The 72,089-nt window shown below is 35.4% G+C and overlaps 6 protein-coding genes across 7 annotated transcripts; 2 read left to right on the forward strand and 4 right to left on the reverse strand.

Moving 5' to 3' along the window:
- Positions 1-29,954: 29,954 nt before the first annotated feature.
- On the reverse strand, positions 29,955-35,665 carry LOC141597291 (F-box protein CPR1-like). Of its 2 annotated transcripts, XM_074417688.1 has the most exons (3): positions 34,325-35,665; positions 32,386-32,642; positions 29,955-30,036 (listed from the first exon to the last, which is right to left on the reverse strand). In XM_074417688.1, the coding sequence occupies exons 1-2, from the start codon at positions 35,596-35,598 to the stop codon at positions 32,594-32,596; spliced, it is 1,323 nt and encodes a 440-aa protein (XP_074273789.1). In that variant the 5' UTR covers positions 35,599-35,665; the 3' UTR covers positions 29,955-30,036; positions 32,386-32,593. The 2 variants fall into 2 exon arrangements, with proteins under 2 accessions (XP_074273789.1, XP_074273790.1); XM_074417689.1 differs by lacking the exon at positions 29,955-30,036 and having other exon boundaries at positions 32,503-32,633.
- Positions 35,666-38,641: 2,976 nt separating this feature from the next.
- On the reverse strand, positions 38,642-43,423 carry LOC141597292 (F-box protein CPR1-like). Its single transcript, XM_074417690.1, has 2 exons — positions 42,074-43,423; positions 38,642-38,969 (listed from the first exon to the last, which is right to left on the reverse strand). Exons 1-2 carry the CDS (start codon positions 43,318-43,320, stop codon positions 38,930-38,932), a joined length of 1,287 nt encoding a protein of 428 aa, XP_074273791.1. The 5' UTR covers positions 43,321-43,423; the 3' UTR covers positions 38,642-38,929.
- Positions 43,424-45,154: 1,731 nt separating this feature from the next.
- Positions 45,155-48,439, reverse strand: LOC141597293 (F-box protein CPR1-like). The gene is made up of 2 exons (XM_074417691.1): positions 47,123-48,439; positions 45,155-45,503 (listed from the first exon to the last, which is right to left on the reverse strand). The coding sequence occupies exons 1-2, from the start codon at positions 48,358-48,360 to the stop codon at positions 45,464-45,466; spliced, it is 1,278 nt and encodes a 425-aa protein (XP_074273792.1). The 5' UTR covers positions 48,361-48,439; the 3' UTR covers positions 45,155-45,463.
- Positions 48,440-49,625: 1,186 nt separating this feature from the next.
- Positions 49,626-52,694, forward strand: LOC141597294 (F-box protein CPR1-like). Its single transcript, XM_074417692.1, has 2 exons — positions 49,626-50,940; positions 52,146-52,694. The coding sequence occupies exons 1-2, from the start codon at positions 49,700-49,702 to the stop codon at positions 52,192-52,194; spliced, it is 1,290 nt and encodes a 429-aa protein (XP_074273793.1). The 5' UTR covers positions 49,626-49,699; the 3' UTR covers positions 52,195-52,694.
- A 2,897-nt stretch (positions 52,695-55,591) lies between these two features.
- Positions 55,592-56,149, forward strand: LOC141595729 (serpin-Z10-like). Its single transcript, XM_074415694.1, has one exon. It carries the CDS (start codon positions 55,592-55,594, stop codon positions 56,147-56,149), a length of 558 nt encoding a protein of 185 aa, XP_074271795.1.
- Positions 56,150-56,802: 653 nt separating this feature from the next.
- Positions 56,803-57,306, reverse strand: LOC141595730 (uncharacterized). Its single transcript, XM_074415695.1, has one exon. It carries the CDS (start codon positions 57,304-57,306, stop codon positions 56,803-56,805), a length of 504 nt encoding a protein of 167 aa, XP_074271796.1.
- Between the last annotated feature and the right edge of the window lie 14,783 nt (positions 57,307-72,089).

Raw genomic sequence — 72,089 nt, forward strand, 5'->3', positions numbered from 1 at the left:
CTAGTCTTGATTGATGTAGCTTCGGAGAAATACCTGCAACAAGGCCCAAAAAAGAGTCTCGGAGATTCATCTCCTTGGCTATGATAATCTTCCTCTGGGAACCAACGAAACCCCATAAATCTATCCTTACTCATCTTAGTCAATACAGCTTCAGAGAAATACCTACGACAAGACTCAATAAAGCGTCTTGGAGATTCATCTCCTTCACTATGATACACGTTATCTTGAAATCCACGAGACCCTTGACCCAACGTGAGAGAACAAAGTGCACTTACGCCACAGGGACGTAGAAAGAAAAGACGGAACACAGACCAGTGAAATCTGACCCCAAAGGAGAGTAATCTCCTACACTTTGGAACGCAACCCCCGCTGACAAGAACCTCGTTTTCAAGAAAATCGAGTAGAAAGGTGGGTACAACATGAACATACCACTTGGACATCCCTCTAACCAAAAACATCTCTGAAAACGGCAGAGATCTAGGCTCAACACAGACCCGATACAATACACCATCGTAGAAACTAACCCTTGGGGAAGGGGACGGGACACCCCAAACCACCAGGTGTTTATTAACAGGAACAACAAAACAAAACAACTCCACAAACACGACTTCAACATGAAAAAGAAACTCGCCGTATCCGATCCGAACCAACAACACCGCCCCAAAAACCATCAGCCCCACACCACCATACCACACCCATCACAAACCAACCAACCCCACCCAAGACCACAGACCGAAGACAGAGACGAACCCCACTGACTAACCGAACCCCAAGCCGACAAAACCGATCAAACTGTCACCAAAAGACACCAAAAAAAAAAGACCCGACACCACACAAAACTCCACAGGACCATTGGCCTACATGCAACTAGATCAACCATAAAGGACACGGCAACTAACACAAACACAACCCAGCAAGGGACCAACACAACACGGACATTGTTTTCATCAGAAAACATAACTCATACTTCGTGATTAAAACAGATTCCAACTACTGTGACAACAATTCCTAGCTATTGATGCAGAGCATCACGTCCTATCGCTGAAAACACAGATGTCGACCACACGACAAAACACCAAACCAGAAGTTGATTTCTGCCAGGGACGGGGGGAAGGGGAGCCGTCCCTGGGTTGCATGTGAGGCTTTCAATGACAGGACAGAGAATCGTAGGGGCGAAAAAGACAGGACAACAAACCAGGTAGACAGCCAACCACCATCGGACGGTCCAAACAGAACGGAATGGCGTCAAGAGGACGAAAGTCGTGGTCTAAACAGAAGGGAAGGAAACAGCGACGAGATGCGTTCAATCGTCGGAGATGGGTCTTGAGATGACCACATCTCCGGCGATTAGAAGGGGGGGACGGGAGGGCGGTGTGTGGTCGGGGAGGCGGCGGCGTAGACAAGAAGACGATTTAGGGTTTTTTTTTGGGGAAATTTAGAGAGAGAGAGGAAAGTACATTGTCTCAGAACAAATGCATAAACACAAAATCTCATTATAGACGGCATATATCCGTCTGTAACTAAAGACGGGTCAAATACAATACCACATTTTTAATAGGACAAACAATAAGTGGGGTGGTGGGGGCAAAAATTTTACCACTTTCAAGCTATTTAACCCGTCTTTAGTTATAAACGGATATATCCGTCTATAGCAAGACTAGCTAATGCATAAATTTGCACTGCTTGATCTACTACATGCCTCTGAAAAACCCACAAGGGCCGGTTTATTTATATTTACACTAGGTAGATATTTACGCACAGTGTTCCTATACGACGACCCAGATGAGTGCTCTTCCTAATGGTGTAAAAATCATACATCGGAGTGTAAGAATCACCGCTTAACAAAAGATTAGCATAAGAACAAACCACATCTTATAATCGTTTTTTTTTGCAGCCGTAAAGAAAGGTTCCTTATACAAAGCACACCTGCATCTTTAAGTTAAGTGCAAACACTACATTATTATAACAAAAACTTAAACTAGGGGCGGGTGTTCTTAAAAAAACGGGGTTTTTCAAAGAGTTGCTGAAGATGTCATATCTATTCTTTTCTTCGCTATTTGAGCTTTAGGAGAGTACCTGCAACAAGACACACTTACGCCACGAGGACGTAGAAATTTATGGGAGAAAGATATACTTATACAGAAAGTTGATAAATTGTGTCTTGGAGATTCATCCCCTTTGCTATAATTCTTCTTTTTTATGTTAATTCTCCTTTCTCGTTAACATGATGATTAAAAGGGCACCTGCAAAGCATAGACGAAGAAGGGGCGCATGATAGCTTATCAAACGAAGAGATCTTCCGCTGCTTAGGACAAGCTGAAAATATGAAAGGTTGATGGACTATCGAATCATTCAGAACTTGAGAACTTATTGAGTTGTCTTTGTCGTTCACCGAAGAATCAGGCAAGCTTGAATTATGAGCTATAACTTTAGTAGTTCCATGGAGGATTTGATTACCAGAGGGAGAGAAATTGTCATAAATAGAGGAAACACCCGAACTAACAGACGCACTCGAACTTGCACTACGAAGATTGAAGAAACCCAATTTGATTATGTTAGTGTTGATGATGCCTTAGGACAAATTAATCTCATTGTTATTTAATTGTGTGCCTCTTAAGTTTTAACCATGTAGCATGAAGCTCCAATTGTCAATTCAAGGTTATGAAGAATGTCATCATGAAGATCAAAGATGAAGATTGTCATTAGTGCTAAAGTCATGTGTTGTAAGGATATCGTTAACACGAATTTACGTTTAGGTGCAAAAACAACAGTTCAGTCAACTGTAACTTAAGATCAACTGTAACTTTTCTGGAAATATTTTGAAGTCTTTTAAAGAATATAGAGCTTTCAATGACTTGCTAAAGAGTTTGCTTGCACAATAAGACACTTTCTATAAATGGGTTGTTTGATTTTTACATTTATGGGAATGTTTATGGTTCCCATAAACACAACCATTTATGCTTGTTTCTTGATGAAAAATCCAACCTATTTTTGTGTGTGTGCACAATCTGATTTCTTGCAATCTTAGGCACCGATTTCTTGAGGAATAATACTCGGTTTCTTGGAGAAGAAATTTGGTTGGCTTGTGCATGTTGCCCAAGCAAACTACTTACAATATTTTAATCACTTGTGCTTATGAGTGTAAGATATTTTAATGTGTAAAGTATACTACTTGAACATTATAAATAGTTTGCTTAATTCATTGTTATAAGTGTGCAACAAACGAGTTTTAAACTGAAAAAGACTTAAACTTTCAATCGAGTAAATTAACTTTGCAAAATCGTTTTTCACTTACAAATCTTTGAATCATTTTGCAAGTTTGTTTTCTTATCTTTTGAGTCTTTTATTGAGTTTGTTGTGTTGCACCTAGTCGTTTAATCGTGTTCAAGGATCCCGTGTTTTGTACTTAAACTTTATCTCATCCGTTCAATTGAGTGAACAACATTGAGATAAGTGGAGTCTTGTAACAAACGGGTAGAACCGAACAAGTCTTAGGATAGAGTTATCCTTAAGCATGAAGTCTTAGAAGCGGAGTAGCTTTTGAGCAACGGAGTCTTTCGGCGGAGTAGCCCGAAGCAAAAGCCTTATTGCGGAGTAGCTTTAAGCACGGAGTCTTTCGACGGAGTAGCCTAAAGCAAAAGTCTTGGAAACGGAGTAGCTTTTAAGCATTAGCAACCGGAGTAGGTTGGGAAGTTGTTTTATTATTCGGGGTGGTCTTAGTTTGTGTGAGTTTACTTCTGAGACGTTTAATAAAATAGCGTTGGACGTAGGTCACGGAGTAGTGACCGAACCAGTTTTAAAAACATCGTTAGTCGTGTCTATTTCGTTTTATTTCCGTTGCACACTCTATACTCACGTTATATCTTGAGAATCAACAGTTGAGTACACTGTAACTTCTGCTTGCTGAATCGTTGTTGATTACTTCTAACTCTCTAGTTCTAAGTATCGACTCCTCCTTTCATCTAAGCATTGTTTAAAGTGTTTAAGAGTCTTAAAAGAAGCTTTCATTAAGCTTAAATTTTAAATAGACACCTAATTCACCCTCTCCCCCTCTTAGGTGATCTCGTTCGTGACTCTTCAATTGGTATCAGAGCCTTGTGCTCTTGATAGCTGGTTAATTACCACAGAGTTGATCCTATAGTCATGGACGGAAAACATACTAAGTACCCTATCTTCAAAGGGGATAACTACTCCTGTTGGAAGCACCGTATGAAACACTACGTCAAAAGTACGGATTATGAGTGTTGGGTTATTATTCAAAAGGGTCCCCTTGCTATAACGGTTACTGACTCTGATGAGAACAGTGCTGTAAAAAGTGAGGACATTTATGTCGAGGCTGCCTATCGTAAAGTCGAGAAAAATTCTAAAGCCATGTCCATTTTTCAATGTGGCATCGGTGAACAAGATATCAATCCTGAACTTTTTTACTCAGTTGGCCGGTGTGCTTAGGACCGTCTTAACTAAGATCTCTCAGAACTTTTTTTATTTCACCTTTAATTTAATAAGATGTGAGAGCCGTAAAAAGTTAATACGGTTTTAAACAAGAATTTGTTTTTACTACACTTATCCCCATGGCCCTAAGTCCCTAACCCCCACCCTCTTGCTTTCATGTTTATATCGTATCTGAAACTAGGTCTGTGATAAATTTAATAAGAAGTGTAATGATCTTCACTCTATTGTAGCATCTTTGCGAAATCGTTGTTTGGCAATTCAAGTTAGTTAATATCCTTAAAAAGATTGAAGTAAAATTACTTAGGCTAAGAATGCGGGATTTAAGCGTTAATAGTTATTTGTTGATCTGATTCAATAATTAGTTTTCTACTGTTAAAACGTTTTTAATAACATTAGTGTCACACCTCCTCACTTATTGCTATTTGAATTGTTATTTAACATCTAAACAAGGACGATAGTAATTATTTTATTTGGTTGTAATTGGTTTACGACTGATTTCCTGTGGCTAAATGTATTAGCCACGAGAATTTAACACTTGCGCCACGAATTTAACCGTGGCGCAACTGTCAATTTATTGTAGTGTATCTATACAATAGGTAGCTCTAGTTGACGAACGGTACATGGATACGTAGAATACATTTCATATCCGTATGAATAATGAAACGTTTCAAGGCACATTCCAATCCATGCATGGACCAAAAATTCCGGTATCTTTTCTTCCCATGGATGATGGTGACGTTCTACTTTCCCACAAACTAATTGAGCTATGTTCATCTAATGATCTTCTTGTGACCGTCCATGAGATTCAAAAGAATTCTATTACGGAGTTTTATCAACTAGTCACAAAGCAACTCATTACCTTCGATAAGTATTGTGCTGATCTCCTAATAAAATTTCATCAGAGTAAAGAGAGTAAATGGTGGCCGTTTATAGAGGTTGCTTTAATTTTTATTCCCCTTTTTAGGGATGTCATCGAAGCTCTATTTTTCTTGTACCTAAAGAGATCCCGAGCATGTGACAAATTATCTTTGAATCTCTATGTGACCCTGGATGGCAAGGCAAGAATACTGCCCTCCATGCATCGGCGAACCCAGTAGGTAGCAAGGAGTAGTCGCCGCTACCCTAAACTCCAAAAAAATAAATTTGACGGTGATGTTTTGCTACCCCAAATCTGAGCATTTGTTACCGAATAAATAAAAACAAAAACTGCATAAAATTTACAATGAAACCAGCGTGTTTCAGTGGTTGTATAAGAGTGGTACTCGAATTAGCTGGGGTTCGAGCCTTGTAACACACAAACTGCACTAATTTTTTTATTCACTGTTTACCATGCCTTATTAAATGACTATTGTAAAGGGGGAGACCTTTTGATTAATTTATTGTTTTTTGTAATATCGTTGATGTCCTTTTATTCGTGTACTTGAGCGATTTTACTTAATGATTATGTTTGTTATAATTTCTATATTTGTTTAAATCATAAATTATCAAAATTGTATAAGAAATGAAATAAAGAACAATGTCGAATTATAATGTGAAGATTTTAAGGCATTACGAGTAATTAGCAATGCTTAAGCATTTTATGTATCGTAAAGCTATATAATCCAAACTATAGGCTATGTAACACATTTAAGCCTTTTATTAAGTTAACTAGTTTTATTACCCATGAAATTCACGGGGATAGCTATGTTGTCGGTGATGTCATACAAGCCCGAATTTACGATCACACTGGACCCTAAGGACAAAAGAGACTTGTAAGAAAACATTTTTTTTAATCAATGCGTATATTATCATAATATATCGTCAACGTATATTTATTGTTATGTATATGACCACAATTTACTAAATCTTTGTCACGGTTTATTAGTATTTTGTCACGAATATTGTTATGTTTGTTAGTGTTTTGCAACGATGATTGTTATTATTGTTTTTTTTTATTATTATTATAGGCCCTCTGTCTCTGTCATTTTCTACCTTTTATTGTTATTTCAATAAAAACAGTTGATCTATGTAATTAATTCAACCTAAAAGAAATTAGTATGGATTTTGAAATTAAGTTTTTACCAAAAAAAATTGATCTAGCCTGTAAATGTAGTGCGTCACATGTCTTTCACTTTCTATTTTTACTTCTTTTTTACGAAAAAAATTGATCTAGCATGTAAATGTAGTGCGTCACATGTCATTTTTAAGCTACTCAATCAATCGATTTTATGTTATTGTATAGACAACAAAACGTCAAAGATTAAAACTTTAGTATGGATTTTGAAATTAAATTTTTGTTTAGTTTATTTAATACTTAAAAAGTCCGAAAGCTAAATCTAGGTGTTTTACCTACATTTAATGTTTACAATTTTATTTAATTTTATCTCTTTTTTTCTATATAATAGGTGATGACATGGCTTGTTTAGAACAATCGAAAAAGTGAATGGTGCGTTACCATCAAATAGGCTTGCCTTTTTATATTATTTATAGATATCAAGCGCTCATTTGATTGTTGATTATGCGTTTGTATTTTGAATTTATATAGGCTATGTAACACATTTAATTTTTTCGTAGCTTCTATTTTTCTTAATAATTATACGCTTAATATTTTTTGCTATCCAATATATAAAATCTTGGGTTCGCCCCTGTTGGCATGAGAACTTTGGGTGGGCCTGGAAAAACAAATAAGGCCAAAGATGTATTTGCTCTCACTAGTTACGTGAAAAAAATTCCCCTCTATCCATTTCTTGATGATGTGGCTCTACATAATATAGCTGATGAAAAATTCTCTTTTCCGAAGGACCTTATAAGCTTCCTTAGCTTTGCTTCTAGTCACAAATATAGCGTTTTTTTGTTGGAATGTCTAATACCGTCAAGGCACCAACATCCTCTATCTATAAAAGCCAAAACATTTAGATGTTTTCTATTGGCTGCATAATTTTAGGATAAATGGATCCCACCATCATTTCTTTCATTCATTTAATTACTCTCTGCCCTCCATTTTCATTTGCTTTCCATTTTACATTACAAACTTTCGATTTCAAAATATTCATAATCATATGTTAAATTTATGATAAAAGTTTATTTACATAAAATTTTATGCTACACCAGAAGGTACAAAAAAATAAAAACGAAAGTCTCTACAAAATTCCTTATGTTCAACAATTACAAATTAATAAATTTAAAACTAAAAATTAAAAAATAATAAACGGAATGAATAATAACGAATAAAATATAGACAAGCAAATTCATGTAATTATCATATAACTATACACCAAATTTAACTCTGAGACCCATCTTATAATATCTTAATGAAAAAAACCAAAAAAAAAGATTTATTAAAATTAATTATCGGAAATTAACATTATTAATAATTATTTTGCATGCGGAAAAAATCAACCACATATATGGTCAGAGTTTTTTTTTTGGTAGTTAGACGGCCGAGGTTTATATTATATGGTCGGATTTTTTTTTGGGTAGTTAGTGGGTCGGTCAATAATAAATTTGAGTTAATTAAGATGGTTAGGAACTTAGGATTTGAACCGTAACTATTTTCAGATTTATACATATTTTTATTGGCTATTATCCACTTTAAATTTAAAACAGGTCAATATCATATATGACAAATATTTTACTTTTCCTATGGATAATGCTATTGTTTTATGTTATTCATCCTACACATATATATTTAACCTGTCTTAAATAAGAATTTGTTTATTTTTATAATATCGAGTTAATGCGTTGTTTTTACTTACGAGTTACGTCTAAGTTAAGCGTATAAATTCTCTTTACGTTTTACATCAGTATAACTGTAATACTAAAATCATACTTTTATTAAATATATTCACCTTCTTATTGATTTTATCAATTTAATATAATTAAACCCGTGCATTTTTTTGCACGGGCGTAAAACTAGTTGATAGGAAAGAACATGGCATCTCCTTTTTCATTTGAGCTTTGAGGGCTCAACAGAAACCGTCCTGCAAAAATATACACACGTTTTAGTAGAGGAAAAACACGTGTCATCCCCACATGAAAAATATTCCCGCCTAACAATTCCTATGCAACCCTAATTACAAAGCTACTACACAATTCCCGTTACACCGTAATTACAAAGCTACTAAGAACTTAGTTGAATCAGCCGTTCTTTATCTCTCTGTAAAATCCATCCTTCCAGTTTCATGTTTCGATGTTGTATTTCTCCAAAGTGATTCAAGGAGCGCTTTTCAATTTGTCCATCCTTCCTATTTTCATGTTACTTTATTCCATTCTTAATACTTTGTCCACAATTGGGAAGAATTTGGTGAAGAAATTGGAAAATATATATGCTTATCTTTAAAAGATTGAAGAATTGTATAGCTTATAATGTTTTATATTTTTTGTATAGCTAATAATGTCTTCATATATCAATGACTCAATGAGGGTTGTTACCAAAAGTCTAAAAGAGGCTACATGAAGCAAATTGTTAAGGTTAGGACTGGTCAATAATATTGTCAATCACGACATGTTGAGAACAATATAGCATTGTACAAGTTATATTAAAATCCAATTTTTTATTTCAGTTTCTCGAAATCTCTAAAGTAAGTGCCTCAAATTTTTGATCGTGTATGTTGGAATTTCAAAATAAGATAGAGACTTGTCTCATTCTTTACACTAGATTTAATGTCCGTGCGATGCACAAGCTACTGGTTAGAATCTTTTGTATTTTAATTATGTTTTAAACGTAATTGTTTATCTAAACTTTGAGAATGAGTTTTTCGTCTTTAATAATATTTATTATACTTAAATTGATAAAAACGAACAATTATATGGTTCTTTTCTAACTATATCTGCCAAAAAGATACAAAGAAAGTGTACATACAATTATGTACTCCCTCATATTCACTCATTTCTTCCTCTTCCATTTTGCACAAGAAATAAGAAAATGATTTTGGACTACACAAAACACTCTACCCCACATGTAATTGACTTTCGACCACACAAAACCTTCCAAAAAAGGAAAAAGGGAAGAAAATCCGACTATCATAAAAACGGAAAGAGAGAGGAAATGAGTGAATAGGAGGAAATATAATAGATGATGTAATCCTAAAACTAAAACCGACTCTTCTTTGCGTTCATAGGAGATTAGTCTTAAAAGTTTTATAATTTGATCTTTTATATACAATGACCATGTATGTGACTGAGGAAACCTTACTAATAACAATGGTAGTACCATATATATAGGATAATGGTCCCAATATGGCCGGCCCTAAGGGGTGTTAGGGTTGGCATTTGACAAGGGCTCAATATTAATAGGGGCCCAAATTTTTAAGATTGATCACCTTATGTAGCAATTTCAAACACTGGTCCATACAAACAATAATATATGTTTTTCCTATTTAAATGAATAGGCCCAGTAAACAAAGCATTTAATGACTAGCCCAATACACATGAATACAAGTCTACCACAAACATTACATAATTTCACGCAAATCGGATCTAGCTAAGTTATGAACGTTTTGTAAGAAACTACCTCCATTCTTCCCAATTTTATAGGTTTGTTCAAAAATCATCTCACAAATTTTGGATTAACAGTTTCACAAAAACTTGGGAGAAGCGATCTAATTTTTCCAGCCTTAAAATTAGACAAAATACACAAATAATTATGTTTTACGGTGTCCCGAGACCCCTGACCCTTAGCCGTAGATCCGCCAATGATTGTGGCCAAGGATTAAGATTTTTAGAGGGCCAAATTTTACTATTTGGCCTAGGGCCTCGAAATGTTCAGGACCGTCCCTGTCCCAAGACCCTACAATCTTCCGGACTGTAGACAATATTTACCGTTGAGTTTGTTTGACTTAAAATCTTTACGTCTTTTAGATTCCATATTAAAATGAAACATATGAACTACACAAAATTTGACCCTCACTCTATCGATCCTAGTATGCGAGTGTCTTGAAGCATAGCCCTAAAACTATCTTAGATTCTATTTTCGTTTTGAGGTGTATTAGTCAATTGTTATCTATTTGTGTTTTTACGGACCTTTTCATGTACAATTGGGAAATTGATGATTTGTGTGATCCAAATCTTGATCGGGATGGAAGGAGTAATAATATAATTTGTGAGAGAAAAAGTGGGTACATGTTACCTTTGAAGTGGATGAGAGGGAGTATATATATATATATATATATATATATATATATATATATATATATATATATATATATATATATATATATATATATATATTACATATGAATTTACCTTATCAATATTTTAAATGACCTCTCCATAACACTCAATGACTAAATTAACTAAAAATCTGTAGTGTTGTCTAAGTTGTCTTTATATTTGATAGGTGAGATGTGAAAAGGATAGTATTGGTGCCCGACTTCACCCGAGCTACCTCTACTTAGGGCTTGCTTGGAATGGGAGTAATTATTAAGGGAGTAATAGAGGCTAAAATAAGAAGAAATGGAAGGAGATTGGTGGTTTGTGGTGGTTGTGGAGGGTGGAAAGAGGTGGTGAGGGAGGAATTATTACCTCCATATGGAGGTAATGCATTACTTGAAGGGGGAGGTGGGTAACTATTACCCCCTTAATGGATAGACTATTACACTATCTTCCTCCATTTCTATCTCCAACCTCCATCACTTTCCTCCATTTTCTAGTTCATTTAAGCTCTATTACTCCCTTAATAATTACTTCCATTCCAAGCAAGCCCTTAGCATTAAATTTTTTTTTCATTAAATAAAATTACTTAAAGTTGCATAACCCATAAATTTATCATTAATATATTTTTCTATGACATATCCTAAAATTACGATGAAATAAATTTCGAGACAAATTCACTACTCCCGCTATTAATATTTTACTCTTATTAATGAAACAATACTAATAACATTTCACTACTTGCCCGTAATCATTGTTACTTTCACTACTCCCGCCGTAATTATTGCTACTGTCAATAATGCCGCATTAATATTGATAATTTCACTATCTCCGCCGTAATTATTGTTACTTTCTCTATTGCCACATTAATATTGATTATTTCACTACCCCTGTTGTTGTTTCTACCCCTTTCACTAATCTCGCTTATAATATTGTTACTTTTACTATTCAAATGATTGATTACTATCATATAACTATATCCAATGTTACGAAATTACTTTTACTACTTAGGAATGCAATTTTAAGAGGATTATATATTTATATAAATATATTACATGTATGCATTAAATCAAATCGAAAGAATTATGCAATATTATATATTATGGAATCTAACTTGAATTATTTATAACCTACTTATATTATATTTTTGTATGTTAACTAATTAACATCTCTATACATCTAATAAACTATAAAGTTTAATAAAATTGCATATATTTTAAATTTAATATATAATTTTATGAAGATAATAATTAATACCATAGTGCGCATGTTTACACTAATTAATTATTTTATTTTAAGAAAATTGACCATCTTGTAGTTTTCTATAAATATTTAGGAAAAATATCAAGCATCTTCTTTCTTTTAGTCTCCTTGAAATTGACCATCTTAATTAATTATTTTGTTTTAAGGAAATTGATCATCTTAATTAATTATTTTATTTTAAGGAAATTGACCATGTTTTATTCCCTTACAAATGTTTAGGAATAAAATTACCAAGCTTTTATATAATTTAATTTTAACCCAACCTATATAATATTTACATTGAGATCCTTTAATCGAGCCCATCACACGGTGCTAGTGATTTAAAACTATATAGTATAATTAATTTGTATAACTTTCTTTAATTACATTGAAGTCCATTGGTTTCTGGATTTAATATTATACTATTGATTGATGTTTTTAGGTTTTTATTTTTTAATTCATTCTTCATTTTCTCTCCACTACTCTATTTTTTAACAGTAAGAACATTGGAAGGGCACATTTCAAATTTTCAATACATCCTTTGATCTTTTCTTATGACTTATTGTTGGTTAAAGCATTTCCGTCACGCCAGTCTTATGCATCTTGATAATGAAACATAATTGTCTGCAAATGAGTTTTTTATACGCGAAGGCAGTCACTCGGATGTTACCTAACCCAAACCATGAACGAAGCTGAGGGAGCTCATTTATTTAGAAGACCTAAAGGTTGAGGGAGAACTTCTTTGTTTCATTTCCATGCATATAGCCCTCCTGAATTTTTTTCCAAAATAGGGCCTTAAGACGGGTTTTTGCTAGTTTTATTCTTTCTTTTAATTTGTGACGGATTTCAAGAGGAACGGTTTTGATTCTTATTTGTTTGATAATAGAGGATTTGCTAAAGGTAGGCAACTACTCAACTGTAATACTTGTTTAAGTCTTGTTGCATCATTTGTTGTTAAAGTGGATGAGTTAATGAGGAAGAATATGTATTTGTGCATTTTATGAGAAGATGGTAGATTTATATTGTTGAGGCCTGGTTGATCATTCTATTGTTTATACTTGAGTTGGCATTGCATAGCTTCTGTTTTTATCATATGACATATTGTGAAAAATGATAAAAGGCGTATTACATATTGTGGAAAATGATAAAAGGTGTTCATTGTGAGGCTAGGCATGGTGGTGTTAGGGGTTTTGGCCGTGGTCCAGCGGACCCATGGGTGCGTGAGGTGTGATATGATATGAGCATATAGGGCGAGTTGTTGGGCGTGCGGAGCATTTGACACTGAGCCATGGTGTTGTTTGAGTGTTTGTGCTATTGTTATTGTATTGCAGGTTTTATTATATTTACATATTGTTGTTTAGTTTTCTATTCAACCGTTGGTTGACGTTCGTTTGTTCTATCAAAAATAAGTTTAATGCATGCTTTAATTGATAGCCTCCTGTTATGAACCAATTAATATTTCCGGTTAATTGGGGAGCAGATTAAAGAACAGGTTGGATTCTTATAATGCTTTGATGGATGCTTGCGGGACTGGGACGAGAGAATTCACAACTTGGAATCTAGTATTCACACAGTTTCCAGAAAGACATTTATTTATGCTTCCGTTGTCACTTGTAAGCATTATTATTTTCACAATTATTCTTTTGGAACTTATGTAATAAAACTAATGCGGTTAAACATTTATTCCTTTATATTAAAGGACTTATTTTTGTTTACCTTTGTTATTCACTATCTCGGTCATCTGAGATGAGAATGTCTGGTTTAAGGTCCTTGGATAAATGGGGGTGTTACAAACATTGTCTGGGAAAAACCGATTGGAGGTTTTATCAATATTAACTTTGATGGATCTAAACTAGATAATAATAATGCAGTGTTAAGTTACATTATTATAAACCACCGGGTAAAATTTTGCTATTAAGAGCTAAATCCATCTAAACGGGACTCTAGCTCTTAGAGAAAACATAGTCGTTGCTGAATCTTTAGGATGCACCTCTATACCTATTGAAGAAGGTAATCTTTATGTATTAACTTTATACGTGAGACAATGAAATTTCTTCTGTTATTGTTGATATTGGAATTGAACTCTCCCGACTGAAAGAAGCTAAATTTACTCATTGTTTTCGTGTGGCCGATTTAGGACATTCGTGTCCTATTCTTTGAGGTGGGTTGACAGCCAATGACTCTCACTCTCCTCCCTCATCCGAAAGGATGGGATAGGTTTGTATCATTTTAGAAGATCAACCTAATTTTCTTTCTTATAAAAAAAAGGGTTTTTTGTCAGAAACTACCTTTTATTTAGGGTCATTTGTGAACAACTACCTATCATTTTATTTTTGGCTTTCAACTACCTTTTATTTCTTCATTTTGCGAAAGACTACCAAAAGTCCACTTCCGGCGAAAAAAAGTCAAGTTTCCGGCGTTGACTTGCTCTTTTCTCCCTTTTTCACACATATAACTCATATTTCTCCCTTTGTTCACCCAGCAAAATCTGAAAAAGCTCCTCTCCATGCCCAACACCTTATCAAAAGTTTGTTCAAAGCAATATCAACACATCAACCATCTCAATCTCCATCTCCATCTCCGTCGTCACCTTTACTACCATTGTCACCTGTTGGAGCTTGTGTCCTCCACAAATTAGTGTGATAACATTTGTAAATCTCTTACAGGTTCACAAGGGTATACTTCGTATATTTAATCAGTTGATTAACGTTTACCTAATAACGGTTGGCTTGCTAGAAAGTTTGACGTTATTATCATACAGATGGCGGTGATCAACTGGTCCCTAAAGGTCACACCTATAGGATGTATTTGAGAGATGTGGTTATAGGAATATGATCACATTGATGCCTAATATGACTAAACAGTTAGTCAATGTGTTGATGAGACAATTATTTAATGAAGATTAAATAATATTAGTTGAGACAATTAATCACAATTCGTAAATTGAATATAATAAGTTATATTTAATTAAATGTATGTAATGTTAGCTTGGACGAATTAATCTGTTAATTCGTAATTAAATGTAATCAGTTATATTTAATATCAACAAGTTGAATGTGTCATAGTGGTAATAGTGAGGGTACACAAACCAAGAGGTCATGGGTTCGATCCTCATTAGATGACAATTTAACACATTTTATACATTTTTGGATCAACCGAAAATAAGGAAATATACTCCTTATTTCGGTCAAATGGGCCGAAAATTAAAAGAAGATAATTTACCCTAATTAACTCCTTATACACGGTATATAGGGAGTGAGGGAGATTATCATGCTGACCTAATTTTCTTAAGCAATTTTTGTGCCTCCTCTCATCAGTAAAAAACACAAAACAACATAATTTTACAGAAAATTTTAGATCGATTCTAGCATAATCAGAAGGGCATATCTCATATCGTCTTGGGTGCAACTGATAGGCGAATATCTACTTTGATATTGTTCTTAGGCCATATTTGCTAGGACCGAAGGTTATTTCTGAATCCTTTATTTTGTTTATGTATTTTATTTATGACTTGTGATCGTCTTAATTAAATTCGTTATAATCCTTCAATTTTAAGGGAAGTATACAGATTATTTCCCACATCACCTTCACCCTTACATTTCAATAACCTTATAGACTACTCATGATTCATCAACCTACTGTCCATCTAAGTCATATTAAAGTACCTTCTTTCTCTCTTCATGGTAAGATGGTGGTTATGAGAAAACTAATGAGATAGTAGCACACAAGTGATTCTAAGACTGCATTCATGACTATTTTCGAATAGTTAACACTCGGAGTTAATTTTGCCAACAAGGCCATAATAGCTCATTATTGTTGAAAAGTTATTTACCATGTTAAGATTAATATCAATGATGATTTTGTTTCGGTGAATAGGACTTTGATTCGGGTAAGAGATAGACAAATTGAGGTGCTTAATGTTGGATTTAATCAATCTTTATCATCGATTATTAGGGTTATGAAGTAAAAAGTTAGATTCAACATGAAATGGTAAGTCAACGCCGGAAAGTTGACTTTTTTTCGTCGGAAGTGAATTTTTGGTAGTCTTTCGCAAAATGAAGAAATGAAAGGTAGTTGAATGCCAAAAATAAAATGAAAGGTAGTTGTTCACAAATGACCCTAAATAAAAGGTAGTTTCTGACAAAAAACCCTAAAAAAAAATACACAAATTTAGCTGTTGATTTCGATAGTTTTACAGAGAAGGAAATGGCTAGTAGCTGTTACTTTTTTTTTTGTAAAGAGAAGGAAATCTCATATAGTTTTATCTTGTTTTTTTATTTTTATTTTCAGATTTTGTTTATGTATTTGTTTAAAAAAAATTCTCGGGTTTGTTTATGTTTTTTTTGTCTTGTTACATGCATTTTGTTTTATTTTCCGGTGTTAGTATGACATTAGGTATATTTTTTAAATTTTAGATCTATGTTTTTGAAAAGAAAATTGATTTTTTTAAATTTTAGATCTCATGTAATATCATTTTTTTTCCGGATAATTCACGCGGTACCCATAAGGTTTGCTACTTTGCACGAAATACCCAAATTTTTGATCCGGAAATCTTAAATAGGTCATAACTCGTGTTTACGAGTTCCAAAAGTGACGATTTTTTTTCCCAAATCGCTTATCTTTCTGAGAACTACAATTTTAAAAAAATTTATCACATTTGGATCCCGCTACTAGGAGTTATTGTGCGTCAAAGTTTGTTCGACCGGACAAACTTTGAGTGAGCATATCTCCTGGTCAAGAGTTCCAAACTCGTCAAACTTTTTTTTTCAAATCGTAGTACTCGGAAAGATGATTAATTTGAAAAAAAATCTCCACTTTCTGAGTTCGTAAACACGAGTTATGGCCTCTTTAAGTTTTTCGAATAAAAAATTGGGTATTTTGTGCAAAGTTGGCCAATTTCAGGAATACCGCGTGAATTATCCGTTTTTTTTTTTCGAGTAAAGTTGTGTTGGTGTTGTTGTGATGGTGGAAATTTGAGTTTTTTAAAAAAAACAAATGAAAAAGTTAGATCTAGTTTTAAGAAGTAAAACCTAGATTTATTTATTTTTTTTCCAAATTTTTCTCTTTATTTGTTGATTTTTATCTTCTAGTAAAGTTAAGATTACACTTATCTTTATCTTTATTAAAGTTACATTTGTCTGTATTAAAGTTCCACTTATTTCTATTAAAATTACAAAGGAAAAAGTTATATTTTTCTGTATTAAAGTTACCCTTATCTCTATTAAAGTTACAGTTTTCTCTATTAAAGTTACATTTTTTCTATATTAAAGTTACACTTTTCACTATTAAAGTTACAAATTTCACTATTAAAATTACACTTATTAAAATTACAGTTTTCTCTATTAAAATTACATTTTTCTCTATTAAAGTTACAGTTTTATCTATTAAAGTTATACTTATCTCCATTAAAATTACACTTTTTTCATTAAAGTTATACTTATTTCTATTAAGGCTACTATCTTAATGACTAAAGTTATCCTCTCAATGGACTAAAGTTACATTTTTAATATGGACTAAAATTACACTCTCAATGGACTAAAATTACATTCTCAATGGACTAAAGTTACACTTTTTATATGGATTAAAGCTACACTCTCAATGGACTAGGTTATACTCTCGTTTGACTAAAGTTACACTTTCAATGGACTAAAATTACACTTCTAAAAGATTAAAGTTTCACTTTTTTTTTTTGTTAAAATTACACTCGTAAAAGACTAAAGTTACAATAAATTGTGATAAAATTACAAAAATTTATAATATTATTCGTGAAAATCACTCGAAAAAGACTGAAGTTAAACTCGTAAAATGCAAAATTCTCGTAAACTTTCTTTAAAATTACAAATTTCAAAATAATATCCGTCAAAACCGCTTCTTTTTGTTAAAGTTACACTTTTTTTTTGTTAAAAGTGTTACAAAATTTGTATAAACTTTGAAGTATAAGAAGACAAAAGGTAGTGCTAAGTGTGTATGATAATAAATTAGTGAATGTATAATTAAAGCTACAGAGAAAGTAAATTAATTAGTGTTAAGTGGGTTTCTTGTTTTCAATCTCAACCATCCACAATGGTTGATCTAAGGGTTGTGGTGAGGACTTAGAGACTCAAAGGATACGAAGGACTCATTTGAACTTCACGACCCGACCCGATGATGACCTGTAGCGCGACATGACCCGATGATCAGTGACCCGATCCGATACTGGCCCGATTAAATTGATGAACCGACAATTATTAAGCTTAGTATTAATCAAAATGAAAGTGATTTTGTATTTAGATTGATACGTCTGACTTAATAATGAAGTAATTAAACCAAATAATGTTCAAAACTAAATTTAATGGTCAAAAATTGAAGTAATGTGATAGAGTAACCGGACCCGATAATGATATGACCTAAACCCGGCCCGACCTGATAAATCATTTGACCCGAAATGATCGGCCCAAATCCATCCCGACCCGAAACATCATTTGACCCGAAATGACCCGACCCAACAATGAACTGAACCCGAATCGGCTGACCCGATTTCCACCTCTACAAATAACCACCCCGTATTTATGTTTTTTTACAAATTACCACTATGTATTTGCATTTTTACAATAACACTCAATCTTTAATGTATATTCCCCAATTACCCCATATTTTTGTCTCGGGCATCATTTTTCTAATTTTCCGTCTCATTAAGACACGACTTAAGTAAAATACCCCAAATACCCTCCCAATACTCATCACAACACACTAAATACCTCATCTACATTTCATTTTCCCCCAATTCACCAATAACCCTAATTCCTAAATTCATATTATAAATCCCCATATTTCTTGGTGGCATCCCAGTTTTCTACTATTATTTAAGGGATGATGTGTTACAAAATACCGATTCGTAAGTATTGACGATGTTTTAGTAAACATCGACGACGTTTTCATTCCGAAAGATGTATTTGCCCCTCACATCTCACTAACTTTATTTTCTTCTCTCTAACTCAAAAATTCCCAAAATAATCCCAACCTCAAACACCATCACCACCACCTTTCCAGTTGCCACCATGCCGCCAACACCACAGTCACGCCGTCACTGCCACCATAGTGCCGCGAACCGTCACCCCGAAAGTCAATAAGGTTAGTTTATTTTTTATTTTTTAAATTATCTTTGTAATTGAAGTTAAACTTGAAATTAAATCGTTTATTATTGTTGTTAGTAGATTATATGACTTTATTGTTAGTTTTAATTAATTATATGCTTCGATTTGGCTAGTTAATTTATTTTGATTAGTTTAGATTTTATTAAACTTAATTGAATTAGTTTGTTGTAATTGTATTGTTGTAATTGTATTGTTTTGTTTCTTGTGAATTTCTTGCCAATTAGTTGTAATTGTATAGTTGTTTGCGTAAAATAGGTTGAATTATATGTCGACGATGTTGTTGTTAGTCTTGAAATTGAGTCGAAAACCAATGGGAAAGGGAAACCCATGGTGAAACGTGGAATCCACGCGTTTCAACCATGGTAAACGGTGAAAAATGACGTTTCAACCATGGTGAAACGTGGGAAACAAACGTTCAACCATGGTGAAACGTAAATTTCCTACGTTTAACCCATGGTGAACGTGTGGATTCTCCGTTTGATCCATGGTAAACATTAGGGTTGCACGTTTGGCCATGGACAAACGATGGATCTCTTGGTTTGATCCATGGTCAAACGTGCATATTCCACTTTCGTCCATGGTCGATTTTTGAATGTCAACTTTGACCATGGTAAGTTCAATTTTTTTTAAAACAGTGTTTTTTGCTATTATTTGCCGATTTTTTTTTATTTTATAAGTTTTCTAGTCGATCAGTGTGTTTTATAACAACTTTTATTTTACTAATGCAGATGGGAGATCGAAATGAGAGAGGAAAGGCCATCATGCAAGCTCCGCCTCCGCGACCCGTACCGATTGGCGGATTATTACGATGTTGAAGTGTCGTTTGCGTGTTAAGCAGGCCCACCACGAGCCACCGCCACTTCGAGAGGCGTCTCACATGGTTATGATGCCTACTCCCAGTCACGTCCGTAGTGATTCGGAGGAGGCGAGGTCACGGGAGGTTGCCGGTAGTTACCGGCATGATAGAGAGGATGAGCCGTCGGATGAGGGTGATGAGGAGGAGGATGTTGGAGAGTATCAGGTCCAAGAGAACCCGTCATCACAGAGATTTTTGACTCAGAGGTTGGTCCGGGATCATAAAGGACGCTATTTGAGTGTTAGAAAGACGTCCTCTAGCACGGATAGGTCGAGGAGGCCGAAGAGGAATACTTCTTGGATCCTGAGAGAGCCCGTTCCTGGTGGTCCTAGTAACATTGCCATCTTACGGAGTTTTGGTGGACACGTTGCGTTCAAGTGTTGGTTGGACCCTAACCCGGAGAATATGAGGTCGTGGATCAAGCTCTACGAGAGGCCGAAAGCTGGGAGGGAGATTAGAGAGATATGTCTCACTGAGGCTGTTGCCGCTAGGGTAGAGGCGAGCGGGCTTGGGATTTTGAGGGAGTGTTTTACCACCGGTCTAGACGATAACCTACTTAGTGCTTTTATCGAGAGGTGGCACCCGGATACTAACACTTTTCATATGTCTTTTGGAGAGATTAGTATCATGCTCCATGATGTCCAACATATTCAAGGGATACCTGTTACTGGTGAGCGGGTGTGTGTGGACGGTTTGGCCGATGTGGACTGAGGGGGAAGATTGCGAGGTTTTATAGAGTTCCTGAGTCTAAGGTTGTACCACCGCACTATAAGAATGACGGTTTACTTACATCACACCATCAACTAATTCCTCAAAGAACTCACCATCATTTTTTGGCATTTGTTGAGGCATATCATACACCAATGTCTTCCAAAAGACATGAATATCCTCGAGATGGACCCTTCTACCTCTTCTGTGCAATGATACCAAATTGCATGCACAAGGTAATCCATGAGTCGTTCGTAGCATGTGTCCGCATCCATCCTAAAACCCGATACCCAATCCAAGGCCTCTCAAAAGTTCTTTCTCGATTAACTCTATGGCCTTAGTAGACACGTTTCCTTGCAATAAGGAGAAAGTACGGGATGTTATCCTTGGTTTACTCATTGAATCTTCGAGTTCTTTCTTAATCTTTGAGTGTTGACCTTCTAGTATGTCGTGGATACGGGACCACATGGTATCAAGTGTGAGATGACTAAATTTCAACCAAGCCTTCAATAGAGAATGTGGTAACTCAACACGGGAAGTTGATGTGTTACCAAGATGGAAGACCTCATTTGTATAGCATAAAACAAACTTCCCTGCGTGCTCACCCCAAGCTCTCTGTATATAAGCGGACATACGTCTCTACTTACGACTGAAACATGCCCAAGCTTGCTAAAACGCTTGCTCGGTAAGTGCATTGATCACCTTATTCCAACCGTCTTCTGGATTTGTGATGATAAATGTCTTCATACTCTCAGTATGCCATTGATGGCTTTGTTCACGTGCCATCGATACAACAAATGATCAACCCCGGAAAATACTGCCCCAAGAACGTTGATCAAACCTAATTCCCGGTCGATGACAAAAACACAAGGGGACGCTCCCGTGACATCTAAAATGTCAGCTAACTTCTTCAACAGCCACTTGTAAGACTCCTCCGACTCGGTATGAATCATCGAACGCAATTAAGAAGGATGATCCGGTGGGTGTGACACCAACCATCTCAATGAGTGGATTCTTGTACGTGTTGGTTTTATACGTCGAATCCATGATAACCACGTAAGGATAAACCCGGAACAACTTCACGGAATCAGGATGTGCTATGCAAATATGACTAATCTGTTTTGTCTCGGAATTAATCTCGTGCCAATGGACGTATTTCGCTACTACCGCTAGAGCCAACATTTTCTGAGCGGTGTTTCTTTCACCCCTAACTTCTTTCCTAATTTTCCTTGTTTCATTATATAGCTGGGTGCTTGACGGTTGAGGTTTTTCCGGGTTTTCAAATGAAGAGCATTTTTAATATCCCTCGGAAGAACCCCAGCCATAGTTTGTTGCCTAACATATGCCTTCTCTTCCGCGTCCAATCCCACAAAGTGCCGATCCCCGTCCTTATAAACGGCTACGTTGTGGTTGTGTAGTCCACCAACCTCGGAGGTTACAATGTTCCACACTACCGTCACTTGATCATTTTTAGACACGAAATTATGAACACACGAATACGGAACTTGCATGATCACTTCTGCGACCTCCTTGGCTTTTCAAGATCATCCGATCGGGTTGGTAACCCATGTCTTTTACATCGAAAATAACTTGACAACAACCCGTTCTTTTTTCTGTTTTTAAGTCTGTTATTTGCTTTAACCAAAGCAAACCCATTCTCGAATGCAACTTTATTAGCCCAATTGAAAGCATCGTCCCGCGTTTCGAAATCTAAAGTAGTCTCGAACAACGGGTTGTAATCAATTGAATTCTCGCCAAAAGTCTCCCACAAAACCTGTTCCAAGCAATACGGATTATAGTAAGACAATAAAAAAAAGATTCATAACCTAAATAAATTGCGTAAAACGAAAGCAAAACAAGATAAAACGAGTAATTCATGGCTAAACCACGAAACTCAACAATCGACCATGGCCAAACATGGAAACCCAACGTTCAACCATGGCCAAACAAGGAAACTCAACGTTCAACCATGGCCAAACATTGGTTTCCAACGTTCAAGCATGGCCAAACAATGGTTTCCAATGTTTGGACCATGGCAAACATGGAATTCCAACGTTTGGACCATGGCAAATGAAGGATTCCAACGTTTGGACCTTGACCAACGTTGGTTCCCACGTTTGGACCATGGTAAACGTTGGTTTCCAATGTTTGGTCCATGGGCTGAATGTTGGATCTCAACTTTGGTCCATGGTTCAACCTTCGGGGCACAAATTTCAGATTTACGCAGAAAAATCGCAATTTTGCTACTACTAAGTTAATACGTGACGTAAATCAACTATCGAATAGAATTAACGATACGTAAAAAAAAAATGAAAATTAAGCAAATAATGAGGCGATTAAGTTGTTTACTTACCGGTGATTTGGGATCCGCCATGTTAATTAATCTTGTTAATTGTTATTGTTGGTTTTTTTTTTTAATTTAGTTGATTTTTAGTAGAATTTGAGAGGAATTTTTTTTAGAGAGAGAGAGTGGCGGATGAGTGCAAGGTTACTTATCATCTTTTTTTTTTTTTTGAAAAACGTCGTCGTTGAAAATTAGCCCTATACAAAATAAAGATAACCGGAGATGAGATACAAAGGTAGGGTGGATATCTCAACCCATAATATTTGAAAATATAAATCAATATATATATATATATATATATATATATATATATATATATATATATATATATATATATATATATATATATATATATATATATTAATAAAGGAAGCTTTTTTCGAGCAATTATAGAGTCTCCACTTTTTATAAACCACTATATATTAAAAAAAAACTTAATTAAGAATTAATATCCCTCTTTTCATAGTCTTTCTAAGATACTATGAAACAAAAAAGAGAGATCAACTACACTTCAAATAGTGATTTCGCATACATATGAAATACTATATATACATTGCATCTTTGCACCGAATTGCACGTAAAAATCAATTTGTTTATCCCTATTGAGTATCTTATAGTAGTATCTTATTACTTTTCTGATGATTTGTTTCTAATTGTAGGCTTAGAATTGTATGTATCTTAGCCGTTATATAGAGTATATTTGTACTAATTGTGTTTGGGTTGAATTTTCAGGTACAAATAAAATCAAGCTTATAATGTGATGGTCGTACCAAAAAAAATTCTCAAAGGTATGGTTAATATTGAGATTGATATGTACTCCTTTTGATCCATTCATATTTATTTGTTTACCTTTTTCTATTTTTTGTGTGGTTATTTTAATTAAAGTTAAATAAATTAACAGTACGGTAGGAGTAAAAGTTTATTTCTAAAGCATCATACCAGTTACAAAGCCAAATATTTGGGATATGCCGAAGCGATCGTATTCTTACTTTTTAAACTGTAATCTATTACGAGTATGATACAAGACTCAAGAAGTATTTCTAAAATTTACGTTTATACAATATTAAAAAAAATTAGTCAAAAAATCAACTACAAAGATTTACGTTTATCCTTTTTTTTTGGTGAAATGTCTATCTTATTTGAGAAGAGTTTTATTAAAGCACATTATAAATTCTTTATTTGTGTTTATCTCCTACTATAAATACCGCTTCTCATGCTTGTATTTATAGATATAGCTCCAAGCGCAGCCGAGTCTACAAACAGAGAACCTTGGAAGTTCCACACCCATGGCCGACCCGTGCACAACCTATGTAGCTGCCACAACAATTTTCGATTTCAGACTTTCTATCGACATCGTCCACCATGCCAGCCACCCATGACGTACCCTCGCTTTTTGACTCAATGGTGCAAGCATCATGGATTAACATTTTGTGTAATTTGCATGCAGGCTACTTTGAAGTGTTTACAAGCGTCGCTGTTTATTAGTGACTTAGTCGGATTGACCATCTTAAAGCATATACTTCGACCGTCTCAATTGAAACAAAGGGAATATTATTATTATTATTATTATTATTATTATTATTATTATTATTATTATTATTATTATTATTATTGTTTTTAATCCCAAATAAAAGTACGACATTCTTTGTGTTCTTTGAACATGTTTACTGTACTCGACAATTTCATGAATAATTCGCCAACAAAGGACGACATAAAAAGAACTCTAAGTTTCATCTTCTGCTGCATCTCGAAGGGATCATAATCAATCAATAAACATGATGGCAAAATAAACCATTCATGGATTATACAACCAGTTGTATATGTTGTACGGTGTAGAATCTGAATATAATCAGCATATGAACATAAATAGAAACCTACGTTGCCTAAAACTTAAAACTACCATTTACCCGTATATGTTGCAGCAATATTATGAAAGTATATTAATCAAATCTTATTAAGGTTAGATAAAGTTTAGAATTTATATCATTAAAATTAAAAATGATAAAACGTAGAAAATTTGAATTAATGTCATCTTTTACTTTGAATACAAACGAGCAACGTCTCACTATTTTTATATAATAAATCAGTGTCGATAATAGTTGGGATACTCACTTCCAGAAAAAAGAAACATATACTCCCTCTCATCCACTCCAAAGGTAACATAAATCTATTATTCCTCTCATAAAACGTGGGTCCATGTTACCTTTAGAGTCGATGGGAGGGAGTATATAATTGAGTTTATGTGTATTTTTTTGTTAGCTTTTTAAAGTTTATAATAGTAAGTTACTCTGTACATGTTAGACGTTAAAACTCAATTTTAACTGAGCATGTATGTAATATTTTTGAGTTCATAACTTTATAGTAAAGTTCATAATCTTAAAAATAAAACTCGAAAACTTTATATATTATAAAACTCAAACTACACAATTAGTCATAGTATATCAGATGTACACTCTACCTACTGCTCACTTATTACTTTGTTTACATTAATTATGAATTAGTGATAAGAGAGTTTGTAAGTAAATACGCTATAACGACGCTATTTTGTTTATAAGCTAAAGACATTTCTTTTGTGGTAGTAGGCATTACTCTTTACTATTTGAATGCTTTTATTAAATTTGAATTAGAGATGTATTAGGATGAGTCCTTAGTCAATTTGAAGTTGGAGTTTGCATGAAGCCTCTTTGTAGACGGGACTTGACATTTTTAGTGGTTATTTTATTACTTGACGTTCAACGATAACTCAAGAGACAAAATATTACAAGTGGCCCGTGCATCGCACGGGCATTAAATCTAGTATATATATAAAGCAGAAACTTTTCGAGCTATATTAGAGAGTCCAACTTTTTTAGAATTCCTATATATAAAATAATTTTTATATAAAATTATTATCATTATCCGAGTAAGTGTAGATCTAGCTTTTTCCTCTTAATAATTTACGAGAAAATTATCCTAATCGAAGTAGTTCTAATAATTTATGAGAAAATAATCCTACTAGAACTAGAACAATTATTTATGAGAAAAATAATACTAAAAGAAGTGGATCTAATAATTTATCTATTATTATTTACTAAAATAATAATAGGAAAATAACTTTATAAAGAATATTTATTTTAGAAATATTTATAACGCAAAAAAGGTCATATAATAAACGTATAAAAGTGTTAAAATTGCATATTTTATAAACATACAATTACTCATTATGAGAAAAAAAAAAAACAAAAGAGATCATAATTTTTTACAAATATAAAATACTCTCCAAATTCTAAGTTGTTCGACTTTAACTAATTAGTGAAATCCGTGTAATAATAAAGATAATTTTATTTTATTACATTTTTGAATATTTACAAGATTTACAAAATATTCGAGTTGTTAATTATAACCAAACCCCTAATTATCTTCCAAAAACATAAGGAAAAGCTGATTTTTATTTTTAAAAAAATACTCTAGAAAAAAGTCACATGTCATAATAGGAAAAAGAAGTAAGGAATGACATTTACTTGGCTTTTGGCTTTTACAATGGCGGCGGGAGGAGAAATTTTTTTATAATGACAATATTAGAAATAAACAACTTCAACGGTGGCATGAAATAGTTTTAATTCTGAATATGATTAGATTACCAATAATATTCACATAAGATTAAAAAAAATTGAGCTATCATTTAAAAATATTAAATAAGTCTCATATCGATTTTGTCAAGCCAAAAATTTAAATAGAAATGAACAAAGTCAAGAATTACAATTTTATACAAGACTAATAATCCAAGAACCAGCTAACTATGATTTTATGAATGAATCAGTGTACGATAAATATATAGAAAAATTGAGCGGACTATATATAATCTGCTATTATATCACCGAATTTTTTCTTCAAACTGGTTTCAAATTCATATCAATTCCATTATAGACGTTAAAAATTTATTGAACTGCCAAATATACAAAATTATTCGGTTACATCAATTTTTACTTTCTAAATTCCAATTCATCTATGTGTTTTTATTCACTTAATTATTTACCGCGGTTTGCGTATGGCTGGTTATTACTATGTCATGCATTAATTGTATATTTAAAAGTGCAATAATTTTTGCAGTAGCTTTTCATAATTTTTTTTTTTTTTTTTGGAAAATTTTCATTTTGGTGCCCCAAGGTTTGGGTTAATTCCACTTTAGTGCCCTGAGGTTTGCATAATTCCACTTTGGTGTCCTGAGGTTTCGACTACTTCCCACTTTGGTAACCCGAGTTTTGAAAAAAAAAAAAAAAACCTTTTTTTTTGTTAATGGTTAACTATGAAGTATCGCATATGAGTTTAGTTGAATATAAGGTACTGCTTAGTGTAATAAATTAGGTTAAAATAAAGACAACTAATTGCATATATATTGGTTATGAAGTGAAACGATTGTACATATATAATTAGTAATTTGAAGCCATTTTCTTAAAATTGAAACTCTTTTTTGAAAATTTGTTCATTTTGTTATTATAAATAAAGAGTAGAATAATAATGTAAGATAATGATACTTGATTTTGTTGATAGACAAAATTTCAAATAAACAAAAATGAGTTATAATTTTAATGAAATTAATCTAAAACTAATCAAGTTTAACAGAAGTATCCTAATATCCTACTCCGTCCAGTCCAATCCACACAAAACTCTTCATTTGCTTTTTGGAGGTCAGACTTTGAAAAGCTGATCATTAATTCACTCAAAAATATATCCCACATCTACAAAATTAGACGCCGTATTATATATTTTGCATGAAGTTTATAGGGAACAACCAGTCTTAATGGTAGATAGTCAAAAACAAATTTATTGTTTAGAGATCTAACAAAAATCCTCCAAACAATTTACATATATAATTGAGATATCTGTTGTTTCCTGTACCACCATTCAACATTTACATTGTCGTATGCTTACAAAATGGAATATATTGGTAGATGTTGTAAGTTAATCTAATTTGTGAATCTTATAAAAGTCAGTCTCAGTTATCACGTATTCATTTTAAGGAATTAAACCATATGTTTGGGAATTACATTTTAAATTGACTCAAATCGATGGTGCGTACAACAATAAAAATAGGTAACTACATAATATAATTAACGTAAACCAAAAAAAGTAGCTTTTATGTTAAATGGACCGATGATCCATCAATAATCAACTAAATCAACCCAATAGTTTTGTTTGTTTCGATTTTCAACATACTTAGGCCTTTTTTTTATCAACTTAATAGAATTCTACTACCAAACCATGACAATGTAAATTAAACCAACGTTTGCAATCTATTGTTCAACAAATTCTTAGAACATTCAACATGCATATTGCAAAAGATGATCCTAATGGAAGCCTCATGTATTCTATGTAATAGAATCACATATATTTTTGTACTGTTGTTTAGAGACTACTAATTTTATTGGAATTCAGTATGGATTTGATTTTACGATAAAGTATATAGACCAAAACACTCTTAATTGTAGATAGTCAAGGTAAACTTATGCTATAAGAGATTTAACATTTTCTCTAAACACACTAAATATAGATAATTATCATACATGTTGCTTTACGTAACACCATTTAGTTTTATGTAGTTGTTATAGGTTAAAATAATTTGTAAAACTCATAAAGGTCTGTCTCAATTATTAAAGGCGGTTCATTTGGTAAGCTGCACTATGTTTATGGAGATAACGTTTTGTATTTAATTAAAAATCAGTGATGCCTAGGGGTGTTCATTGGTCCGGGACCGGACCGGACCGGACCAAACTCTCTGGACCGAAGACCAAATAAGGGTTAAGAGGTGGACCGAGGACCGGACCATATTAATATTCGTCCGGTCCGGTCTGGACCACAAAAACACGTGGACCGGACCGGACCGGACCAAATATTATTGTCATTAACATGTTTTACCAAATAAAACTAGAACTCGAGTAGTTCGTAATGATCAAAATAAACAACATTATTTTCATACGAGATTTAACTACATAATTACACATCTTATAATACGTGTAAACAAAGTAGAAAATAAAATCAATAATATTACAAATTTGAAATTTTTTTTATTACATAACTTCGGTCCATGGTCCGGTCCGCGGTCCATTCGGGTTGGTCCAGGACCGGACCGAAGACCAAAGTAGAGTAAATAGATGGACCGTGGACCGGACCAAACAAAATTCGGTCCGGTCTGGTCCGGACCAAATGGTCCGGTCCGGTTGGTCTTTGGTCCAGACCACTGAGTGAACAGCCCTAGTGATGCCTATAATAATAATAATGAAAAAACTAACTACATACTCTTACAATGTTACTTGATGTTTTAAAACTAAAATGATAACTACTAAATGACAAAACTTATATGATAAAAGCACTAATAGTTCATTGATGATCAACTACACCAATCACGAACTTTTATTTATCAATGATTTAAACATAATTGAACTTTTTTTATCAACTATAGAATAAATTTATACAGATGATCCTAATGGGAGCCCCGTGCATCGCACGGGCTTTTCAACTAGTTGATTATTATTTGAAAATATAAATTGATATTCAGGTGTGGTGTTTCTTGTTTTCCTAGTCACATCATGTCTTTGATTTGCGAAATTGTGTATTTGAAGATAAATTGGTGATCAAATCTGGATGGCGAGATTTAGCTTTAAGTCTCGTCCTCAATAGTGCAGTATCGTCTTACCCAGTTTTGAACTTGTGGTATTTTAGAAGTATTTGTGCTTGTAGACTTCAATTGAACAACTTCAATTGGATAATAATTTGGTAACTACCCAGAAAAATTGGGATGCTACCCAGAAATATGAAGATTTACAAAGTGAATTTAATTTGGGGATTTAGGGTTATTGAGTTGAGGGAACATGAAATGTAATGGGGTAATAATGGGTTATAATGAGTATTGGAGGGTATTTTGGGTATTTCACTTAAGTCGTTACTTAACGAGACGGAAAATTAGAAAAATGATGCTCAGGACAAAAATAAGGGGGTGATTGGGAATATACATTGAATGTTGAGGATTATTTGTAAAAATGCAAATACGTGGTGATAATTTGTAAAATTACCTAAATACGTAGTGGTTATTTGTACTTTTTCCTAATATGAATTTAGGAAGAAAAAAAAGCACACTATGCACAAAGTTGCACTATTGCAGTACAAGGGAATTCTTGTGACTTGTCACATCAATACTATATATTAAATCCAGAAACCAAGGGACTTCAATGTAATTAAAGAAAGTTATACAAATTAATTATACTATATAGTTTTAAATCAATAGCACCGTGTGATAGACCCGATTAAGGGATCTCAATACAAATATTATATAATTTGGGTTAAAATTAAATTATATAGAAGCTTGGTAATTTTCCTAAACATTTGTAAGAGACTAAAACATGATCAATTTCCTTAAAATAAAATAATTAATTAAGATGGTCAATTTTCTTAAAATAAAATAATTAATCAAGATGCTTGGTAATTTTCCTAAATATTTATAGAAAACTAGAAGATAGCCAATTTCCTTAAAATAAAATAATTAATTAGTATAAACATGCACACTTATGGTATTTATTATTATCATCATAAAATTATATATTAAATTTAAAATCTATGCAATTTTATTAAACGTTATAGTTTATTAGATGAATAGAGATGTTAATTATTTAACATACAAAAATATAATAAGTAGGTTATAAATAATTCAAGTTAGATTCCATAATATATAATATTGCATAATTCTTTCGGTTTGATTTAATGCATGTATATAATATATTTATATAAATATATAATTCACTTAAAATTGCATGCCTAAGTAGTAAAAGTAATTTCGTCAGTAAAGAAAAGAATTGTAATAACATTGGATATAGTTATATGATTTTTTTTGGTGAAAAAATATAGTTATATGATAGTAATCACATTTGAATAGTAAAAGTAACAATGTTATCAGCGAGATTAGTGAAAGTGGTAGAAATAACAACGGGAGTAGTGAAATAATCAATATTAATGAGGTAATAGTGAAAGTAACAATAATTAGGCGGGAGTAGTGAAATTATCAATATTAATGCGGTAATATTGACAGTAACAATAATTACGGCGGGAGTAATGAAAGTAACAATGATTACGGGCAAATAGTGAAATGTTATTACTACATATTGTTTCATTAATAAGAGTAAAATATTACAGTAATAGCGGGAGCCGGGAGTAGTGAATTTGTCTCAAAATTTATTTCATCGTAATTTTAGGATATGTCATAGAAAAATATATTAATGATAAATTTATAGGTTATGCAACTTTAAATAATTTTATTTAATGAAAAAAAAATAATGGTAACTAGAGGTAGCCCGGGCGAAGCCGGACACCAATACTAGTACTATATATTAAATCCAGAAACCAAGGGACTTCAATGTAATTAAAAAAAGTTATACAAATTAATTATACTATATAGTTTTAAATCAATAGCACCGTGTGATGGACCCGATTAAGGGATCTTAATGCAAATATTATATAATTTGGGTTAAAATTAAATTATATAAAAGTTTGGTGATTTTCCTAAAAATGGTCAATTTTCTTAAAATAAAATAATTAATTAAGATGGTCAATTTCCTTAAAATAAAATAATTAATTAAGATGGTCAATTTCAAGGAGACTAAAAGAAAGAAGATGCCGGGTAATTTTCCTAAATATTTATAGAAGACTAGAAGATGGTCAATTTCCTTAAAATAAAATAATTAATTAGTATAAACATGCACACTTATGGTACTAATTATTATCATCATAAAATTATATATTAAATTTAAAATCTATGCAATTTTATTAAACTGATGTTAATTATTTAACATACAAACATATAATAAGTAGGTTATAAATAATTCAAGTTAGATTCCATAATATATAATATTGCATAATTCTTTAGATTTAATTTAATACATATATATAATATATTTATATAAATATATAATCGTCTTAAAATTGCATGCCTATAAGTAAAGAAAAGAACTTTAATAACATTGGATATAGTTATATGATAGTAATCACTCATTTGAATAGTAAAAGTAACAATATTATCAACAAGATTAGTGAGAGTGGTAGAAAAAACAACGGGAGTAGTGAAATAATTCATATTATTGCGGCAATAGTGAAAGTAACAATAATTACGGCGGGAGTAGTGAAATTATCAATACTAATGCGGCAGTAGTGAAAGTAACAATAATTACGGCGGGAGTAGTGAAAGTAACAATGATTACGGGCAAGTAGTGAAATGTTATTACTATTGTTTCATTAATAAGAGTAAAATATTAATAGCGGGAGTAGTGAATTTGTCTCAAAATTTACTTCATCGTAATTTTAGGATATGTTATAAAAAATATATTAATGATAAATTTATGGGTTATGCAACTTTAAGTAATTTTATTTAATGAAAAAAAATAATGGCAAGTAGAAGTAGCCCGGGCGAAGCCGGGCACCAATACTAGTACTGTATATTTTTGTTAACGAAAAGATAATACGCCAAAAGCCATGGAAAAACATAAAAGTATTATCACTTAGCATAAGCTTACAATATACGCAGTGCTCCATAAGATAAAACAAAGTTTGAACAAATTATGCAGCTAAGACCATCCGAAAAAAATGGTATCAAGTTACTATGGCTGCCTTCTCGATATCTTCAGCAAAAAAATACAGTACCAAGTTACAACTTACAATGGCTGCCTTCTCGATATCTTCAGCACGGTAGTAGTATCTCAATGTTGATCATAGCCTCAGCTTAAATCCAGATGACAGGAAATCATCCCTATCAATCCTGAAGAAAGGCATGGAAAAAGCTTCAATAATCTCAAAGCTATGAAGTTTAGACGACAAAATGCAGCCACTTGCATTCAAGCAACCCAAACGTCCAGAAAAATTTAAATAAAAAAAATGTAAACCATTTTACTAATGATGACATGTCACTTCTCAGAGTTATTCGACACTAAACGGGGAGAAGTATAATCATATTTTTTTATTTGGTGTATACCATTCGGTTTAGTACAGATTCGAGCCGGGTAGAACCACTAGGGCGTTAAAGCTCTCCCTCATGAGTTTAAACACGGCTGGCTGCATTCCTAGTGCTTGAACACTAGACCTCTGGTTAAGCAAACTTGTTGTAGCTGTTAGTATGTGTACACCCAGTTATCCAAACACAGCTTAACGCGACATTATTAACTTCCATCTCACTTAAAGCGACGGTTATCCCTAACAGAGTACTGTCATCTAATTGGAATAACTGCAATCCACAAATCAAAGAACACATGGATAGGTAGTCCACTGAAGAGGCCTACCAATGACACTAGGCAATTGCTAAATAACCATGATTACAAGACATTAAAAATTGTTCATTACTCTTGTAAATTTCAACTACACATTATCTCAACCCGAAAACAAGGCTAGTTCGGCTACACTTAAAAGACACATTAGGGCCGTTCCATAAATCGTAACTCTGTCTCTATAAACCTTTTGTGTCCCTCGTGTTGCAATGACAAACTCACCAAATATGCATTCTATCAAGACACTCCTACAGTATCAATTAGCAATAGCCTTCATCGGTAAAATACTCGCAGCTCACAGATAATAGACAACTTAACCCGAGTCACCATCTCGTATCATCCACAAATCAACATGTGCCAATAGTTTACTGCTAAAACAAACTACAAAGACACACTCCAGGAGCATGGCAACAGTAATCACTGGATTGGTATGGTTATCATACCTTTCTCAAAGGTCAATGACACAAATCTCATTCGTAAGATGAGCCTATTTCATTGTTCATCACTACCTGATATATAATCACAGTTGCCACCACATAACACATCAAGGAGAACCTTAATCCTACGAAAGATGTACAGTATGGCATTACAACATTTATAAATACCGTGAAACTTTCCTCTAGCTACACAGTCATCTCCATACAAGCAAGTAATCCATGTTAAGAACAAGGGAATTAGTGACTGCATGTAGTCAACCTACCACTATCATACATAATTAGCTCTTTAGAAACGCCCCATTTACAAAATAAGGCCCTATTCTCTTGGGTTTGTTCACTTCGGTTCATTTCTAAAATTTGAGTTTTGACTGACTGGCAGGAAGAGTTTGAAGGAACGAGTAAAGTGTATGAAGCGTAGTTTGCTATATTAGGCCAGCCAGCCCTTAACTTCTAGGGCTTCAGTTGCAGCTTAACTTGTCGCATTTTGCCGGGTATATAATCACAAAATTCATATGGGCTACTGAGGAATAAGCAATGATCTTCTTAAGATCGATCTATCTTGAAGTAGTCAATCACTAAATCACATGACTTAGTTCACAAGCTATAAAGAAGTCAGACAATATAATATCGGCATGGTATCACAAAAAACAATTAACCTATTTAATTCATTATGAAATCATGCATGCATCTAATAACAGGGAATAAGAATCATATCAAATTATCAACACAGTCGCAAACATTACTTGTTTTTGTTCTTCTTTGGTACCACCTTTGGCTTCGACCTATCCTTACCCATCTCTATCGAAACAAGGCTATCCACAAAAGTCCATGTTTCACAAGGTGGTGGGGAAGAAGACAACCCATGAACTGTACTTCTCTCAAAACTCTTACTACCCCAAGAATACCAACCGAACGACATAGAATCCAACTCAAGCAAAACCCGTTCCTTATCTCTCGAGTAAACAACCGGTCTCACTTGATTTAAAACCTCAAGTTTAGCCGGATCACAAATACTAAACAGCCTAAACCAAGACTCTTTATTCCCATACTCCTTCATTACCCACAAATCAACTCGTGCCAACGCAAAATGACCCGCGATACTACGATCAATCTTTTTACAGTTCACAATCACACTAAGACACCCATCTAATTCCTGGATATCATGGGTAATAAACCTTTCATCAAAATTAGGAAGGTCCATAAACAAGAATGTCTCTGTCCTTATATCAAAACATTTAACCTTTGGTTTTAAATTACCATCAACCCCAATAAAATGCAAAACATCATTAACAAACACACCCATACTATTCTGAAAAAGAAATTCGTCCATCATTGTTTGATCATGAACACATTTCCATGAATCATTCCTCAAACTATACACACTCGTCTCGCCATACACCAACACACTCTTCATAACCGTATCAATCATCCTCAACAGCTTATAATCCCCATTAACCGAATCAAACCCGAACCCGAAAACAACGACATTAACAGTAGTACCCTCAGGGTTAATTTCAGAATAAGGGTTAGTGTTTGGCGAAGGGGTAAAAGGTGGGATGAAACGATGCGTTTTGGTCGACGGGTTATACAAAACGACGGAAGATTTGTCGTACATTGAAATGCAAACGACGCCATTGATGGAACCAAGGATTTGGGGCATGTGTTCTGGATCATATGACGAAAAATTGTGTGTTTTACAAAAGTGTTTGAGAGGATGATCAAGCTCGGTTAAGTGAAAATTAGGGTTGTTTTCGTCGGAAATGGTGACGGAGGAGAGGGAAAATTGGGAGATGATGAGATTGGGGGAATTCTGGGAAATTAGGGTTTGGGTTAGGTGGAGATTGATGAAATTGGGGGAATTGATTAGAGAGTACCATTGTTTGGAGACGGATTTGAAGCGAATTAGGGTTTTGGAAGGTAATCGACTGAGGATATCGGTGATTATGTCAGAAGGTAGGGTTGGGATCGCCATTGATGAACAACGCATAGAGTGGTGATTTTTGAGTCGAGAATCCATAGAAAAGGGAAGCTTCCTATATTGTAATCTGCTTCCATAGGGATGGAGCAAGATAAACCGAAAAGCCCAAAACTAAAGGTGGCAATCGGGTCAGTCAGATCTTGTTAAATTTGGTCGGCACACTCTTTTGGGTTGAGCTGGATTTGGGTTGGTTGTTATTGGATCCGGTCAATTCGGGTCGAATTATGTACCGGGTTGAATTTGGGCCGATAGACCCGATACAACCCACCCAAAAACTGGCTCGATAAAAAAAAAGAATTAGCAACCCGAAACTGATCCAATCCATTTAAGATCATACACCAATACGACCCGATGATTAGTCACCTGAACTCGAGCGAGACTCGGGCGGATATGCACTTAGGGGTGATAATGAGACAAGGCAGCTCGCGAGCAACTCGAGATCGGTTCGGTCAAAGCTCGGTTAGTGCGAGATCGGCTCGAGTTCAGGCTCAGCTCAAGTGTTTCGCGAGTCAAGCCGAGCAAACGCCGCCTAGGCTCGAAAAACTCGTGAGCGGCTCGAACTTGTGTGATTATATAAGATATTGTTCATATGTTATAAAAATATTTGATCATGATTATATCTTTATATCACATTTATCAAATGTCTCACCGATTAGCCAAATATTTTTTACATTTAAACTTTTAGCCTTGTTATTGAAAATATCGGAAGAAAAAAAAAAATCAACCATTATACAGACTTACAGAGGCTCGATTTGAGCTCGAGTGTGGCTCGAGCTCGAGTCGCGTTAAAACTCGCAAACTTAATAGCAAGCACATTTTTTACAAGCTCGAGTAAGCTCGAGATCGGTTCGAATGACCGAGTGCCCGGTTCACTCGGTCGAGTGAAGCCGAGTGTCCGGTTCACTCGGTCGATTGAAGTAGCCAAATGACAAACGTGCTAGGTAGCTTCTTCTCAACGGAATTCGATGCTTTCTAAGATACGAAGACCTGATTACTTCCTCCAATTCTTTCACCCCGCAAACCACCTGATTATGACCAATACCGAGATTTTGAACCATTAACCCTTAAAAAAAAGACTAAAATAAAGTGATAACCATCAGCTGGCGATGTCAACAGAAAGAGGTCAGAGCTACTTGTGCCCTATTTTTAGAAAGCTGCTCGCGGATTTATGGCTTGAGTTCTAGACCTGACAAAACGGGTCAACGGGTCGAGTTCGAGTCGGGTCATTTCGCGAACCTCGAGTCCTGGATCTCGAGCACAAGTGAAGCAAGGCCAAGCTCGGGCTCGTGCTCGGCTCGGCTCGACTCGTTAGAACAAGGACCAAATTGGTATTTCTATTTTTAAGGACAAAAAGATTGTTTTTGAGCTTTTAAAAAATTAATTTTAATTTTTAGAAAATAGTGTGTTTGGCCAATTTATGTTTTTGAGCACAAAAAAAAAACACTTTAAAAAACTAGGTCAAACACACACTGTGTTTACCTTATGTTTGACTTGATAACAAAGTAACCAAATCAAAGTAATACTCCCTCCAATTTCATTTACAGTTAGTCTTGCTGAAGACGGGTCGGAGCAAGTGACGGGTAATGCACTCACAAAACGGATAGGGGGGACAAGGTGGGGGCACCCCCATGTGCTTCCCTCTCTCCTCTATTTGGGTCATTTGTGAGAGGAAATGGTATCCGTCACTCCAAAGTGACGGATACGTGCCGTCTTCAATGAGATTTTGTGTTTCATTTATTGTTCCCCTTTCTTTTTGGCATAAGAAATAAGGGAATCAATTTGAACCACACAATACACATGACCCCACATCAAATTGATTTTGGACCACACAAAGTTGTCCAAAAAAGGAAAGAGAGAACAATAAGGAAAATGGATGGAAAGGGAAAGAGGAACAATAAATGAAATTCACAAATTGTTCTATAAGGCGGTCTCATACTATGAGACCAGCCCATTTACTAAATGGCCCAAAAAAATTCAAAGACAAAAATAAAAAATACAAAACTGGGCTTTCTTAAAACTGATTTCTAAGATACTCCGTAAATTGTTACCTTCTCAACTTCTCAAAACAAAACAAAAACCAAGGACTAACTATTGCTTCTCTACGAACAGAAAAATCATCGTCTTAACCAAACTAAAGTTACTATTACTATTATCTAACATTGAAAACACTATATTGTCAAGTTAAAGTTACTGGTTATCATACTAACATCTTATTTTAGAAAAATTAGGTAAAGCTCCACGTTTACAATGAAAACATGAAAGTTTAATTTTCATGAGAGTCTAAATAAGTGATAAATTAAAATAATAAGTTTTAAAATTAAAACTTCTAGTTATTAAATTGAAGTATGAAAATAGAGTGACTGGATTTAAAATCCATAGTTTTTAGCTTAAAAACCCCAATTCTCAAATTCAAAACATGACTATTCAACTTAAAACAATTAGTAATGACAAATTAGAAGTATAATTTTCATCATCAAAACTAACCCTTCTATGATAAAAACCCAAACATGGTTGTTGGAAATCGGTGTCACCGACTCATCGTGGATGCCGACGTTCGTCTACTTTTTGCGTTAGTTGATTGGTGAAAGGGGAAGTCGGTGAGCGAAAGTAGTGGGCAAGTGATCGGAGTTGTTGGTTGGGTCGGTGGTTGTGGTGTTGGCCGGTAGTAGCGGGATTGTGGAGGCGGCGGGACTACGGGAGGAAAGTAGTTTTGGTCGTGAATATGGGGAATAGTACTGAAGAGTTCTCAACTTCTCATGGATTGATTATATAATTCGTTTCAGTGGGCTAATTTCTCTTATTGGGCCCGTCCTATGCTATAGGACGGTCCTATAGGAGAGTAGCTGAATGAAATTGGAGGGAGTACTAGAAATGGTAAAAATTCAAGTAATGGGATGAGTAACTATACCCATTAAGGACCCGACCAAAACCCGAAATCGATTCGACACAACACATTAATTGACCCGACCTGATAACGACCCACCCTAAACCCGACTCAGCCCGAAAGGAAGGATATACTGACTCGATATGGCCTTGAACCTGATATGACCCGACCTGGCTTAACACGACTCAGACAGACCTGAAAGCGTAAAAATCATACTCCATATATCAGAGTGCAACAACTACGGAGTAACAATCATCTTAAATTTAGCCTAAGAACAAACCACATCTTACAAATGAAATCTTGGACTAGTAATGAAAATCGAGGGCAGCATGTGGAGGTTAAGTCGAAAGAGTAACACACAACTAAAACAATACGAGAAAAAATGGCACCACTCGTTATCTTCAGCAAAAAAATGATACCCAGTTTGCCAGTTACAATGACTGACTTCTCGAGATCTTCAGCACGGTAGTAGCATCTCAATGTTGATCATAGCCTCAGCTTAAATCCAGATGACAAGAAATCATCCCTATCAATAGTGAAGAAAAGCATTAGATTAGCCTGCCATAACTGATACGTTGACCGCGACCAATACTACAGTCTTAAATGTTGTCTACAACACCAATACGCGACTGAGTTATAACAGTCTTCTACCTCGTTTCAAGGCGTATTGACTGCATTTAGCGAGATTAGCCTGCCATAACTGATACGTTGACCGCGACCAAAACCGAGAATTAACATTACGCAGTTAACAACAACAACAACAACAACAACAACAACAACAACAACAACAACATCAGAGCCTTAATCCCAAAATGATTTGGGGTCGGCTGACATGAATCATCCTTTAGAACCGTCCATAGGTGAACGCACACCTCAAAAAGCGAATAGAAAAGGGAAAATGAAAAACATTACGCAGTTAACACCCCCTCAAAATGCAGTCACTTGGTTTTTGCAAGTAACCCAAACGTTCAAAAAAAATGAAGAAAAAGGGAGAAAAGTGTTGAACATTTAACTAATTATGATGAGTCTGAGTTATTCGACCCTAAATGGGACGGTATAATCATATTACCGATGACAAAAACAACAAACTTATACTTGTCACTGCTTATGTGCACAGGCAGCTAGGCAAACACACCTAACGAAATATTGTTATCGAACTAGAAAATTGTTATCCCTAACAGAATATTGCTACTATCTTCACCCCAAAAACAAGGCTACACATAAAAACGCACATTACGGATGTTCCATAAATCGTAACTTTGCCTCTATAAACCCTTTTTGTCCCTCGTGTCATAATGGTAAAATCACCAAATAGGCCTTCTGTCAAGACACTCTAAAATCTGTCAAGTAGCAGTAGGCTTCATCAGTAAAATACCCGCACCTCACCAACGAAAAACAACATAACCCAAGTCACCATCTCGTACTTAATCATCCACAAATCAACATGCGCAAATAGTTTATTGTTAAAACAACCTACAAGGACGCACTCCAGGAGCATGGGAACAGTAACCTGTGGATTGGTATGATTTTCTTTTTTCAATCCTATTCAGTGTGCTCATCCGTCATCATACTTTTCTAAAAGGCCAATGACACAAATCTCGTTCCTAAGATGACCCTAACAATGAAGTTATTGCCTCTTTCATTGTTCATCACTACCTAATATATAATCACAGTTGCCACCTCATAACACATCATGGAGAACCATAATTCTACATAAAATGTAGAGTATGTCATTACAACATTTACAGAATATCATGAATCATTCCTCTAGCTACAAACAGTCATCACCATACAAACAAGAGAACTAGTGACTGCATATAGTCAACCTACCACTATCATAATTATTAGCTCTTTTACTAAATATGCATTCTATCAAGAGACTCCTACAGTCTATCAAGTACCAATAGGCTTCATCAGTAAAATGCTCACAGCTCACCGACAATAGACAGCTTAACCCGAGTCACCATCTCATAATCATTCACAAATCAACATGTGCCAATAGTTTACTGCTAAAACAAACTGCAAGGACGCACTCCAGGAGCATGGGAACAGTAATTACTGGAATGGTATGGTCATCATACCTTTCTGAAAGGTCAATGACACAAATCTCGTTCATAAGATGAGCCTAACAATGAACTTATTGCCTATTTCATTGTACTCACTACCTAATATATAATCACAGTCGCCACCACATAACACATCAAGGAGAACCTTAATCCTACGAAAGATGTACAGTATGGCATTACAACATTTATAAATACCGTGGAACATTCCTCTAGCTACACACAGTCATCTCCATACAAGCAAGTAATACATGAAAAGAACAAAGGAATTAGTGACTGCATGTAGTCAATCTACCACTATCATACATTATTAGCTCTTTAGAAACGCCCCATTTGATAAATAAGGCCGTATTTTTTTGGACTTGTTCACTTTAGTTTATTTCAGACAAGTTCAAATTTCAGACAATTTACATCTACAAAAATAATATCGGCATGATATCACAAAAAACAGTTAACACCCCCTCAAAATGCAGTCATCTGGTTTTTGCAAGTAACCCAAACGTTCAAAAAAATGAAGAAAAAGGGAGAAAAGTGTTGAACATTTCACTAATTATGATGAGTCTGAGTTATTCGACCCTAAATGGGACACGGTATAATCATATTTCCGGTGACAAAAACACAAACTTATACTTGTTGCTGTTTATGTGTACACCCAGCTAGCCAAACACAGCCTATAACGTAATATTGTTATCTACTAGAAAATTGTTATCCCTAACAGAATATTGTTACTATCTTCACCCTGAAAACAAGGCTACACATAAAAGGACGCATTATGGATGTTCCATAAATCGTAACTTTGCCTCTATAAACCCTTTTCGTCCCTCGTGTCATAATGGCAAAATCACCAAATAGGCCTTCTGTCAAGACACTCTAGAGTCAGTCAAGTAGCAGTAGGCTACATCAGTAACATACCCGCAGCTCACCAACGAAAAACAACTTAACCCAAGTCTCCATCTCGTGCCAATAGTTTACTGTTAAAAAAAAAACTACAAGGATGCACTTCAGGAGCATGGGAACAGTAACCTGTGGATTGGTATGATTTTCTTTCTTCAATCCTATCCAGTGTGCTCATCCGTCATCATACTTTTCTGAAGGCCAATGACACAAATCTCGTTCCTAAGATGACCCTAACAATGAACTTATTGCCTATTTTATTGTTCATCCCTAACTAATAGATAATCAGCTGCCACCACGTAACACATCATGGAGAACCTTAATTCTACGTAAAATGTAGAATACCATGAATCATTCCTCTAGCTACACACAGTCATCTCCATACAAGCAAGTAATCCGTGTTAAAAACAAGACAATTAGTGACTGCATGTAGTCAACCTACCACTATCATACTTATTAGCTCTTTAGAAACGCCTCATTTACTAAATAAGGCCCGATTCTTTTGGACTTGTTCACTACAGTTCATTTCAGAAAATTTACTCTATACAAAAATATCGGCATGATGTAAAACAAAACAGTTAACCTATTTAATTCATTATGAAATCATGCATGTAATAACAGGGAATAACAATCATATGACAATATCAATTATCAATGGAGTTGCGAACATTACTTGTTTTTGTTCTTCTTTGGTACCACCTTTGGTTTCGCCTTATCCTTATCCTTCCCTATCGAAACAAGGCTATCCACAAAGGTCCATGTTTCAAAACATGAATTAGCAGAAAGCCACCCATGAACTGTAATCCTGTCCAATTTCTTACTATCCAATGAATACCAACCAAACGACAAACCATCCAACTCAAGCAAAACTCGTTCCTTATCTCTCGAGTAAAGGACCGGTCTCACGTAGGTGTAAACATTAAGGGTCGACAGATCATGAATACTAAACAACCTAAACCAAGACTCCTTGTTCCCATATTCCTTCATTACCCACAAATCAGCAAACACCATTGAATAAAGACCCGACATCCCAAATTGATAGTTTACCAACACACCAAAACACCCACCTAATTCCTTCATAAATAACTGCTTTCTACAAACAAGCTCATCATCGTGATGAGTCCCATGACGAATGGGAAGGTCGAAAGTCGAGAATGTCTCGGTCCGAAGATCAAAACACACAATCTTAGTGATGAAATTAGCAGCCCTAACAATAAAATGCAAAAGCTCATTAACAACTACACCCATGCCATTCTGAAAAATAAATTTCCCCATCATTGTTAAATTATCAACACATTTCCATGAATCATTCTTCAAACTATACACACTCGTTTCCCGATGCACCGATCCACTTAAATTACCCTTTTCAATTATCCTCAACACATTGTAATCCTTCCTAACCGAATCAAACCCGAAACCCAACACAGCGTGATTCACATTACCACTACCCGCAAGCATAATGTCAATTATAGGGATTGGGTTGGGGGAAGGGGGGAAAGGTGGGATGAAACGATGCGTTTTGGTCGACGGGTTATACAAAACGACGGAAGAATTGTCGTTCATTGAAATGCAAACGACACCATTGATGGAACCAAGGATTTGAGGCATATGTCCCCGAGCATATGACGAAAGATTGTCTGCTTTACAAAAGTGTTTGAGAGGATGATCAAGCTCGATTAAGTGAAAATTAGGGTTATTTTCGTCGGAAATGGTGACGGAGGAGAGGGAATACTGGGAGATAATGAGATTGGTGGAATTCTGGGAAATTAGGGTTTGGGTTAGGTGGAGATTGATGAAATTGGGGGAATTGATAAGGGAATACCATTGTTTGGAGATGGATTTGAAGCGAATTAGGGTTTTGGATGGTAGTCGTTTGAGGATATCGATGATTATGTCGGAAGGGAGTGTTTGGGAAGCCATGGATGAACTACGCTGGAAACTCAGTAGTGTCACTACTCACAAGTCACTATTGTTGGTGAATGAGGCTTGAGGCTAGAAGGTTAAACACTTAAACCTCGTAACCGGCTTGGTCAAAGCTTGACTAGGCTTTTTGTAAATACGAGTGTCACCAAATAAAAGTCGAGTCCACGTTTAATTAGGCTCAAATCTAAAACTTGATTTTATTTTTCTTTAGTTTACTTTAATTTCTGTATTTATTTTGTTCTGAATATAAATTTAATTTAGAAAGTGATAGTGAAAAACAATAAATGATTAACCCATATTTAGTTCGAACTTACTTTAAATTTCAACTTTTTCCCGAGCCAAATGCGTTCAATTTTATAGAACCCAACGAGATTTAAGGCGAGTTGAGCTAAATTGGAGCCTAGAGGTTGTAGCCCAAATTTTTCAGTCAACCTCGAAAGAAATAATACTTAAATTTGGATCATTCGCTCAGGAGGTCTAATGAATACGGACTCTAAAGTCTACACTCTTATGACACATTGTTTTGCACTTATCAAATTCAGTTCATTTCTTCAGAGTATGATAAATGCGATAGAAATAAAAGAGTGAATTATTCAAGGAACCTCTTAAGATTACTTAGATACTTGTTTTCTCAAGACCATAAAAGAACAAGGAAGAATACTTCAACCTTGCAGGGAAGAAAATAACAATAATCTGACAATTTTGTAAGAGAGGAAAACATTGTGATTTTAATTTTGTTTTAGACGGGGTATTCGTCAAGGCATTCTCTAATTATAGTATGATCGAAATATTTAACAATGTGTGATTTATAATTTTGGACCTATTTTATTTTCTTTGAATGAAATGATCATAATTTGTAGTTAAATGAAACTATTGACGTTTAATGAACATATTTTTTCTAATAGTTTATGAAAAAAATGTGGTTTTTATAATATTAGGTCGAATTTCTAGTGGAATGTATGTACAAAATTGACTGAAAAAGTAAAGCCAATTTATGAGTAAATGTGTCTTAGGCGGGAAAATTTAGAGATCCGCATAATCTTTTAGTAAAGAGATGATGCTTTGTTTAGAGTTAAGTTTAACAGACAAAATTAAACGATAAATGTAAAAGTGAATTGAAATGAAATGAACTTAAAATAAGTCTAAAAAAACACGTGTAGTGAGACTAGTTGTTATTTTGGCCATGAGACTCGAGCCTGGAGAATAGTCATTCTATCATTTCTATGGGTTTGACTTGTTAATTTATTTCAATTTGTATGGGTAGTGATTTATAGATAGCAGAGAGTCTTGTTTGTAACATCTCACATCCCTCCTCCGACTCGCCCTCCCACTTGAATCTTATGAGAGGTCACAATTCACAAGTTGTGACGGAATAATGCCGTAACAAATGAGAATCTGTGTATAGAGTGTGCCCCTAACAAATAGTACAGTATGTAGTTTGCTTGAACGGTGGAAGGACTGATTGTCAAAATTGGGTTCAGTCTTGGATCTCCCACATGTACGCTAAAGTACGACCCAAACATGGTTCAAAATCTAGGCCGAGTTGACTATGACCGATACCGAGATTTAACGAAAACACATTCCCCTTCAGAAATTAAACCTTATGTTCAAACGACTTGAGCTTACGACTTTTTAACCAAACTCATGCCAAACTTCAACCAAATTTAAGCTTCAACATAAGAACAAACCACATTATAATCGAAATGCCCCTGTGGCAGTTTTCTCACCAAAAAAAAAAAAAAAAACCAACACATTTCATCAGCAAAAAAAAAGTACTCACATTATGAACAAAGTTGCACCAGAGCAATGTACAAGGACTTTCTCGGGTGACTTGTCACATAAATTCACAACAGACTTCAATTTGCACAAGAGCTACGAAACAATTTTGTTGACGAAAAGATTATACACCAAAAGCCACGGAAAGCTTAGGGAGTACATCTCTTAGGAGTGAGGATAGCTTACAATATACTCTAGAAGATAAAACAAGGTTTAAACCAGTTATGCAACTAATATCATCCAAAAAAAATGGTACCAACTTAGTATGGCCGCCTTCTCGGATCTTCAGCAAAAAAAAATGATACCAATTTACAATGGATGCCTTCTTGATATCTTCAGCAAGGTAGTAGTATCTCAACGTTGATCAAAGCCTCAGCTTAAATCCCGATGACAAGAAATCTTCCCTGAAGAAAGGCATGGAAAAGCTCAAAAATCTCAGCTATAATGCTAATGCCTCAAAAAGTCGAAAATGCAGTCATTTGGTTTTTCCAAGCAACACAAACTCCCAAAAATATGAAGAAAAAGGGACAGAAGTGTTACAACTTCTAACTAGTTATGAAGAGTCAAGTTATTCGACCCTTGACGGGACGGAGTATAATCATATTCCGATAATAAAAACAGCAAACTTATACTTGTAACTGATAGTATGTGTACACCCAGCTATCCACCACAGCTTAACATGATTATTAACTTTCATCTCACTTACAGCAACGCTTTTCCTTAAGAATATTGTCATCTAATTGGAATAACTCCAATCCACAAATAACCATGATTACAAGACATTAGAAATTGTTCATTTGACAGCGAAGAATGGCACAGTCTAGGCCCAAAAGCAAAACTTAACAAACCCAAGTTCACCATCTCGTACTTTATCATCCAAAAATCAACATCGCCGATAGTCCACTGATTAAACAAACTACAAGGATGCACGCACATTCCAAGAGCATGGCAGAAATAATTTGTGGATTACTATGGTAGTATGATAGGAGAATCATTTTTCAACCCTATGAATTATGTGCTCATCAGTCGTCGTACATTTCTGAAACGTTAAACACAAAATCTCGTTCCTAAGATGAGCCTAACAATGAACTTATTACCTATTCCATTTTCCATCGCAACCTAATAAGCAAACACCCTTACCAGAAACCACCCTTGCCAACAGAGCACGTCATGAACCACCTTAGTACTTCACTTCTACGTAAGTACATATGGATGGCATTACATCAATCACAGAATGCCATGAATTATTCCTCTAGCTACACACTATCATCTCCATACAAAAAAATAATCCATGGTAAAACTCATCAACATAACACTATCTTACATTAGTAGCTACTCCGTATTTCAAAACACCCTATTTACTAAATAAGTCAAGTAAACAAAACAATCATAAAAACAGCAGAATATCATGCTTCTAGTAAGAGGAGATAAGAATCGTATCAAAGCAATCAAAACGATTACTTGTTTTTGCTCTTCTTTGGCACGATTTTTGCCTTGGACTTATCTTTACCCTTCTCCTTATTCAATCCTATAGATTATGTCTTCATCGTTCGTTATACTTGTCTAAAACTAAAAGGTCAATGACACAAAATCTTGTTCCTAAGATGAGCCTACAAACGAACTTATTTCCTATTCTATTTTCCATCACATCCTAATATACAAACACCCTTACCAGTTACAACACAATACAACACAACACATCATGGACAACCTTAGTACTTCACTACTTCGTAAGTACATAAGCATGACATTAGATCATTCATAGAATACCATGAATTATTCCTCTAGCTACACACAAAAAATATAATCCACGGTAAAACCGCATGAAAATTAGTGTCAGCTTGTAGTCGACACAACACCATCATATATTATTAGCTACTCCGTATTTAGAAACTCTCTATTTACTAAACAGGTGAAGTAAACAAAACAATATCGGCACAATATCTCTAAAAAACAGCAAACCATACGAATTCATTAAGAAATCATGATCATGCTTCTATTAACAAGAGATAACAATACGTACTTGTTTTTACTCTTCTTTGGCACGATTTTTGCCTTGTATTTATCTTTATTCTTATCCTTCCCAATTGAAACAAGGCTGTCCACAAAGGTCCATGTTTCATAAGGTGCATAAGCAGAAGGTTCCCCATGAACTGTAATCTTCTCAAAACTCTTACTCCCCCAAGAATACCAACCGAACGACAAATTATCCAACTCAAGCAAAACCCGTTCCTTATCTCTCGAGTAAACAACTGGTCTCACGTGGATTAAAACATCAAGCCTAGCCAGATCACGAATACTAAACAGCCTAAACCAAGACTCCTTATTCCCATACTCTTTCATTACCCACAAATCGACTTTTCCTAATGATCTATCACCCGCCATTCCAAGAAATACCTTGTGATAGTTTACCATCACAGTTAAACATCCACCTAATTCCCTAACAACATAGCAATTTCTAGAAAACTTGTCATCAAACTTAGGAAAGTCTAAATACGAGAATGTCTCGTTCCGAAGATTAAAGCACTTAACCTTAGCATTGAGCTTACTATCAATCGCAATAAAATGTAAAACCTCATTAACAAAAGCCCCCATACTATTCTGAAGAACAAATTCTCCCCTTGTTTGATCATTAACACATTTCCAAGAATCATTCCTCAAATTATACACACTCGTCTCACCATGGAGCAATCCACTATCATTACACGTCTCAATCATCCTCAACAACTTATAATCCCCACTAACCGAATCAAACCCGAACCCAAAAACAACGAAATTAAAAGTAGTACCCTCGGGGTTAATTTCAAAATTAGGGTTTGTGTTGGTTGACGGGGTAAAAGGTGGGATGAAACGATGCGTTTTGGTCGAAGGGTTATACAAAACGACGGAAGATTTGTCGTACATTGAAATGCAAACAACGCCATTGATGGAACCAAGGGTTATTGGAGCGAATTTTCGATCATATGACGAAAAATTATGTGTATCACAAAGGTGTTGGAGAGGGTGATCAAGCTCGATTAAGTGAAAATTAGGGTTATTTTCAATCGAAATGGCAACGGAGGAGAGGGAAAAATGGGAGATGATGAGATTGGGGGAATTCTGGGAAATTAGGGTTTGGGTTAGGTGGAGATTGATGAAATTAGGGGAATTGATTAGGGAATACCATTGTTTGGATACGGATTTGAAGCGAATTAGGGTTTTGGATGGTAATCGACTGAGAATATCGGTGATTATATCCGGAGGGAGTGTTGGAGTCGCCATTGATGAACAAACGCGGGACGTTGATGGCAGTTTTACATATCGCTTTTATTTTTGTATCACTACTTCACTAGGGTTGGACGTGTTGGTAATGGAGTCCGGAGCCTATTTAGATTCCGGGTTTCAGTTCAAACGGGTCTGAATTTGGATCACAATCTTTTAAATTTAGTGAATACGACTCAGATTAATACGCATAGAAATATATGGTCGAGATCTAGATCCTGACCTTGGATTCATTTTATTTCATTTTGAAATAAAAACTAAAAAATAAGTTAAAGAAAATAGTAAAGTTATATTTTTTTCTCAAAGTTTTTTTACAAACTATGATATGATTTCTTTCTAAGTAACATTTTTGGATAGCAAAAAAATTATTTGTTATCGCTAATTTGCTATTGTGTTTTATTATGAAACTTTATTTCGATATGGTAACAACTTTATTTATAACATTTGTTATCTAATATGAAAAAAAAAAAATTATGTGTTTTATAACCAAAAAGATTAATATTTGAAAATTGATTTTTTTATTTATAATCAAACGGTACGGAATAGGTCCAAATCATGTGGATCTGAGAATTTAGACCCCGTAGCTCTGGATACACTATAAACTCACTAGTCACGACTAACCGCTGAATACTGAGTGATGATGGCAGTTTTTGGGATTTAGCCTAAACCTCGTAATCAGCTCAGTTAAAACTTGTCTCGAATTCGATAAACCCTATACCCTGTCCTAGAGGTGATCATTTGCGGGTTTGGGCCGGACATGGACGGGCCTACACTTGAATAAAATTGTCCGACGGGTCTAACTTTGTTGCCCGTGTGACCGTGTCCATTATAGCGGGCCATGTTTGATTGTCCAAGCGCGCCCATTAAAATAGATGGCCTGACCCGTGGGCTCAAAACTAAAACAAAAAATCAGTTGTCAACTTGAAAAAAGTTGGTTCATGAATCTACTTCGTTTCGCTTAACTTTACGTAAAAATAATAATTAGTTTTTAGTTATATACTGTACATTTTTTCTATGTTATTGAAATTGACATGTCAATAAAAATAGGAAAATTTTATAACGGGCTAAGCGGGTCGGCCCATGAACATTTTTCATTGTCCATACAACTACACCTGCCTATTTTTATTGTCCGTTATCCACTAATCTAATACTCGTATTTTATAACGGGCTAAGCGGGTCAAGTGGGTCAGGTCAAACGGGTCAGCCCGCACTTAATCAGCTAACCCTGTCCCATATGAGCGTCTAGCCTGTCAGCCTGTGTTTAACAAAGCTCTAATTGAAAACTCGAACTTATTCGTGATTTTGAACTTCTTTTTCGAGCCAAACTTGCTGAATTTCGATGCCTTCATCCATGGCGACCCCAATTCTACCTCTCGAGATAATCACTGATATCCTCTCTCGATTACAATCCAAAACCCTAATTCGCTTCAAATCCGTTTCTAAACAATGGTATTCTCTAATCAGCTCTCCCGATTTCATCAATCTCCACTTAACTCAAACCCTAATTTCCCAAAATCTCCCAAATCTCATCGTCTCCCAAGTTTCTCTCTTCTCTTCCCCAATTTCAGACAATCAAAACCATGAATTTCACTTCTCCGAGCTCGATCACCCTCTCAAACCCTTCTGCAAATATGATCTGAAATCTTCCCCCAAAATCATTGGTTCCATTAATGGCGTCCTTTGCATTTCATTGTATGACGATAAATCTTCCGTCATTTTATACAACCCATCAACCAAAACGCATCGTTTGATCCCACCTTTTTCCAATAGAAACCCTCATGGGAATGATACTGCCGATCTTGTTGTTTTCGGGTTCGGGTTTGATTCGGTTAGTAGGGATTATAAGGTGGTAAGGATGAGTCAGACGTGTAAGAATAGGGTAGTTGTGTATCGCGAAGCGAGTGTGTATAGTTTGAGGGATGATTCATGGAAATGTGTTAGTGATCAAACAACAATGGGCCAATTTGTTCTTCAAAATTGTAAGACGGTGCTTGTTAATGAGTGTTTGCATTTTATTGTGTTTGATAGTAATAGTAATTTCAAGACTAAGGTCACGTGTTTTAATCTTCGGACAGAGATATTTTCGATATTCGACCTGCCTAAGTTGCCTAAGTTTGATGGGAGTTTTAGTGGAAGGTCTTATGTTACCAAGGAATTAGGTGGGTGTTTTTGTATGTCGGTAAACTATGAAAAACCTATTCCTGGGATGGTGGCTGATTGGGAATTGGTACGAGCCGATTTGTGGGTAATGAAGGAACATGGGAACGAGGAGTCTTGGTTTAGGCGGTATAGTATTTGTAATCCGGCTAGTTTTGATGTTTTAACCCACCTGACACCGGTACTTTACTCGAAAGATAATGAATGGGTTTTGCTTGAGTTGGATGACTCTTGGTTCGGCTGGTATTCTTGGACTACTAAGAGATTCGAGAGAGTTACAGTTCATGGGTTGCCTTCTAATTTTACACCTTGTAATACAAGGACGTTTTTGGATAGTCTTGTTTCATTAGGGAAGGATAAGGGTAAGGATAAGGATAAAGATAAGTCCAAGGTGAAAATCGAGCCAAAGAAGAACAAAAACAAGTAATGTTTTTGATTGTGTTGATATGATTGTTATTATTCCCTGTTTCTATATGCATGATTTCTGATATTCTTCTTATATATACTCCGTAATTGACTTCTTTAGTTATTTCCTATGGTGGAACGATTTTGTTTAGACTTGGAGGAGGGAAAATGAGTTCCTACATTTCCCTCCCAATCCATTTTCCTCCAAGGGCATTTGATAAGCAAAGATGGGACCTTGGTTCCCTCTCCCTTCCCTTCCTTTCTCTCCAGATACTTTTATCCTAACAAGCCCTTAAGTATTTATGTAGACTACGATTTGCAAGTGTCTTAGTATTAAGTTGTGATGAACGATGAAAAGGGCAATTTGTTCATCTTTAAGACTCATTAACCCTTCAGAAAAATATGATGAAGGATGAGCATATACTGATTAGGATTGAAAAATGTCATAGTAATCCAGCCATTCTCTTGAGGCGTGTCCTTGTAGTTTGTTATAGGTTATAACAGTAAACTATTGGCACATGTGGATTTGTTGGTGATAAGATACGAGATGGTGACTTGGGTTGAATTTTACTACTGCAATGCTTTAAATGCCTATGTTACTCTACTTCACTTTAACTGCATGTTGTGTGTCCGGTATTACGGTCTTCTGATACAGCATGGTACTCTGAGCCTCCAACACTTCATTTTAATCTAAAAGCATGAAATTTTTCCCGAAATAGTCTTGCCACGTCCGACACTTACAACCGAGTCGTAGTAACGGACATTTTCTTGTAATGGCTTGTAGTCATGGTTTCTCTGTTAAACATTTGCTAGGTTTTTGGTCGGCCTTTTCAGTGGACTATTATTCGGGTGTCATTAAATTTGTCTATTGGAGTTGTTCCAATTAGTTGCGAGTATTTTGGTAGAAATAACCGTTGCTTTAAGTGAGGCGGAAGTTAGTAATATTGGGTTAATCTGTGTTTAGATCACTGGGCTAACACAGACCGGCATTTATAAGTTGGTTCTTCTTACTATTGGAATATGATTATACTCCCTCCATCCCGTTTATTGCTGAATAACTCTGACCCGTCATAATTAGTTAAATGTCTTTAACACTGCTGTTACTTCTCTGCAACTGTATCTTTTCCGATGTTTTGGTTGCCTGGAAAAACTAAGTGCATGCATTTTGAGGCATAAACATAATAGTTTTATGACTTTTGAAACTTTTCCTTGCCTTCTTTCAGGACGGATAGGGACGATTTCTTGTCATCTGGATTTAAGCTGAGGTTATGATCAACATTAAGATACGACTACTGCGCTGAAGACATAGAAAAGGCAGCCATTCTTCTGATGGTCTTCTTGAGTTCTTGGTACGTATGATGTGATATAGAAAAGGCAGCCATATTATGTGTTTTTTGTGCGAGAGTAGCCAAAATGGCATTTTGTTTATGATGGGAGGAAGATTCAAACTTGTGACTTATGGTCCGCACATGCCTCAATCTGTGGCACTAATGTCGGTAAGATGTGGTTGTTCGTATTATACAGCTTAAGCGATAATTTTGGAGTTTTGAGACACTGATATATTTTTTGTACACTCGTCTTTTGCCTACAACATCCCAGGGAATGTTTGTTTTTACCGTTGCTCTTTTGATATGTTCTTTTCGTTGTATGCCTCACATGTAGAGGGAAGCTTGATCCATTCCCTAGTTTCCTGTTATAAGAAGAGAACTCCAATGCTAATGGCACCAAGCACAGGTACATAATGGATTTTATGTCCTCACTTTGGTGTTTAATTGCGTCTTTTGTTCGGCCCTTGCCCCGATATTAAATCTCACAAGTCATGTTGAATCATGACAACTTTGTGGACAGTTTTGAATGTAATGGTGGCTCAGTTCACAAATTTAAGGCAGTATAGGACGTAATTATGATTCACTGTCGAAATTTGGTAGCCCAACTGACTCGACTTGACACGAAAATTGCCCGAGCTTTGTTGACCCGATTTGAAACAACCCAACTCAAAAACAGTAACTCTCCTATAGGACCGTCCTATACCATAGGACGGGCCCAATAGGATAAATTAGGCAATTAGCTCAACAAGACAAACTATACAATAAAGCGCAAGCCACAAGCCACAAGCCACAACTCTTAACTCTTTCTCGACCTCGATGGATCACTGCTCCCACCAGTTGCAGTATCGCCGCTCCCACCGGCCACCACCTCTACAACGACCGACCCAACCACTGATTCCGATCAGTCGACCACGGTGGCGCTGATCTCGAAAAACCAGGTTTGGGTTTGATTTTAGATGAGCACTAGATTTTAAGATGAAAACTCAACTTCTAGTTTTTGACTATTAATTGTTTTAACTTGAATAGTCATGTCTTTAATTTGATAACTTTGAGCTTTTAAACTATGAAATATGGTTTTGTAACTCATTTACTCTTATCAATACTTTAATTTAATAACTAAGGTGTCGTTTGGTTCGCTGGAGGAATTAAAGTTCCAAGGGAGTTACAATTCACATGATTTTGCAATTCATGTGAAATGGAAAAAAAGTGTTTGGTTGGAATGTGGGAAGTGAATTCCATAGGAATTCCCACTTACCTAGGGGGACCTAGGTAAGCAACTTCCCCCATCATGGAGGAATTAGAGTTCCTATGGAACTTCAATTCATGTGATTTGGGGCAAACAAACAACCCACCAATTTTACAAATCACATGAATTGCAATTCATGTGTTTTATGTTGGGTAACCAAACAACCCCTAAGAATTTTAACTTTGAAACTCACTATGTTAATTTGAAAATTTCATATACTAAGGCAATTAGACCTTCATTTCTTCATTGTAAATTTAGAGTTTACATTAATTTTCCAAAGTAAGATGTTAGTTTGATGCCTCATCACTTTAGTTTGACAATCTAGTGTTTCAAAAGTTTTGATTTATTTTTATAAACTAGGGTTATTTTTGTTTAATGATAGACAACTTACTTTCTTAAGTTCAAAACTCTAGCTTTTGAGATGAATATTTGCGAGGAGGAGACATCGGAGAAGGGTATGTGTTCATGTGCGGGCGAATTAGTAAGGATGGGATTTGAGACAATGATTTTGGCGTCGATTTGGTGGCTCAAGGGCAGCTTGCCGTTAGTCGGACTTTGTGAAAGAAAGGAGATGAAAGAGGTGGTGGAAGTTTGATTATTCAATGTGTTATTTTGGGCTTTAAGTTAATGGGCTAGTCTCATAACATGAGACCGTCTTATTAAACAATTTGTGACTCAAAAATGATCTAACAAGTTATAACTCTAATCGACCTAAATAACTTGAAATGACTAATTTAACACCTCCCTATTTCGTAATCCTAAATCACAAATAAGTAATCTCCTAATCCGTCATCAAGTATAATTAAGCAGATTATAGATATTTATTATGAGTAAGTATCCTAATACTAATAGGGAAATACTTCTGTAAATACGGAGCATAGGGCAACTTGGTACATGGTGTGATTTTTCTTTAAATGACATTAATTTTGTTTATAATGGGAGGAAGATTCGAACTTGTGACTTATCATCGTCCACATGCCTCAATCTCTCTCACATGTAGAGGGAAGCTTGATCCATTCTCTATTTCCCTGTAATAATAAGAGAACTCTAATGCTAATGGCACCATCGCCAAGCGCAAGTACTCTATGGATTTTATGTCCGCGCTTTGGTGTTTAATCGTGTTTTTTGCACGTTCTGCCCTTGCCCCGGTATTAAATCTCACGTTATGTTGAATATGACGACTTTGTGGACAGTTTGATTGTTATGGTGGCTCAGTACAAATATTAAAGCAGTATAGTACTTATTTATGATCTATTGTCGTAATTAGGCAGCGTGAGCAGAGAGCGCGATCAAGAATAAAAGTGATCCGTCCTGATTCGATGAATAAGGCTTCACATATCTAATATTCGCTCTATAGTCTATTCACGTCAGTTATCAAAATGAAGTCTTAAATGAAAAAGGGAAGGGCAAGAACACGGTATGCTCGTAGATAAAACCCTTAACACCACACCAAACTTCGAGGTTCAATTGTAAAACACTTAATTACCGTCTTCCCCGTTAAAATAAATTTTGTCCGTGAAAAAATGCGATGGATAAGAAAATTAAACCCTAGTTGTCAAGAGTTTCAATAATAACTGGTGGTATATAAAACCACAAACCCAAGTAATTGTAATTCATTAACATTTCCATACTCATTTCTTTTCATACAACAAGATAGTTGACAACGAAGTTTTCGGTACAAGTTGCGCAACATGTCATCCAAGAAAACCTTGGGAAGGGCAAGAACACGGTATGCTCTCCGGCGTCAATTGACACCATTCTTAGCATGGTCGATTTGGATCTGTGTTTGATTTCAAATTATCGTATTTTGAATTAAATTCAGATTCGAAGTTATACTATATATAATCAAATCATTTGGTCGACTCAGTATTTTTTTTTTTTTTGTAATTAACAAACTAAATTCGCGATTTTTGAAGGGCGATCAAGTTGTGAATGAAGCAAATGCATTGGCTAAAGAAGCAACAAAAGGGTTGATCAGACAAATACTTAGAAGAGATAACATCAAAGGCGATACCGTCTTATTGTTGGCTAACGCTTTGTATTTCAAAGGAGCTCCTTTAATCGTCTTGACGGAGTCAAAGTTCGAGTTCCCTTCATGAGACAAGCGTGCAAGTACTACGACTATGGAACGTATAACGAATGTCAAGTTATAAGGATGCCATACAAAAGTAAAACAACGAAGCGATTCTCAATGTACGTCTTTCTCCCATTTGAGAAGGACGGGTTACCAAATGTCATGGAAAACATCAAGATTATTGATCAAAATATGTTCCAGGACGAAATCAAACTCGAGTATGTCAAGGTCAATGTACTCTCAATCCCGAAATTCAAGTTTGAATCCGATGTTGATCTAAAGAATACTATGAAACAATTGGGATTGACGTTACCATTTGAAAACAACTGCATGGATTTTTCAGGAATCGCTGATATTGTCTTGCCAATCTATGTAAGTGATATATTTCAAAAATGTTGTATCGAAACAGATGAATTAGGGACAGTGGCCGCAGCCGTTACAAGTATGCGATATGGATGTGCTATGGGACCGCCTCCGCCACAGATAAGATTTGTGACAGATCATCCGTTTATGTTTATGATTAGAGAAGATGTTTCTGGTGCTATACTCTTTGTTGGTACTGTGCTAGATCCTAAGTAGTATACATGATGATTCTTTTGCATTACACAAGACTTAAGATTTTTTTTTTTTTTTTTTTTTTTTTTTTTTTTTTTTTTTTTGCTGAGAGGTTGATATTTGATGTTAGTAGGTTTAATAGATGAAATAAAATAAACTTTTTCTTAAATTTTATGTTAAAATTAAAGGTAAATACAAATGACCAATGTGAAGAAGGAAGCGATAGCAAACAAATGAAAATTCTCCAACAACCCACAAGACTCATGCTGATTTTCATTTAATTATTGACCTTATATGCAACATAATTAACTTAGATACTTGCTGCAGTGACGGAACTAACAGGGTTAGTAGAGACGATTGTCCCTGCAAGACAGCGAAAATTTCAAAAACCAATAGTTACGTCACATCCCAAAGCCGTATTATATCACAATAAATTTATTCGTACACTAAAGCTAAAATAAAGTAAGAAAAGAAAAAGTTAGTTATATAATTAAATCGATCTCATGATCAGTGGCGGATTTAAGGGGGCTAGCAGGAGCGCTCACCTATACTAGAAAATGAAAATCTCGCAAATTTTAGTTAAAATTTTCGATATTTTTTTTCGAGTATGTCTTATAGCATTACTTGTACGCCCCCCACTAACCTCAAATCCTGACTCCGCATGCAAAACAACATGATTAAGCATTAGAAACCAACAAATTTTGATTCCTCTCCAAAGAAAGTTGCTTCTGTAGCTGCATTTGCTTTTTAAACCTTTGTATGAACAAATCAGCTGCTTGGTCAATATCTTCATCCCCTACCTCCACCGTACCCTCCACCGCACCACCGCCGTGTACCATTATCGCCTCCGTCTCCACCTCTGCCTCTGACTCCTTGAACAACTCATGTGTTAGGCTTAGCCCTTCATATTCATCATAACTACTGGTTATTGTAGCTTCGTCGCCTACGACATCCTCAAGTTTGTTCTCGTCGTGGTGGTGGTTTTGGTGGCGGGGACGGTGAGACGACGATGAGGGCGGTTGCGAGACGAGGGCATGGAGGGATTGGGTTAATGAGGTTTTATCAATGTTTTTGTGTAGGAGAAAGAATATCATTATACGTATTCTTAACTCGTTTGTTTTGTTTGACAATGCTGTTATAATCTTCTTCCATAATCCTCTTACTCTTACTCTCACCCTCATTTTTTTCCTACACAAAAAACAACAAATAACAATTGTTGGAATTTTTGAACAATACAATTTTATGATAAAAGAATATATATAGGGTGAAATGAGATTATGTATGGAGAAGTTTATATATGTATATATAGACACTAAAACTAAAACAATTAAAATTAAAGGTACGTAACGTAATTAGTTTGAATAAGAAGTTGGCTAGTTAATAGAGGATTAGAGGGAAAGTGATATGTGGCAGAAGATCATGTAATCTTGGAGTTTGGTTAGATATTGTCGTATAAGACGGTCTTATAGTAACAGTATTGGCAGACCTGTTATATAAAATGTGTATTTTTTTTCTTTTTTCGGTTAATTGTTAATGTGTTTTTATAGTTATCTCATAATATGTTTAATTTGAAACTGTCTTACAAGAAACTTAGTCGATTAAATAAACAGAGGGCAAGGATTAAATCAATTTCTGTGTGTTATATGTCCGTTGTTTTGCTGCAATTGGAAGGATAGTGTGATGGAATGAATGATGGGAGGGTTACACTTCACAAATTTTTATTATAGACGGACATTATCCGTCTATACGTATAGACGGATACCATTTCCCCTCACAAAATACCCATTTGCCATAAAGTGGAAAGCACATGGGGTGCCCCACCTTGTCCCCCTACCCATTTTATTAGAGGTCATTACCCGCCTGTTCGCTCCACCCGTCTATACCAAGACCAATTGTATACACTTATACTTAAGGGGCAAGCTTTTGCTTTGTTGCTTTGTTACTTTTTGCTTTTTGTTTGTGTGTGTTTGGAAGAAAGGGTCCAAATTTTCAAAGGTAAACTATAAAGTGGAAGTGAGAAGAAGGCTCTTTTGGGATGATTATGTTTTTCTAATCAAGTTTTTTTGGTGTTAATTAGGTTTAAGACTCTAGATTTTAGCAATTTGTCAACAAAAGCAATTTATGGAGAGTTTTCTTTTTGTTCTTTGTGTTTAGACTTTTGTTTGATTAAAGCTTCCTTTCTTAGTTGAGTCATTTTCTTATCATTCATTTTAATCATTTTCATCACATTAAGAATGAAATATCGGAAGAAATTCAGTCCTCGTTTGTTTGGACTGAAATTTTTTAAACTGTACTGAATTAAATTGAATTAAGCAGAATTGGTGAGAAGAATAAAAATGAACTAAACTAAACTCATAATAACTGAACTCAGTGGCGGAGTTAGCATTTGCCGCTAAAAGGCGAAATTTTTTAGGAAAAACAAATAATAATATCATAATTAACTTGAAAGAAGTTCAAAATTTAACAAAAAAAAAAAAGTTGGATTTTTTCATTTTTCAGTTCGACCATTTTTTTTCACGTTTATATCATATTTTTTTGACATTTGGGTAATTGTTTGCAAATGAAAATCCTTTTTGGTGCTAAAAGTTACTCGGACCAATGTGTTAAGGTCAATAAAAAGTTTCAGATCGACGTCCAAAGCCCAAATATATCAAACCAAAAGTCAGTGGCAATCTAATGATGATCCAATGGGCTTATGTACCTAGCCCAGCTTCAGAACATTATTTCATGTTGGATTGTAGGTTGATGATCAAATTTTAGCAAAAACCAGCTCAATAACACAAAGGCCAATTAAATAATTTAATAAACTTGTAAAAAAGTAATCATTCTCATCCAAATCAAAGATAATACTTACTTTTGGTACTATTTATAAACGTAGGAAATTTTTGATATTATTCATAATCTATAAGACAATATAGTCATGTGAGATCTTATTTGATTTATCGTCATGAATGCATATAAGAATATCAAATTTTTATAATTTTTAATAATGTGTAACTAAAAATATTCACGTTGCAAAACATGTCTCGCCAAATGTGATAAACCAACTGTTACCTTTGGTTTGGATGAGATGGAGTAGTTTATTTTGATATCTTACATATTTAAATATGTCAATATTCATTATAAAATATCGAGGAATTAAAATAAAACCGAAATATGAATAATATTAAATTTAAAGTTTGGGCATTTTTCCTTTTAAGCCGATCCTACATGAGAGTTGTTGAAAGCCTGAAAGTCTAATCGTCCTTTGTTGGTGGGCTATCAATATTAAGTAGACCTGTCAAATTCTGATCCGACCCTAAATCTAACCCGATCCGGTTTTTCAGGGTCAATGCCCGCCCGTAAATTCCACCCATAGCTTATCCGAACCCAAAATATCCAAATCTGTAACCCATACTAACCTAAACTCAAAGACATTCGAATTGACAATTATTTGACGCGACAAAGAAAAACGATGTTTCAATATGTTAGGTTAATTGGTGACCCATGACCCCAAAAGAAGCTAGCGTGCATTGGACCAAGACGACCCCACTCAACCAACATACTTAACATCAAACCCACATTCATCTGGCTTTATTTGCTAGCTGTACCTTACTCATTCTCATTATTAGCTCCACCCCACTATATTAAATCTATCGGTTGGTCTTGCTTTAGACGGTATATTTTGGTCTAAAACAATAAGATGGAATTTTATAACTATTTTACAGTGAAATGTGACCCCTATTAAAAAACAAGTTACCATAAATTATAACACTGCCTATACCATTATGGTTATATTTAACATAAAATAAAGCTTCAGACGAAAAGTGGTCGTCGAAAAAAGAATTTGCGTTAATCTACAGTCAATTTCTCTGAATACATTTGTATACTTGTATCTGTCTTAAAACTAAAACATGTCAAATAATATTACATAGCTAGATAAGTGTGTTGCTATTTGGTATACGTATTATAAACAGAAAATTGTGATTAATAAAAACCATAAAGTATACGATGATTTGAATACAAATGTGTACAATTTCTGTGAATCAGAGGACTGCTGCTGATGTTCTTCATCAAATAAGGATAGCTTCATGTGCAAGACATCGAAGATATTTTGGATGAAGCTAGAAGACTTGACAGCTGGACTTATAACAAACTTTGACTGTTGTAACAAACTTTGACTGATAATCAGTTAGGCTATACTTGTATATATACCAACACATTGTAACAGTTTCATTAAGTTAATACAATAACAAACTTTATTTACATCTTTGCATAATTCTCTGAGTAATTGTGAAGTTCAAGTTCAAGCTTTCATCCATGGCTTCCTCTCATATTGTTAGTGTTGTTACTCTGATTACACTTTTACCATTTTACAATTTCCGTATATTGACTGTTAGAGAATAATTAGGAGCATCCTAATTATTCCCATATTATTTGTATCCTTATTTTGTTAATTCTGTTACCTTGTATTTAGCCCTATATCACGTAGCATATCTCTTGATCTTAGGAAAGTATTCTAGTCTAACCTAGCTTCCTCTTGTATATATACTCATGGTGTATTCTCTGTTAATTATCATTCAAAATATATAATTCACATTTCCTACATGGTATCAGGAAAAGGTTCGTCCTCCGTACCAAACCCTAATTTCCTTCGTGTTTCTCGACCTCCTTCCATGTCTGGCAACACGATTCCCAACAAGGCAGAGCCATCCAAACCTCTCGTCCTTGTCAATCTCCACGCCATCACAAAATTTGACGGATCTAACTATCAACAATGGAGGCTTCAATTTGAGTCGCTCCTTCAAGGTTATGATCTTTCGTCCTTCATTGATGGCAAAACCGTACCACCACCACCATTTCTCACCGAGAAAGACAAAACCCCTGTCCCAAATCCGGAGTACAGTACATGGTTTCGGCAAGACAAATTACTATTCAGTGCCGTGGCAAGCACTCTCACCCCATCCATTAGTCACATCCTCAACCGTCTCCAAACTACTCAAGAGGCGTGGGATGCCCTAGCAGCCACCTATGCTCGCCCTTCCCGTGGTCACATCAAACAACTCCGCCACAAACTGAAACATATAACCAAAGGTACCTCATCCATAACTGACTACATGAACAAAATTAAAGCCACCATTGGTGAACTTGCTCTTCTGGGTACCATCATTCCCCAAGAGGATGTCACGGATCAAATTCTTGACGGGCTTGACAACTCATATCAATCTGTGATTGATACCGTCAATGCTCGTGACACCCCTATTACCTTTCAAGAACTCCACGAAAAATTAATTCGCAGAGAACTTGTTATTCTCCAAACTGAAACTCCTTCCCCTGCCTCGTTTACACCCATGGCCCACCCAACTCATGCTCGCACCTCAACCACCCCACCCCATACCCATCGTCAACCCACCTCTCAACCCACCACTACCCCTGGCAATCAGAATCCGAACAATCCCTTCCGCGGCAAGTGTCAGTGGTGTCATGTTCAAGGTCATACTCTATCCTACTGCTCTGTTTTCAAAACCCTGTACCCCAACATCCAAGTTCCCAAATATATCCGCACCCCATCCACTACTGCCCAAGCCAACCCGACAGTACTCGAACCCATGCCTCCCTCTCCTTGGCTACTCGATAGCGGTGCTTCTCATCACGTTACAACTGATCTTGCAAACCTAGCTCTTCACCACCCTTATGACGGGACTGATGAAATCGTCATAGGTGACGGGTCAGGTCTCCTCATCTCCAATGCGGGTTTTGTCTCTCTCCCTTACTCTTCATCTTCATCCTTTCATATGTCTAATGTTCTCCATGTACCTCAAATGCATAAAAATATCATCTCTGTCTCTAAGTTTTGTGCTGAAAACAATGTCTTTATTAATTTTCATTCCGATTTTTTTGTTGTGAAGGACTCTAAAACCGGCACTCAACTCTTCAAGGGACCATCCAAAGACGGAGTTTACTATTGGCCGATGAAGTCGTTCCCGCAAGCCCACACCACCCTGCTTCAACACGCGGATCTCCACCACCGCTTTGGTCATCCCCATTTATCTGTTTTTAAAAATATTCTTGCTAGTTTTAATTCTAAACATTATATTTCCAATAATGAACATTGCAATGCTTGTCATATTTATAAGAGTCATAAGTTACCATTTGATATTTCGTCACTTACATCCAATTTTCCACTCGAAGTTATCTTTAGTGACTTATGGACATCACCCGTCTACTCTTTTGACAACTACAAATACTATGTAATTTTTGTTGACCATTTTACAAAATTTATGTGGTTATTTCCCCTCAAAAAGAAGTCAGACACGAGACAAGTATTTCTTAATTTTCGTACTTTTGTTGAAAAACAATTTTCCCGACCCATACTTACATTGCATTCCGATAATGGTGGCGAGTTCGAAAAATTGAAACCTGACCTAGCCATTAACGGCATACAACACCTTACCTCTCCTCCTCATACTCCCGAGCATAATGGATTTGCGGAACGACGACATCGCCACATAGTTGATACCGGCCTTGCGCTGCTCTCGCATTCCTCCATGCCCCTCGTTTATTGGTCATTAGCTTTCCAAACTGTAGTCTATCTCATCAATAGAATGCCCACTTCCACCCTTCACAATCAATCCCCGTACTTTTGCCTTAAAAAAACTCACCCGAAATATGCCAATCTTCACAACTTCGGAAGCCTTTGCTACCCTTGGCTCCGCCCCTACACAACTCATAAACTTGACCCCCGTTCCGCTGCCTGTGTATTTGTTGGGTATTCCCCGACTCAACACGCCTACCTCTGTCTTCACCCAACCTCTAACCGTATCTACAGCTCTCGCCATGTTCGATTTATCGAACACCACTACCCCTTCCACCACTCTCCGCTGCCCTCCACCTCACTACCCACATCCGACGTATGGTGCCAGGTCTTCATTCCCCTTCTCTCCTCGGCTTCTGAGCCCCAACAACCAGCCCATACCCCTGATCACACCCCTGCCACTACCGTAGACCTCTCACCCACCCCACACACCGAACCCATCTCACCCTCTTCACCTGCCTCACCTGAAACTCCTCCTACACCTACTGCCACCAGTATTCCTCCTCCACCGCCCCCACCACCCCCTTGACAACCTCCTGCCCATTCCCACGCCACAAGAGCCTCCCACAACATTTACAAACCCATTGATATACTCAACCTCTCGGCTCAACTCCACTCCACCGAACCCAAAACCACCAAGCAAGCTCTTATCGATCCCACTTGGCGGTCTGCTATGGAAGCTCAATACAATGCTCTCATAGCCAATAATACATGGGAACTTGTTCCACCCTCCCCAAACCAAAACATTGTGGGTTGTAAATGGGTCTTTCGAACCAAATACAACACCGATGGCTCCATTCACAAACACAAAGCCCGCCTTGTTGCGAAAGACTTCCACCAACGACCTGGCCTTGACTATAACGAAACCTTCAGTCCCGTTATCAAACCTGCCACGGTCCGTTTACTAATGAGTCTTGCTGTATCCAAAGGCTGGCCACTCCGTCAACTCGACATCAATGATGCTTTTCTCCAAGGTAATTTAACCGACACGGTATATATGGCTCAACCCCCGGGCTTTATTGATCCCGCCAAACCCACCCATGTATGCCGTCTTCGAAAAGCAATCTATGGTCTCAAACAGGCTCCCCGGGCATGGTACAATGAACTCCGTTCATTCCTCCTCAAGACGGGTTTCAAGAATTCTGTCTCTGATACATCTCTTTTTATTCTTCACAGTACCTATACTCTATTTGTACTTGTATATGTTGATTATATCATTGTTACAGGGTCAAGTTCTCCGCAGGTTCAGGAATTCATTACCGCCCTAGCCAATCAATTCTCACTCAAAGATCTCGGTCCTCTAACATACTTCTTGGGTGTCGAAGTCCAACCATGCTCCAAAGGACTCTTCCTCACCCAACAAAAATACACGACTGATTTATTAGCAAGAGCCAATATGACTGACGCCAAGTCTGCTTCCACTCCACTTGATGCGTCCACGAAACTCCGTCTCCAAGATGGTCCTCTACATGATAATCCTACTGAGTACCGTACATTAGTCAGAGGTCTTCAATATCTTTCCCTAACGAGGCCGGATATTGCCTTTGCAGTCAGTCGGCTCTCTCAATTTATGCATCAGCCCACCGTGTGCCATTGGTCTGCTCTTAAACGGTTACTTCGGTATTTCGCTGGCACACCATCCCACGACATTTACATTCATCGTGACTCACCTCCAAGCCTTCATGCTTATTCGGACTCTGGCTGGGGTGATGATCCCGATGACCTTCAATCCACTGGCGTTTATATCATATACCTAGGTCGAACACCTATCTCGTGGAGCTCCAAAAAGCTCCGTACTATTGCTCGTTCATCAACCGAAGCTGAGTATCGAACTGTTGCTAATGCCGCTGCTGAACTTACCTGGCTTAGCTACCTCTTTAGTGAGCTTCGAATTCCACTTACCTCTTCTCCCGTCATTTACTGTGACAATCTTGGTGCAACAAACTTAAGTTCCAATCCCGTCTTTCATTCTCGAATGAAACATGTGGCGTTGGACTATCATTTTATTCGCGAGAAGGTACAATCTGGTGTCTTGGGTGTTGTTCCCATTGCTAATGATGATCAACTCGCTGACGCGCTCACTAAAGCCCTCCCAAAGCCGCGGTTCACAATGTTACTTTCCAAGATCGGACTCTCTCAAAGGCCGTCCGTCTTGCGGGGGGATGTTAGAGAATAATTAGGAGCATCCTAATTATTCCCATATTATTTGTATCCTTATTTTGTTAATTCTGTTACCTTATATTTAGCCCTATATCACGTAGCATATCTCTTGATCTTAGGAAAGTATTTTAGTCTAACCTAGCTTCCTCTTGTATATATACTCATGTTGTTTTCTCTGTTAATTATCATTCAAAATATGTAATTCACATTTCCTACATTGACACCTTTAAATCTTTAATTAAAGGGACGTCCCGGAAGAGCGGGTTGTTAAGGGACATTTGAATATTGTTGCATGTCGTCTTCTTCCACCGTCCCTCTAATACCGGCCTTCTCCCTCTTTTTCCTCTTCCATTTTATTTTAAAACATCTTTACTCCATCGTTAACTTATATGTTTTGGCCTATGGTTTGCTTCTTGTTCTTAATTTGGTAGGATCTTTGAATTTCGGGATATATTTAACTCGGTTGGTATGATTGTTTCATGGTACTACTCAAGGCCAAATGAATCATATACGATTCTGATTATCAGAATCGATTATTTTGTAATATTCATTGTAATTTAACCAGGACTCTTTAATCACTGAATTCTCAAATTTAGGTTCAGACCTGTCAATATGGGGACAAAAATACATTTAGAAATAGATCCGTTAAAACATTACTTTTGATATAGTGAATTAGAGACATCGGAATTTTGTCAACGTAGCATTCAATGAGCTAACCCGTTCTTGGTTTTGTGGGCTTTTTTTCACTTGTGTAAAGGACGATGAGTCATTTCACTATCTACCAATGCAGATTAATCCGTTTTGTGGACGAAAAGACGATGTCATTAGAGACATCGGAATTTTGTCAACGTAGCATTCAATGAGCTAACCCGTTCTTGGTTTTGTGGGCTTTTTTTCACTTGTGTAAAGGACGATGAGTCATTTCACTATCTACCAATGCAGATTAATCCGTTTTGTGGACGAAAAGACGATGTCATTTTCTTCAAAGTAATCTTATTTTAAAAAGTTATGTAATTAATAGGTAAAAATATAACGTTCCATTTTCCTTTCCCTTAATTTTCCTCAAGTCCAAATCCCACTACTCCAACTCACAAACAAAACAACGAAAATACTTTCCTTTTTCTTCCTCTTTTTTCTCCATTATCTCTATTCAAAAATTGGATTAATCTCCATATTAATAAAAAAATCTTAAATAAACTCAAAAAAAAAAATTTGGTTGAGTTTGTCCAATTCACAAATAATATTATACCTCTATTTGTATAATAAGCATTGTACAATTACTATACATTTATTCAAGTTCATATATAATTTTTCTGAGTTTTTTAAAGTTTATTTTTTTTTAATGTTTAAGTGGTTAAATTCAAATACTTTACAATATATTTAAAATAAAACTCGAATACTTTAGAAAAAAGCTCGAATTCTACCCAATACAACTGGTGGTATAATTTATTACTGAGTAATTGAATTGTCCACAATACCCTTCCCACCAAACTCCTATATATCCCAACAACATCAACTCACATTTTCTCCACCCCATCTCCTCAACCTTCTGTGAGGTTTCTCAATCTCACAGAAGTTACTTTCAATTAGCTCTATGTCATTTTCTTAGAGCAAACTATCCCATTATTTTCAACCAAAAACATTTCTATCATATCATCACATATCAACTACGTACAACGTTAGTTTTGTACTACCTGTTATTGTACTGTCCTCGTGTCTCATTTTGAGACAAAAAAAAAAAAAAAAAAAAAAAACGAAGACATAATATAGATATATTATTATGGAGCTACATTCAAGGAGGAGCTCAATAATAGCTAAAAGGCTATGGAATTTCTTGAGAATAACTTTTTTTATGATGAGAAAAGGCTTGATCTCTAAGAAAAAACTTATGATGGATATTAACTTGTTTTTCAAACGAGGTCGACTAATTCGAAAGTCGTTTAGCAATCTTATATCGCACCACAACCACCACCACCACAACCGCCATCAGATGATGACACGTGGTATACGGGAGTACGAGTTCTCATGCAGTAATAGCCCTACTCCCGTTTTTTTCCACGTGTCATCGTCTAAACGTAAGCATCTCCACCATATTCATCTACCGTGCATGAACTCACCTATGGTGCTTGACGAAATTGAGTCCGTTTCACATGAAAATTACGATAATGCCCTTGTCGTAGTACCTAAGACACCCGAGTATGATTTAGCTCCTGGTGATAGTCGTAGTCCACTCATTTCTCCAATGCCTATCAAAATATCTGATTATTCGTCCGAGGAAGATATTAATGATGACGGAAATATTCAAGTTGATGATGAAGCTGAGGAGTTTATTAAGAAGTTTTATGAGCAATTACGTGCTCAAAGTCGTGTTCAATTGTTACAATATTAAGTACTCCAATAAAACTGTTTTACATTGTGTGTTATGATCTGTTGTATGGTCTATGTTATCACGAAAATTGTAACAAAAAAAAAGGAACATTAACACGTACTATTGTTATAAGATTGAATTTTCGAGTTTGCGACATTTTAAAGGGACGATAGAATTATAGAAATGTACTCCATAAGTTTGATTTCATGTTTCATCATAGCATAGACAATAGCGAATCCAGAAAAATTTCTTTGCATAGATGTGCTAAGCAAGCAATGTATGTATGATTCTAATTAGTGTATGCTTTAATTTGAGTTGATTTTCCACTAATGAGTGTTTATATGGTGTTTCATGGTGTAATGGCAAATTAGCAATAAATGTTAGCTAGCTAGCTTAGCTTGTAAAGTCGTGAGAGATGATATTCATGACCTGAGTGTGAATCCCGTCAACACATATTTACCCTAAGAAAAATGTATAAATAGCATATGTCGGCTAATTTAGCTTGTAAATTCACAACTAATAAGGGATGATATTCATGACCTGACTGTGAATCCCGTCACATGCATAAAAAGGTTGTGTGGACCGTTAGTGGCTCCTCCATGTGAATTACAAATTGAGGAGCCATTTCCTTTCCATAATTATTGAAGGTGTCGGTTTGAATAAGTGGATATGTTTTTGAATTTGTTTTTGTTAATTTTGAAATAATTATTATTGTTGGTCCCTTTCTTTTGTACAAAGTGTTAGTTGGTTTTGTACTTTATTTAAGAGTGAAGCCTCTTTTTAATTGTTTATAAAAGTATACTTTTAATTTCCTACTACTTTATTGCTTTTAGCCGTTGAGACTTGGAACAGCTTGTTTAGTTTGCTAATGTAAGGGATAGTGTAATATTAAGAAAAAAATAAAAGAAATTGGATTTATTGATTGGTTGAATGACACAAGGGTCAATGCACACTTTCCTCTAAAATTAAAGGAAGTACTCTTCATCCTCTTGATAAGAGGATGTTCCATTTTATTCCACAATAGAGAGGACAACCTCTTAGAAGAACGAGAGTGCTAAGAAGAGGGTGCATCCTCTCTATTGTACATGCTCTTAGAGGAAAGTAGAGGAAAGTAAATATTGGCCCTAGTGTCTACTAACCAACCATTATTTTTTTTTTGTCTAATAATTTATTTATTTATCAAATATGAGATTATTAAAGTAAGATTAATAATTTAAGAGGATCTTCTCTATTGTGGTAAGAAAAGTAGAGGAGATAAAGAAAGAGGATGATAATAATGAAAAATAAGGTAAATGAAAAGATATTGAGGTGTCATAAAAATAAAGGGTGAGTAAAAAATAAGAGAAAGGTAACCTCCTTTCTATTGTGGGTGCTCTTAGGGTTTTGGATGGTAATCGTGTGAGGATATCAATGATTATGTCGGAAGGGAGTGTAGGGGACGCCATGGATGAAGAAAGCAGGAAATAGTGGTGCTCTTTTATCAAAGTAGTGTTGAAAAATAAAGGTAAATTTAATGAAAATAACTCAATTTTTAGGTTATCTTCCAAAAATAACCCAACATTACCACTTTGATAAATACAACACGTGGGCCTTTAATTGGTCTAAATCAAAGGCAAATAATACACAAATACACAAATAATGATTGGTTAGTGGATAAATACAACATAAAACAATCTGTAACGCCCCGAAAATCAAGCAGGCAGCTCAAAATAGCTCTTTTATAAATAAAAGACAGCAGCGGAAAATACAAGGGCGTCACCGCCGTATTCCCCCTTCGGAGAATACAAGGCTAAACAATTAAAATAAATAAGCTATTAAAGCTTAAAACTATTTACAACTTATACTTATTATCCTCTATAATGTCAATTCCTCACACTTGACCTTCCCCGATACTTGTACCTGAAAAAGAATGAGAGTAACGGAATCAGCCAACCACAGGCTGAGTATGACTTCAGTCCCCTCCCCCGGCCTTATGTCATATTCTTTATTCAATAGAATTTCCCCTTATTACCATATCATTCAATACAATAACTTACAAAAATACAGTATTCCCTGTCGTGGACCAACATGGTATACTAAAAAACATTATATGACTACCATACCAACAGAATATATATTCATATGACACTAATGCCGGTATACCATTACTGAAAAGAATAGACATTACGGAGTATACTCCCACTGGGTCTAGCTAAGACCCACCCCCGTGTACACAAGCTAAATAATTTTCCTCCATGGGCCAACGCCCTCAGTTTATATATTGAGCCAACGCCCCTGGGACCAACATCCCTCTTGTTTATATATATGGAACCAACGCTCCTGGAGCTACTGCTCCTGGGGCCAACGCCCCTCATGTGTACATGGGGTAAATAATAATGTCATCCCAATCCAATAATCGTATCCCGAATGCTACAATTGGCCAATTATGCAATATGACAACAACCACCTTATCACAGTCATATATTCATAAGACGGTAACTAATATAATAATGTGAGCAGTATAACAATCATAAGATAAAATTAACAATAAAACTAATATAACGGATTATTTCTAATCTCTTATTTCAAAGGTAAATAAAGATAAATAATTACTTATATCGACAAAGGGTCCCGAAATCATAACTTCTTAAATAGGTTTATGCTACGGAAGGAAAATCCGAGATTTGGTTGTATAGATGGTGTGCACTCTCGGAAATTGTTTTAGCTGGTCTTTCTTTTTCTCTCGTTATTTCTCCAACCCCCTTTTTTTATTTCTTTCCTATGAATCACTCAGTGATTCTTATCAAACTATGGCCATGCATGAGTCACAAGGTAGGTTGCGTGGCTTTGTTGTAAATTTTCCTTTTCTTTTAACTAAGTTTGATATTTAATTGAGAATATGTGTTTTTATAATAAATTCGATTATATTATCTATAGTATCTTAGATCTTTTTAATCGTGACGTTTTACCTTTAGCACAATTGCTAACCCTTTCTACTCCTTAGATACTGATCATATTTCCGAAATTTTGAACTTTTGATATTCAAATAGTTTCACGCATTACGAACATTTCTAAGAATTTTGAAAGTGAGTCGTTTATTTTCAAAATTGTGGTTGTTTTTTTTTTATATAAAAAAAAATAATAGTTTACTTTTACTAAAAATTTGAAATTGAACTTTTCAATTTTACTTTAACTCTATGCGGTTGGTGAAATGTTATGACTTGTTATTAGTGGCATCTAATAACCGGTTCAGCGCTAACTAACGCATGAATGAGTTGTCTTGAAATTGGATTACTCGAATTTTTGTTCGCGACGGAAATTCGTGCCTTCCATTATATAAGACATACGCTTTGAATCATTTTATAAATACGATTGAAAGATTTTTGTTATATTCTAATAAATTTTTAAAAGTTTTGAGTAAGACATAGTTTAGTCAAGTTTCGAAATTTTATACCTTTTGGATTTCTACTCCATGTCTTTTCGCTCATTTCAAATCGGTGGTGTTTCCATGTTTTCGAAAACTTGGAACTCAAACTGTTTTACGTATTTCGAAAATTTTTAATTAGTTCAAAGTTCGCCTTTGGTGCATTTTGAAAATTTATTGTAAGGGGTTTTAAATTTTACTATATTTTCTATTTTCAAGTTTCGGGACGAAACTTATTTTAAGGAGGGTAGAATGTAATACCCCGAATAAAATTAGTTTTAAGATATATATAATAATAGGACCATTAGAGACTTTATAGACTAAACTCGTATATTTTTCTATATACACGAAGACGGCTTCATTTTAGTATTTTTGTCCAAAAGTATATGAGTCGGACCAGTTACGATTTTTTTTTTTACTACTCTATTAGATAATTATGAAAAAGAAAAATGAACTAAAACAATTTCCGAGAGTGCACACCATCTATACAACCAAATCTCGGATTTTCCTTCCGTAGCATAAACCTATTTAAGAAAGTATGATTTCGGGACCCTTTGTTGATATAAGTAATTATTTATCTTTATTTACCTTTGAAATAAGAGATTAGAAATAATCCGTTATATTAGTTTTATTGTTAATTTTATCTTATGATTGTTATACTGCTCACATTATTATATTAGTTACCGTCTTATGAATATATGACTGTGATAAGGTGGTTGTTGTCATATTGCATAATTGGCCAATTATAGCATTCGGGGTACGATTATTGGTTTGGGATGACATTATTATTTACCTCATGTACACATGGGGGGCGTTGGCCCCATGAGCAGTAGCTCCAGGAGCGTTGGTTCCATATATATAAACAAGAGGGATGTTGGTTCCAGGGGCGTTGGCCCTGCGAGCGTTGGCTCAATATATAAACTGAGGGCGTTGGCCCATGGAGGAAAATTATTTAGCTTGTGTACACGGGGGTGGGTCTTAGCTAGACCCGGTGGGAGTATACTCTGTAATGTCTATTCTTTTCAGTAATGGTATACCGGCATTAGTGTCATATGAATATATATTCTGTTAGTATGGTAGTCATATAATGTTTTTTAGTATACCGTGTTGGTCCACGACAGGGAATACTGTATTTTGGTAAGTTATTGTATTGAATGATATGGTAATAAGGGGAAATTCTATTGAATAAAGAATATGACATAAGGCCGGGGGAGGGGACTGGAGTCATACTCAGCCTGTGGTTGGCTGATTCCATTACTCTCATTCTTTTTCTGGATAACCATTCCTAAATCTTAGGTGAAATTCCTGGATTTCATGCATATATTTCTCCCTTAATCTACCCCAAGCTCCAGTATGTGGAAAGGTAAGGATTAAAGCTGTAACACCCCGGTTTATAAAAGAAGTCCTCGTCAAGACATTCTCTAATAAAACGGACTGTTACCATCTCGGTTTCCCGAGG

The sequence above is a fragment of the Silene latifolia genome, chromosome 8 (genome assembly GCF_048544455.1).
Source record: "Silene latifolia isolate original U9 population chromosome 8, ASM4854445v1, whole genome shotgun sequence".
NCBI classification, from domain to species: domain Eukaryota; kingdom Viridiplantae; phylum Streptophyta; class Magnoliopsida; order Caryophyllales; family Caryophyllaceae; genus Silene; species Silene latifolia.

What these genes read in the sequence shown, in the direction of transcription:
- LOC141595729 (XM_074415694.1), top strand. Translation starts at nt 55,592, where the DNA reads ATGAGACAAGCGTGCAAGTACTACGACTATGGAACGTATAACGAATGT.
- LOC141597291 (XM_074417688.1), bottom strand. Translation starts at nt 35,598, where the DNA reads ATGGATTCTCGACTCAAAAATCACCACTCTATGCGTTGTTCATCAATG. An exon ending in CCAAAGAAGAACAAAAACAA is followed by an intron (nt 32,643 to 34,324) that starts GTAATGTTTGCG and finishes GCCTTTCTTCAG; the next exon opens with GATTGATAGGGATGATTTCC.
- LOC141595730 (XM_074415695.1), bottom strand. Translation starts at nt 57,306, where the DNA reads ATGAGGGTGAGAGTAAGAGTAAGAGGATTATGGAAGAAGATTATAACA.
- LOC141597294 (XM_074417692.1), top strand. Translation starts at nt 49,700, where the DNA reads ATGCCTTCATCCATGGCGACCCCAATTCTACCTCTCGAGATAATCACT. An exon ending in CCAAAGAAGAACAAAAACAA is followed by an intron (nt 50,941 to 52,145) that starts GTAATGTTTTTG and finishes GCCTTCTTTCAG; the next exon opens with GACGGATAGGGACGATTTCT.
- LOC141597293 (XM_074417691.1), bottom strand. Translation starts at nt 48,360, where the DNA reads ATGGCGACTCCAACACTCCCTCCGGATATAATCACCGATATTCTCAGT. An exon ending in CCAAAGAAGAGTAAAAACAA is followed by an intron (nt 45,504 to 47,122) that starts GTACGTATTGTT and finishes GCCTTTCTTCAG; the next exon opens with GGAAGATTTCTTGTCATCGG.
- LOC141597292 (XM_074417690.1), bottom strand. Translation starts at nt 43,320, where the DNA reads ATGGCTTCCCAAACACTCCCTTCCGACATAATCATCGATATCCTCAAA. An exon ending in CCAAAGAAGAACAAAAACAA is followed by an intron (nt 38,970 to 42,073) that starts GTAATGTTCGCA and finishes CACTATTGATAG; the next exon opens with GGATGATTTCTTGTCATCTG.